The sequence below is a fragment of the Mytilus galloprovincialis genome, chromosome 3, assembly GCF_965363235.1.
Source record: "Mytilus galloprovincialis chromosome 3, xbMytGall1.hap1.1, whole genome shotgun sequence".
In the NCBI taxonomy this organism is placed as follows: domain Eukaryota; kingdom Metazoa; phylum Mollusca; class Bivalvia; order Mytilida; family Mytilidae; genus Mytilus; species Mytilus galloprovincialis.
Genome location: NC_134840.1, coordinates 103455500 through 103527588, shown reverse-complemented (window position 1 = coordinate 103527588; position 72089 = coordinate 103455500). Strand labels below are relative to the sequence as shown.

The window sequence follows — 72089 nt, the reverse complement described above, 5'->3', positions numbered from 1 at the left end:
CGGCCCTGTCAGTCATGGTCTATTGACTTTGAACTTTTCTATAGCTTACATGTTAAAGTTTCTGATGAATTGGTTTACGAGGGATCACCTAATGTATGGTAAGTCTATGGTATTTGACATGTTATTATATAAGCGTCTGCACATCTCATTTCTGTGGAGATTTTTTACTACAACCCCTATGCGTTGTTGATTGACTTTATTGACTTTGCAATATTTTCATAACTTAAGTTTATGATTATATTGTGACTGAAACAAGTACTTTTAAGTTAATAATATTAAGTATGCATTTTCCTTAGCATTGGCATATATCATTTCTTTAAAGATTCATGCATTATCTTATGCATTTGTTGTAATATCATAGTTATACATAGGCAAAACATATGTATGTTTACACATTTATTCAACATCTTCGATCTAAGATCACTAATGAGATTTGTGAACCATGGCTTACCATGCAAAACTATCAGGGTTTATCACTAATATATGGTGTTAGATTATAGATTAATATGCTGAATCTGGGAGTATAATAGGCTAAATATGCTCTTCAAATACCACAAAAATACCTTTTTCACGTAATTTTCAACATAAAGAAAAACATATGTTTATCATATGATTCATAAAAAACATATGTTTTTCATAAGATTTTCAACAGCTGTTTTTCATATGTTTCGTGAAAAACATATGTTTTTCATATGAATATGTTTTTCATATGTTTCAAAACAGACAGAAAACATATGTTTTAAAACATATGATTATCATATGTTGAACAAAACATATGAAAAACATATAAAAATCATATGTTTTTCATATGTTTTATAAAACATATGAAAATCATATGTTGCAATTTTTCCTGTGTACAACAGACAACTAAAGTGCAACCAAAAAAAACCAACGACAATGCAACATACACAGAAACAAACTATAAATTAACAACTGCCATGACTTGGTACAGGAAAAAAATGGTATGTTGATGCTGGTTTTAAAAGCTAAAAGAGACCTGTCACTTATTTCATTAAAATGCTTACGATAGAAATTGATATTTGCTTATACTAATATATTCTTTATGGGTTTTTTTCTGAAATAGCAGTTCATACAAATGTCACCAGTATACATTATGACCATGATTACAGATTCATAAACCCGCCATGAGTAAACGTAATTTTTTATATGTACCAAGGTATATATTATAAAAACTTCCTCCTGAATTCAAAGAAAATATTAACTTGTAGTTTGTTTTCTATATTTATTATTCTAAGATAGCCGGTGTATATAAAAATAGATGTTTTCGCTCCTTCAGTAAAAATAAAAGAGAATAAAATACCGAACTCCGAGGAAAATTAAAAACGAAAAGTCCTTAATCAAATGGCAAAATCAAAAGCTGAAACACATCAAAGGAATTGATAACCGTGAACTATCAAATTCTTGACTTGGTACAAACATTTTTAATGTAGAAAACGGTTGATTAAAACTAGTTTTATAGCTAGCTAAGATAGTAATTGATGTGTACTCAAGAGGATGTACAAATACTCACTGTGTTTTTATCATGCCTTAGGAGAAACATTGTGTGGTGAGAAAGAACGTTTCCCGCGTTTCCAGTTCAAAATTCGAAAAGCAAGAGTGGTTTTGCTCTTTGGTCTGTTTGTTGTCGCTTTGCCACATTCTCCATTTCCATTTTCAAACTTAATTATGTGATCATAATAATGCAAATTTATGAAAGTGCAACGGTTTTCCTCTTTTTGTTTCACACATTTGTTATACAAATAAATTGTTTTTGTAATACACTTGCATATGTTGTGCTTCATGCAAATTAGATGTGTCATGACAATGCAAACATTTTTTCAGTTCTTTTATTATGCTATTACACAATAAATCAGGCCGGTGGTTTTCTCGTTTGTTTTGTTTTACATTTTGTTGATTATGGTGGCGTTTATATATGACGATACTGTATGGTAGTTACTCATTGTTGAAGCTTGTTCGGTTGGCATATCATTGCTTACATTGCAATGGACAAGCATACCACATCTCCTTATTTTCATGAAACAAACAACATAAGTCAGTTTAGCATTCCTGCAATAAATAAAAAAAAAACATTATTGTACATTATGAAAATAACATTCAAATTATAATTGGCATAAGGCTTGATTTGTGTATGTTAAAAAAAATGAAAGATGTCGTTCTTGCATTTTTGGAGTCTTTTAAAAATACATTTGAATATTTAAAAAGATTCATCAATAAATAAAATTTGTCTTTAGTCAATTGTGCATAATGGAAATGAAACATTCGATGAAGTGCAAAATCAAAGAAAAAAATCATCGTCTAAATCAAGAACTAGCTGCTGTATATACAGACAGTCAAACAATTTAAAAATAAAAAAGAATAAAATAACAAAAATACCGAATACGACAAAAGAGATAATTTCAGCTTTCCAATTGTGAACTTTCCATTTCTAAGAAGCAACATTCCAGCAGCACCTGCATACGGGGCATATATCTCCCAATTGATACGATATTCACGTGCTTGCATTTCCTATCATGATTTTCTTGATAGAGGGTTGCTGCTCACAAGGGAGCTATTAAACCAAGAGTTTCAAGTTGAAATCATCCCTTCGTAAATTTTACGGACACCATCACGAGTTGGTTGACCGTTATGGAATAACCGTTTCACAAATGATATCGGATATGGTCCTTACGTCGTAACTACAATTCCCTTCCTTTTCATGAATGTGACCTACCGAATTAGACTATTTACCGAATTTGTTATCACATAAGCAACACGACGGGTGCCACATGTGGAGCAGGATCTGCTTACCCTTCCGGAGCACATGAGATCACCCCTAGTTTTTGGTGGGGTTCGTGTTGTTTATTCTTTAATTTTCTATGTTGTGTCATGTGTATTATTGTTTGTCTGTTTGTCTTTTTAATTTTCAGCCATGGCGTTGTCAGTTTGTTTTAGATTTCTGAGTTTGACTGTCCCTTTGGTATCTTTCGTCACTCTTTTAAAACAATTATTTTGGTACAAAATCTAAAACTTAGCCATGTTTATCAAGCAGTTTTATGAGCCAAACATATTTGAAATCTGTAATTAAAATGCTATTGAAAATATGCACAACAACATTTCTTGACGTTTTAAGTAAAATAATATTAATCACATCCTTATTGTGGTTTTTTTCTCAACATTTGCTATTTCAATTCAAAACCAGATAATGTTTTTGTTAAAATGACATAATAGGTTTATGAAATAGTTATTACTTTTGAAAATACTAGAAACGTATAAATATAATAGAACCACACTATCGTAAATGGGTAAACCAAAGGACGCGTGTGATGTGATTGTTCACTGATTGAAAATCGTCTCAACAATTTACCGATCGTTTAAGGCTTAGCAATGTTTCTAAAATCACATTTACAAGACGCTTTTCATCCACACAAACACCATTTGATACGGAGAATTAGCCTATCGCGATCGTTTAATCGTATTTGGCTAGAAACTGCTAACAGCTTTGATGCTATTAGTGACTTCATTTTATTTTCTAGTGCATTTAGCATCAATAATACACGGCATTTGGAGATGAGAAGCTTATAGGAGTCATTATTTAATGTCTTTAAGACAGCATAGGGTAGATATTGAAACAGACATCCCGTGACAATAGTTCAAATGATATGTGATTAGATATAAATAACAGGAAATATGCATCCATTTTAATCCTAAAACATGAATACATATATTTCTTACTTTATTTGGCCGTTTTAACTTTTTTGGATACGAGCGTCACTGATGAGGTTTTTGTAGACGAAACCCGCGTCTGGCGTAAATACAAAATTTAATCCTGGTATCTATGATGAGTTTATATATATATAACTGCAGATAATTCCTTCTGCTTTGTTTTACTTTTAGTCTTTTGATAATGATCTTACGCCAGTGCAGCTTACAGGGCAAATGGCAAGCACATCCTTATGTTGGTAAATAAAATATGATAAAAATGACAAATTTAATATAATTCATAACATGCATGTATGTGTAATTTGTGAATGCTCACTACGTTCGATGCACATATTTAGTTGTTGTGCTAAATTGTAAAGCCGTTTATAAACATCATAATTAGGACTGGGGTAGCTCATGCACATCCTGTAAGTATCTCTGTAAATTCTTTCATTTTAAGCTTTCTTTAAATACATTTTAATAAACGTGCTTAATATATTGGTAAAATATGAATATATAAACTACAAACGAATATATTATGAATTTATTCAATAAACAGTCAGATGTCAAAAGACAAAAATCTTCTCTTCTCAAAGGAAAGAACAAAAATTCACTACTCAGATTCTTAGAAACCGTGTGTTACATTTAAAGCCAAATGTTTAAATGTGGACGAAAAGACTTTTAAAGTATGTATTATTTCAGAAAAAAATATGAATGAAGGCAACAGAAGTATACAGCTGTTCAAAAGAAATAATTCGACTGAGAGGAAACAAATCCGGGTTACAAACTAAAACCGAGGGAAACACATCAACTTTAAGAGGAAAACAACGAAGCAACAGAACACTTAAGTGCAAAAAAAACGACAACATACATAGAAACTAACTATTAGATAACAACTGCAATATTCATGACTTGGTACAGGACATTTTAAGAAAACATGATGGGTTGAACCTAGTTTAATGGCAAGCCAAAACTCTGCGCGTTATAGCATTGTTAAATATACCTCTAAAATGACAACATTACATAACGGGAATGTAGTACAAAAAATTGCAAGAACACCTCAGACAAAATAATAATCATATAATATAATAGTACATTTCGACATGTTTATCAGAATATACAAAATATACAGGTTATGAACAATAATAGAGTAATTCAACAACAGGCAAAGATTACTAAAGCATATTGACATTAACCAAGAGTGATACTAGGTGTTCCAGAAATGAAGAAATAAAATAGGTCCAAAAACTTCAGAAATTGTAAACTTTTGTCAATTTGAAACCAGCTGTATTTAAATTTTGAAGTATTGCATTACGTTATGTATCCTTCCAATCGTTTGAGACAATTTTGCCTTTTTTTAAACACACTTTTTTATGATTTAATCATTCAAGCCATAACAGAGTTATCGGACTTTGGACTTTTGAAGAAAAAAGTAGTGTCCACCCATAACACAAAATTAGTACATGCACACGAAAAAAAAGACATAAAAGGCAAGGGACAGCGCTTTCATTGTTGTTCTTCACAGTGAGACCCCAAAACATGGATCAAACAAAAATCTGACCTCACTTCAAGTTTAAGACTTGAGCGGAATTCTTTGCAAAAATGATTTTATAAAGTATAAAGACTTTATACGATTAACTCCTTGGTTTTGATTGATTTGTCTTAACACCACATGGTTGGGCCCAGTCCTAAAATAACATACAGGAAAGAATATAAAAAATAAGATGTGGTATGATTGCCAATGAGACAACTATCCACAAAAGTCCAAAATGACACAGACATTAACAACTATAGGTCACCGTACGGCCTTCAACAATGAGCAAAACCCATACCGCATAGTGAGCTATAAAAGGCTCCGATAAGACAATGTAAAACAATTCAAACGAGAAAACTAACGGCCTTATTTATGTAAAAAAATGAACGAAAAACAAATATGTAACACATAAACAAACGACAACCACTGAATTACAGGCTCCTGACTTGGGACAAGTACATATGTAAAGGAAAGTATTACTACGCACAGGTGTAAACCTTAAACCATGTAGCATACATTTTAGTAAATAAGGGATTAATACTTTTTGTATTTAAATATTGTTGACTTGCATCTGATTTTTTAGCTCACCTGGCCCAAAGGGCCAAGTGAGCCTTTCCCATCGCTTTGCGTCCGGCGTCCGTCGTCGTTAACTTTTACAAAAATCTTCTCCTCCGAAACTACTGGGCCAAATTAAACCAAACTTGGCCACAATCATCATTGGGGTTTTTAGTTTTAAAAATGTGTCCGGTGACCCGGCCAACCAACCAAGCTAAAAATAGAACATAGGGATAAAATGCAGTTTTTGGCTTATTACTCAAAAACCAAAGCATGGAGTAAAATTGTTTATCAGGTCAAGATCTATCTGCCCTGTAATTTTCAGATGAATCGGACAACCCATTGTTGGGTTGCGGCCCCTGAAATGGTAATTTTAAGGAAATTTTGCTGTTTTTGGTTGTTATCTTGAATATTATTATAGATAGAGATAAACTGTAAACAGCAATAATGTTAAGCAAAGTAAGATTTACAAATAAGTCAACTTGACCGAAATGGTCAGTTGACGCCTTTAGGAGTTATTGCCCTTTATAGTCAATTTCTAACCATTTTTCGTAAATCTTAGTTATCTTTTACAAAAATCTTATCCTCTGAAACTACTGGGCCAAATTACTCCAAACTTGGCCACAATCATCCTTGGGGTATCTAGTTTAAAAAATGTGTCCAATGACCTGGTCATCAAATCAAGATGCCCCCCACGGCTAAAAATAGAACATAGGGGTAAAATGCAGCTTTTGGCTTATAACTCAAAAACCAAAGCATTCAGAGCAAATCTGTCCGGGGTAAAATTGTTTATCAGGTCAAGATCTATCTGCCTTGAAATTTTCAGATGAATCGGACAACCCATTGTTGGGTTGCTGCCCGTGAATCGGTAATTTTAAGGAAATTTTGCTGTTTTTGGTTATTATTTTGAATATTATTACAGATAGAGATAAACTGCAAACAGCAATAATGTTCAGCAAAGTAAGATTTACAAATAAGACAGCATGACCGAAATGGTCAATTGACCCCCTAAGGAGTTATTGTCCTTTATAGTCAATTTTTAACAATTTTCATAAAATTTGTAAATTTTTATTAACAGTTTCCACTGAAACTACTGGGCCAAGTTCATTATAGATAGAAATAATTGTAAGCAGCAAGACTGTTTAGTAAAGTAAGATTTACAAACACATCACCATCAACAAAACACAATTTTGTCATGAATCCATCTGCTTCCTTTGTTTAATATTCACATAGACCAAGGTGAGCGACACAGGCTCTTTAGAGCCTCTAGTTTTTATAAAATATAAACATAATTGTTTTTTTAAATCTAAAATTGCTATTTCTTGTAAATTCCACCAATATAAATATAAAAATTTATAACCTTCTAAATGTAAACAAATTCAAAAACAAACAAAAAATAAAAATAAAACCAGATAGTACCGAATGACGTATATTGAAAAATGCAATCTTCTTTAAAATGTATATAAATTAAATTCAAATTTGCAACGCATTTCATAATTATTATCATTACCAAAATGCATAAACTACATTAATACACGTTTTGTGTAGATTACCCTACAAAAAAGAGTGGAGGGAGGGGAAAAAACGGGTAATTTTCTATAATTACCTAATTTGTATCATACAATGATATTTTCTTGTGTTAATTACAATTTAGACCGTTGTTATTGTTGCGATACGTGTCTTACAAGACGCTAGCATCAGGTGCATTAAACAATAAGACGACCATCATTTGTTATTAATATGGACTCACTCATGCATTAAATTATTCCAGATCGCAGCTAATACCGTCATCAGGATATTAATGATCGGGAGAAATAACAGTTATTATTTGTAATGAAGAGAAGATAGAGGTACAGATGATACCATCAAAAGATATAACCACAGAATAATAACACTACGTACAAATATATCACAAATTATAAAGAAATGAGTAAAATAATAACACTGTATATTGGAAATGAGGAAATTTGACGTTAGTTAGGAGTTTGGTTATATATCAACGTGTTCCGCCAATGTGATGTTTTTATTTCATGAATTTAATTAAAAAGCAAAAGACATTAATGATTTCATAACTTTTAGATGAATGAAAACAGGAGCTAATTATAGTTATTTGTCAATCATCATTGCTCATCATTGCAGTTATATTTCAAAACCTTTTTGAAATGATTTTTTTCGTATGGTAGCTTTAGAGAAAAAATATTTTGCGGCTTACCTTGAGAAAATACCACACACTTCTGTGATTGTGAAAAGAGACGAAACCATAATATAACTATATGTGTTTAGAGTTGTTCATAAATTTGGTAAAAAATAAGAATATCAAAGAGTGATTAAATTTAAACATCTAACTCACAGCACATTTCGGAATGAAACCTATATATTCCTTATCCGTCATGAATGAGGCGATTTTGAAAAATCACGAAAACTATCTTTTTTCTCCTTTGGCGGTATCTGGCATAACCTTTAGGAGATATATTTCCACATTACTCTTAAAATCGGACTTTATTTTGCCTTTTTACTTTTTATCCCAGCTTCTCTAATTTGTTTTAATAAGATAAAACGATTTTTGGCGTACACATTTATAAGTTTAGCATCTTTGATCAGTTTTTACTTAAACCATTTGGCCGATGCCACTGCTGGTTGAGGTTTACTCCCCGATGGTATCGCCAGCCTAGGAGTAGACAGGACGTGTGAATGACATGAATTATGAATAGTATTGTCCTACGTATGCATTACAATTTGAATTGTTCGAAACGCTAAAGGTGATTTTACCTCAGGAATATATAACCTCAGCTGTTCAAAACCTTTAGGTCATCGGTGCTTTTCAAATTAATGCTTTAGTTTGGTCTGTTTTCCTTTTTATTCGAACGTTACTTATGAGTGAATGAGACGAAATGCACGTCTGGCATACTAAATTAATTCTGGTATCTTGCATGTGTTTTATTGATATTTTCGAAAAAGTGAACGATGAAAATCACGTCTTTATACTGGATACTAAACCTTCCTAAACAATCCCCTTTAAAGAACAATATACAGTGTGGTCGTCTAGATGCTCGCCTAAGAAGATCCGTTTATAGTTCTTACTAACATTTCCCCTCCAATAAACGATACCTTTAAATATATTGTGAGGAGGTATAATTAACCAGTGGGGTTTCTTAAAGGTTCTTAAGATCTAAGCAAAATTTTCAATCACGATTACTACCATTTTTAAATTACGTCAATAATATTTATTTTTCTACACTCTATACTACTGTAACCAATTGAAAGATCGACTTCATCTTCAGTTCATAAAACAGTACTCCATTCCCACAAAATTGGATTCATTGATACAAAAACATTGTTATGAGATTATAAACACCTAACATTGGGAAGAACCAAACTGTTTACAACAAAAAAATACATCAAAGATGATGTCGTCAAAATGTTATGCTATTTGTTTGACAATCTATGTATTGGGTATGGTGGGTTGATATTGCAACACACTATCAGTATAGCATTACGAATAAGTTGACCCATTCGATGTGTCTGTGTCTCAACTCACTACATAGATACAAGAATAGTAGGCAGCAGAAGTATACTGGTGTTCAAATGTCAAAAATCATTAAAGAGAAAACATATCCGGGTTACAAATTAAAAACGAGGGAACACATCAACTATAAGAAGAAAATAAGGTGTACTGATTATGTTTTATTAGAAGTGTCATTTTGACTGGATGTAGATTGCCATGATGGGTATCATTCAGTTGGTGCTTGGTGTTTTTTTTTTCTGTCAGAAAGTATTCGATTCCTTCGAATTGTGTTCACCTTGATTTGTAATTGATTTCTTAGATTTAAAGAGGAGGTAGGGGGGTCCACAGACTGGACATTCCACTGAAAGGATATTTTTTCTCCTGATGTCACATTTATTGTTTTGCATATTCAATGGCAAGGTACCAGCTTTAAATATGGCTGTTTCTTGTCTAACACATTTTCCAAAGTCTTTATCCCAATTTCTCATTGTCATTTTAGTTATTGGTGATAAGTGTTGTATGTTACATAGGCTGTAAATCAAAGACAAGATTTTACCATGGCTTCCACTTGCTACTGCAACAGGATGAGCGTACACATCTTCCTTGTTCATTGAATTTATCTTAAATTCACCAGGAACAATAATGTGTACTACATAACAAACTGTATCCAGGGTACAGGGAGGTTGTCCTATATATTTTGTATAATAGCAAGGCGTGCTCTTTCTTGTCCAAGCATTAACATCCAATTGGCAAAACCGGTCTTCAACATTTTCCCGACGTAAACTGCATATGTCATGCAGGAAAATATGTATTGCGGTTGAAGACTTCCTTTCTTATATCTTCGATAATTGACTCCAATACATTCTTATTGCCTGCTTTACAATCTTTATCTTGAGTAAACGTTAAAGATTTTATACTAATATGAATATATTTATAAAAGAGTATCCTTTTTTATACTTTGCATTGAAGAACATGGGATCCCCGAATAAAGTGCATATCTATAAAAAAAACAAAAAAAAACAAAAAAAACAAAACAAAAAAAACAAAACAAACAAAAAAAAAAACAAGAATGTGTCCATAGTACACGGATGCCCGACTCGCACTATCATTTTCTATGTTCAGTGGACCGTGAAATTGGGGTCAAAACTTTAATTTGGAATTAAAATTAGAAAGATCATATCATAGGGAACATGTGTACTAAGTTTCAAGTTTATGTAACTTTAACTTCATCAAAAACTACCTTGACCAAAAACTTTAACCTGAACTTCGCGCTATCATTTTCTATGTTCAGTGGACCATGAAATTGGGGTCAAAACTATAATTTGGCATTAACATTAGAAATATCATATCATGGGGAACATGTGTACTAAGTTTGAAGTTGATCGGACTTCATCTTCATCAAAAACTACCTTGACCAAAAACTTTAACCTGAAGCGAACGGACGCACGGACAGACGAACGAACGGAGGCACAGACCAGAAAACATAATGCCCCTCTACTATCGTAGGTGGGGCATAAAAATGAATAAATAAAGATCTGATTAATATAAAAAGAAGATGTGGTATGATTGCCAATGAGACGATTATCCACAAAAGACCAAAATGACACAGACATTAACAACTATAGGTCACCGTACGTCCTTCAACAATGAGCAAAGCCCATACCGCATAGTGAGCTATAAAAGGCCCCGATAAGATAATATAAAACAATTCAAACGAGAAAACTAACGGCCTTATTTATGTAAAAAAAATGAAGGTCCTTTTGATATTTTTCGTATATAATTAGATATTGAAGATCAAATCTTAATAGATAAAATCATGGCTCTAGACATTTTGTAAAAAGGCGTTCTATAAGTTCATAAAAAGTAAGATAACAAAGATACCACTCCAAGATAATAAAAAGACAATTAAAAATAAATCTATAACAAGCAACTAACATTATAAACAACGTCAGTACCCAAAATTGACGAGGAATATCTAAAAGTGACAACAACCCGACCAATGAGCAAGAAATGGCCCAATGCCACCAACGGGTCTTCAACATAGTGAGAAAATCCGAACCCAGACGCGGGCTTGAGTCTTTTCTTCAATACCATCATGTATCATTTATGAAGTTGATACGGAACACTTATCAACAAGGTCATGGTATCTTTCAAGTCTGTGTTCTTCCATTTGACAAGTGTCTGGAGGAACTCCGACTTATGTGAAAATAAGGCGAGGTGGGAAAGGAGAAGCTCACCGTTTGTTCTAATAGGAATGCCAACAATTTGAAAAACGTCTACCTCCAAATTCAACAAGTATTTGTCAATAAGAAACTCAAGCATACTGATCACTTGTGTCTCGGCATAGCATGGTTTACCTTTTTGTTTACTATCAACAAAATATTTGTTAAATTTGGAGTTGTACGTCCGCATCTCCATGCCGCTAAGGTATCCAATACAAACAAGTATGATTGTTTTGTTTGTTCCGTCTGTGGTTCATACATGAACCAATTCGCCTTTTCAGAATTTAATGCTTTCCTAGATAATAATTTCAAATGCATACACCAAAACGTTGTGATGGTCATGCGCGTAGCTACGTTTACGTCAAAACGCCCGGGCATACACTTGAATTTTGGTTAAAAAAATATTTTAATCTTAATAATTCAAAAAGATCTGGTTTAAAGCACATCAGTCTTGTAAATCTTTCTTAAAGATCTTGTAACTGCGAACAAAAGGTGACGAAATTTACTTTTCAATCAGATGGTACCGTATTATATATGTTTTTACTTTCTGTCAGTCAAAGTCTGATTCTACTGAAATTCTTCTGACTTTCCTTTTGTTTAAATCAATTTATAATCAGCTGAGATTCGATGAATGCTTTGAATTTTATCCGAGCCTGTGACATCTATGTCGCGAAATAAAAAAATAGCGATCCTAGATTTTGTAGATGGCGTCAACATTAAGGTTCAGTATGAGGTCAACTTTTTATTTAAACATCATAAAATTTTACGAAAGTTGGACAGGAGCGTTTCATTCTAAAAAGAGTATCCAGAGCATAATGATGAATTCATGTTTTTAATTTCCCCCTATTTTACTGATAAAAAGAATTTCTTTTTGCAGTTAACAAGTAGATACATTATGTGGTTAAAGTTTGTTACACTTCAATTATTTTGTCAAACCTTTATCAATTTTTATGAAACCTTGCAGCAGCGTTTTTGTGATAAATGTCTTAAGCAAAATATTGAAAGTACATTTTTTTTTAATTTGGCATACGGACTTATCTTTTGGCAATTAACAGGTGGCCTCACGCCCTGTGATTAATATTTTCTACATGACCAATTTGAAAACCTTCAGATATTGACGTGAAACTTAGACAGAGGTTAATCTTCCTGATCAAGAAAAAAAAATGGAGAAAATGTTTAATTATTTAAAATCCTGTAATGGAATGATAAACGGACTAAAATGTCGCATGAAGCGGTAATCCCACCCTCGAGAACCACGGTTAATCGGAACTCTTTACGAATTTTTATATGCACCTAAACATTTGTTCCGAGAGTTATGTCGTAGTGCATTTCTTTTAGATAATAAATGAAAATTAAAAAAATCCAACCTGCCCTTGTGCGCTTTCTCAATATTTTTTTACAGTGTGTAGTACTATTTTTGGACAAATTATATCCAAAACCATAATAAGCTTCGTCGGCTCTAATTAATAATATGGTTGAAATCTTTTGACAGCTTCCGAAATGTTACTTTTTAACCTTTTTTTAGCTGAACCAAATCACTACTTTGCTTTGAAATGCATGAAACAATTTGTTTTACAGTGTAATTTCATCCCCCTTCTTGTTATTTAGTCATTAAACTTGAAGAATAAAATTTGAAAGTAGTATAAAAAGATTGTCAAGTAACCAGGTAACACATTGTTCACACTATGGTCTATTTTCAAAGGACGATAACTGTGTTCCCGGACCATCTATGCAAATTAATCATTTCATATCCATTAACAACATATTACCTTAAAAGGGGTTTTGGTTATTTGATTTTGCCATGTGATTATGGACTTTCCGAACTGATTTTCCTCTGAGTTCAGTATTTTTGTGATTTTGCTTTTTAAGTAATAACTTTACCCAAGGGTTCATTTGAAAAATACTAGTATTTTAAAGTAACTGGTTTACACGATGAATAAATTAAACATTAAAGATTAAAAACATTTTCTATGTTCAACTTGCTATTGACTATTATTTTAATGACTGAAATGAGCCCCCCATCTCGAACCCACTTCTAGTAGGTGTTATAATCTGGATCCGATTGAGGCCTTCAACCAACTCGCCGAGGTTAGGGCGTACACTTAAAAATAGTCTAGCTACGCTTCTGAATTGGTTTGAAACGTGCTAAACAATGGTAATTAAACCAATGATGTAGTGTTATTTTTATTTTTGAACGAAAAATGAAATTACCTAGAGTCCTTTAGATTCTGAATAGACGAGTAGATCCAAGCTTCTGTCTTTATCAATAATGAGTATTTGATTATATTTTTTAAATATTAAAAAACTTGTCAAGATACCATATTGATTGCGCGCGGAAATTAGTATTATGCATTTTGCCCTTAAGTTGGTATTTACAAATCACAAAGACTGTTGCTGTTCTTTCCTGTGACTTATTCACTTATATAGTTAGACAGGAAATAAGAGGGAAACGTTAAATGTATAATATACCGAAAGTTGAAGTAGTCAAGTCAACGCCTTTTTCTCCCTCTGTTGTATGAATATAATCTATTCATCCTACCTAGTTCTGACAACCCGAACTCTCTGATTTTGTACACTTTGTTTTCAATCAGATTTAAGTAGAACCACAATAACAATGCCGACTCTATTTAATATATTGAAATATACGTGTCATGTTTTTGTCAATATTTGCTAAAATATAATATACTGTATATAACCTGGTATTATCAAAGAGGAAATTCATTTTCAATTATAATAACAGTGTTTGGTACAATATTGACGAAAATTGGCATATTGAGACTACAATGTGCTCACCTCTATGTAGTATTGTATGATATTGGGAATAAGTGATCAAAAAATGGAAAAAATCTCGACATATTAGGTGATTTATCGAACCCTATAATTACGATTCCTGACTGTCAACTGGTATTTCTATATCTATTGATGCATTCGTGGGAAATCCTTCAATTCATCTATTATATAACACCTGTGTTTGAACAATACACAAAGGTGAGCAGTAGTTGGTAATAAATATGTTGATTTTATTTAAATATTGTTTATGTAAAAATTACTTCCATCTTTAAAATTAAACCTGCAATGTTCAACTTATATTTGTTTTGGCCTTTATCAAAAATAAGGCAAGCAATATCAAATCAATCCTCAAAATAAAGTTATCTGAATAAAAGGTTTATCCAACACTAAAAGGCTTCATAAAGAATTATTATATTTCAAATCATCATTTATTTGCATCTACTTTTGATGACACTTAAAATTTTGCAACAGTGTAGCGCATGATTTGGCTTTCGAAATTACAAGCTTTTTACTGAAAAAGTTCAAGCACCGCTCAGTGTAACATGAGTACATGTATAAAATCCTTTGACAGTTATGACTGTCAAAGTGTACATGCAACATAACATAATGAATCCTCCCACAAGACACACATTCTTATAATGAAAGAAAAGAAACTGGCTAAGGTAGTGCAAACTCTTTTTATATAAATGGTGAAATGTTAAGCACGAGTGTGGTACATTACTATCGGTGAATTTTAATAGTAACTCTAAATATATTTGATCTCAATAATGCTTTATAATAAAAAAAAATCACAGATACCAGGATGTTTGGTAATAGCTGATGATGGTGAATAGTATTTGAAAACATATCAAATAATGTGACCACAGAATGTTCACAAAAAAAATATTTTTCTTTAATTCTTATATGAGTTGTATATCTGCAAATCTTTTAACGTGATTGGTCCGTTGTTATTCTTGGGTTTACATGTTGTAATGCACTTTTATATTATTAATTTATGTATTTCTCAGTGCTGAGTGTTCTTTCGTTTGTTTGTACTGTATTCCTGTTGAGTAGTGTTGTCATTTATAGGTTTATATTTTACATTTTCATATAAGCCGGAGGTTTGGCTAGCAATAAAACTAGGTTCAATCCACCTCTTTTACCTTAAAATGTCCTGTACCAAGTCAGGAATATGTTTTCAAATATTTCGTTTCTATGTATGTTGGCGTTTGTTGTTTTTTTTTTTTTTTTTTTTTTTTTGTAGCAGTTCAGTGTTTCTGAGATTTCGTTGTTTTTCTCTTATAGTCAATGTGTTTCACTCAGTTTTGGTTTGTGGTCCGGATTTGTTCTCGCTTATTCGATTTATTACTTTTGAACAGCGATATACTTATGTTACCTTTATATAATATGTTTCCGATCTGAAACTACTTGTGTAGCCAAAGTTTACACTGTGTTGATTTCAAATTTTCGACTGTTATTAAATATGTGTGTTAATCAATAAACTGGAGAAAGAATGTGTGTCAAACCATCTACCAATTTCGAAATTTTCATTGCACCACAAAAGGCATGACATGCAAAGAAAAAAACACAAGAATAACTTGCGAGTTTTAGTACATAAATCCATATGTATGCTTCGTCTAAAATTTAGCCGAGCATTGTTAAATATGAACTGCAAATGTTGCTAAGTTTCTGACAAGATATATGATCATATATAAAAGTTGTGTTATAAGAAGATGTGGTATGAGTGCCAATGAGACAACTCTCCATCCAAGTCACGATTTGTAAAAGAAAAATTAATAGGTTAAAGTACGGTCTTCAATACGGAGCTTTAGCTAAAGGGCCCAAAACAATGACTAGTGTAAAACCATTCAAACGAGAAAACCAACGGTATGATTTGTATAAAAAATTAGAAACAAGAAACACTTATGAACCACATCAACAAACGACAACTACTGAACATCAGGTTCCTTACTTAGGATACGTGCAAACAAATGGAGCGAGTTTAACGTTTTGATAGGTACAAACCTTCACCCTTACCCGAAACAATAGTGTAGTATCACAACAAAGAAAGTTAGTAAGCCCTGAATAAACATAGGTTATCTGATGGAGAACGTATGTCGTGAAGTTTACATATATTTGAGGACTGTTAAAGTCTGATGCAAACGCAATTTGCGCAATTTTTTCTTCATGAAAATTACCTTAATGACTTGAACTTTAAAAAACCTCGATAAAAAAATCAACCGATACAGTATATTGTCATCATAATTTTTGGGGACACAATTTCAAGCAGTTTAAAGGACATGATATACACTATGATTTTAACATCCACGTGGATATTTTTTTAAAGTTTTTTGTGTCGTGCAAGGAAATTGTGTTTGTTAGTTTTTGTTTTTGTTCTTCGTGTATTTGTTTGTTTTTGTTAATGTGTTTGTTTTTGTCAATGTGTTTGTTCTTGTTAAAGGAACGACTGGGATACTAAAATATTAGTTGCTGCACCTTATTATTTGCATCTACTTTAAGAGAAAAAGAAATACAAATCGCAAATTGAAGTTTGGACTCAAAAACGTGGGTAAACTCTGTAAGCATATATCTTTAATAATTTGCGTCTTATATTTATGGAAATAGTAAATTAATATAGCTATTGCAAATCAACCAACCTATTTATCGTTTTCCCAATTCATTTTCACCTCTTTATGACGTTTCGTCAGATAAATTACCATTGAAATAGAATAAAAGGCCGCCAGAAACAAGATATAACAATTAAATGATGCTGAAAACTGAGAAATTACTTTTCCTATTCCGTTATATCATTTTAACAAAACAACACTTACGGAGAAGAATGAGGTGTATGATTTCATTACGTTGTGACAATCTTGATTGAAATTTCCTTCTTACACTTGCCTCGAGAACTCAAGTGGCCAACATTGGCCGCATGTATCATTTATCAAACATCCTATTTCTTCTTGGCGATATAAGCAGACAATTTTTATACGCACTCGAGGACTCTCGTGGGCTCTCGTCGAAACAGCCATATCATTCAAAAGAAAGAAATCAAAGTAAACTAGATTATGTTTCTTAGAGATGCTAATTTTTCCGTTTTGAAGTATTCATTTTGTACGGAAACTTCAGATAAATTTGATTCCACAAATAAAGCCTACAGCAGAAAGACGACGAAATTGAGATCCGATTTTTAATCAGTGATACACTGATATTTACACGATTTTATCATGTAATTTTCTTAGCGTCTAACGATTCGATAAAGACAATCTCCACCGTGAAAACAATTTAAATGGATCATGCCTTTAAGGGTGTGTTTTATGCAGAAAAATATGATATAAAGATTAAATGCTTTTTTGGTATATTGAGTGGGTTTAACATATCTTGTTTATGAAAGAGTGTTATTGGGTTTTATTTAGTTTCATATTTACAGACAGCTTTTTCAGAGAAAGAAAATATTCCTCACTTTTTTTCTTTATACTATTTATTTTAATAACAGTTATTAAAAAATATGAGAAATGAAAGTAAGTTAAGCCAATCACAATTCAATATATCAGATTATTTGAAATTAAATGTATTACAGATGGCTACAAATTGCCATCATATATATTATTAATTCCCTAACTATGCATTGGTAATAAGCAAAGTAAAAATTAACAGATGTTCCATTAAAATGGATGCAGGATTAAAAGGAGGGAGGTTTTTGGTGATTTATGGTTGTACCTCCATTTAAGGTTTGCAAAATTACACAAATAAAATATGTTAGTAGTAGGGGGATTGAAAAAATATGTATAACTTTTTCATGAGACAAATTATCTATTTTTCTGGTTTTGATGTATTCACTTTGCAATAACTTCGCAGAAAAAATAATTGTGCGTAAACTGGTATGTTGATCTTTATCCTTCCGCCTATGTGTTTCGTGGACCGGTCAACTGGAAAACGACAAAAGAGATTTGGTCGTTATCCAGTTGGTTCTTTTTGCCACGGCACTTTCAGGTTGTTTTCTACATGTAAGTTTGAAGATTTTATTGCTATCGTTTGCCTCTCTTTTTCAAACAAATAAAACATATAAAAGTGCCCTAAATTAACATTTTACTCAAATCAAGAGTTTAGTTATTAAACAACTGGAAAGGAGACAACTGTTGCTCTGCTTCTGTCAATGGATTCCATAGTTAGTTAGTAGAACAATCAGCTCATGTGATAAAGGTGTCAAGTTACGGCCCTGAGTTTGATTGTCCTTACTCTAAAATGGGCTTTTCAACGTATTTGTATAGTTCGTTCTTATGTTGTATAGTTATACCACTGTCCCAGGTAAGGGGAGGATTGGGATCCCGCTAACATGTTTAACCCCGCCACATTATTTATGTATGTGCCTGTCCCAAGTCAGGAGCCTGTAATTAAGTGGTTATCGTTTGTTTATGTGTTACATATTTGTTTTTCGTTCATTTTTTTTTTACATAAATAAGGTCGTTAGTTTTCTCGTTTGAATTGTTTTATATTGTCTTATCGGGGCGTTTTATAGCTGACTATGCGGTATGGGCTTTGCTCATATTTGAAGGCCGTACGGTGACCTATAGTTGTTAACGTCTTTGTCATTTTGGTCTTTTGTGGATAATTGTCTCATTGGCAATCATACCACATCTTCTTTTTTATATATTCTTTCGGGTTTTTTTTAAACCGGTATGTGACCTATCACGTAGTAGTCTAGCAATTGTCGCTAGCTATTCGTTGATTGTATTGCTTCGACCATTTCTTGATGAATTCGATTCAAAATGTTAAACAATGAGTATCGCTAACTCAATGATACTCCTGGTCCCACACAAACAATGGCAAATTTTTTAATAGTTTCTTAGGGAACCGCCAAAAATGATCAAAAACAAAACAGAAGGTGCATAATGGCATTAATATTGAATTTCTAATTACGTGTTTAGGGTGAGTGTATGCTCTGGATACGAAATTAGTATGACTCATTGCAAATGTAAAGCAAAAGGTAAATTAACAAAAATTCCGAACACAAAATCCAAAATGGCAAGTTCGGTATCAAATGGCAAAAGCTCAAACGCACCAAACGAATCAACAGTTCTTCTCCCAACAAAACAAAAAAAACTGTATGGAGACACTGATAATGTCATTGTTGACATAAATTTATTATGGATGTATTAGACACAAAAGGGGGAACAAATTGTGACAGTCATTTCTAACATATTAATAGTTGGACAGGGTAGGAAAACTTCAGCACCACCGCCTAATATCCTTTCTCTTATGATGAATGTTTCTAGGGGCGTCTTTTATGTGCTAGTAGCGGATCATTCCATGATCACGAATTGCATAATCGTTTCGTCCTACGCAACTGCGGTCGCCCTTTTTTGGGTTGTTACGTCCATAGGTCAGAAAACTGTGTAAAATAACTATATCCCTATATTCCCCCTGTGGTTTGAGCAGTTTTAGAAGTTATTAATAGCACGTTTTTGTAGGGATAATATCTCTAACATGAACAGTTTATATGTATCGCCTTTGCAAGTATAACTTACATTTCCTCACAACGAACTGCACAACTGATCACGGGAATAGCTTATTCCTAAATATTGATTATTTTTCATGGCGTTTTCTCTTTACTGTTTTGTAGACTGTTCCTTACCTTTTTTTCTTTTGGTCATATGTTGTCTACATACATAACGATTTGTTTTTCGTAAAAATAAAAATAAGATAGGTGCCACTATTGGACCATTAGCTGTTTATCTTTCTGTGTTTGGTTGGGTTTTTTTTTTTGCTGATGATTTTTTATTACTAATTGGTATTTTCTCTAAACAAGATAATTTCACGAGACCTATAACATATGGTTTCAATTTATCAATTCTATATACAGCGATTTTGTATGATAATAATTCTTTGATGATAGGTTTAGTATATATAATAATCAGAATAGATGATAAGCATCTATATTAGGTGTCCTTGGTTTTTTTTTGTAATTTGTTTATTTTTGACATAAAGACAGAAAACAATCAAGCAGGATTACACACATGTACATTTTCAAGTATGGTCTTAAAGATATTATTATTATATGACAAATAGCAAGACATACAACAAAATATAACTATAATTTTCGTACCAGTTATAAAATATTTAAATCACCTAGGACAGATTGTAATGGCAACCATTTTTTTATCTATATATTCTTTTTGTGTAGGCGATAAGAAATTTACTGTATGTTGTTCTATTCTTATACAGTATTTTAAATATGCAATACTACCTTTCACAGAAGGTTTTTCTCCTGAGATTTTACAGCTATAACTATAAAATTTTAAAATCAACATTTTATGTTGTACTACATTATATGGGTCAAAAATTTCCCCAATACCAAAAATAACATCTTTTGCCTCTATATGTTTAAGGCTAAATCCACATTTTAATAATAAATCCAAAAAAAGTGCTATCCAAATATTTTTGCCATATATACATTCCCAAAAAATATGCAATAAGCTTTCTTTGATTTCAGTGCAAAAAGTGCACATTTCTGTTTCTATTAAACCACATTTAAGAGTTTGTGTATACAATTCTATGTAATAACTTGAATTGAAAATTTTGAAGTTTAGTGTTTTTTTGTTGCTTGAAATGCCATCGAAAAGATTTTGCCCCAATCATCAATCTTAACACATAAATCATCAGACCATTTATTTTGTGATCTTAAAGGATTTTCTTTATTTTTTTCTAGAAATAATTGATAAAAATATTTACATGGTTTTTTATCATTTTTGAGTTTTTCTACAATATCATTTTCAATAATATCTTATCTACCATGATCTGAAATTGTTTTCTTCCAGATATCTGGGATTGCACTAACAAGACCATAATATTCAACAAAATTGGTTTTAACTGCATACTGAGTTTTAAGCTTCTCAAATGTCAATATGTTTTTCCCATCTGAGATTAGATCATTTATAAAAAATATACCATCATTACAATAATTTTCAAAAATAAATGGCTTTCCACATCTTTTAATATTAATATTCAGCCTTGGTTACCAGTCAAATTTATATATTGTCATAGACATACAGAAACTACAATATTTGTTGGTACAACATTCAAATAGTATCGGCGTGGTAAAATTCTTGTTGGAAAACTGTATCCTTAATTTTGATATGTTTACCTATAACTTTGTATGTTTGTTTGTGTACACACATAATTAATAGAATTTTAAAGAATTACCATACAGGTAAGAGGTTTAGCCAACTATAAAACTAGGTTTAAATAACAATTTTCTACATTAGGAAATACCAGTTCCAAGTCAGGAATATGACAGTTGACGTGACTCTACTTTTAAAGATCCCGCCATTATGTTATTGTTCTGTTATATATATATGTCATTATGTTATTGTTCTATTATAAAGTTGATAATACTTTGAAAGACAAAATTATTTTACTCGCGTAGTGGTATTAAATGTGGATTCTTAAGAACTTCTAACATAACTTTTGATTTTTTTAACCCTGTATACCACCATTCCCTATGTGTATAATAATTTTAATAAAAATACTTTGAACGACAAATTTTTTATTTTATATTTCTTCCTATGTGACGTTTTATTTTCTGACGTCAAACACGCAAAGCAATGCATGTTGTTTTTAAATTTGATAGATGCTGGTTGTGCTTTTTTGTTAAATATTTGTTTGTTTTGAGATTGTGACATTGTGATGACTGTTGTACTCATATTGTGACTATTTTACCTATAATGTCTGTTTTGTTCACGCATCGTTGTAAATATAATGTATTTTGATGCGACTGTCAAACAAGTGAGAGGTTTAGTTCTATAAACCCAGGTTCAATCAACTATTTTCTACATTTTAAAATGGCTGTACCAAGTCAGGAATATGACAGTTGTTGTCCATTCGTTGGTGTGTTTAATCATTTGATTTTGCCATTTGATTAGGGACTTTCCGTTTTGAATTTTCCTCGGAGTTCAGTATTTTTTGTTGATTTTATTTTTTTCTTTTCGTTTGATGAGTTTAAGCTTTTGATCTTGCCATTTGATTAGGGACTTTAATTTCTTTGAATTTTGCTTGGAGTTCGTATTTTTTGTCATTTTACTTAAGCAAGTGTGCTGTCTCCTATTTCTTTGACTTATAATATTTTACCTTTCATCCGATGATTATAATTATTCCAACAACAATAAAAAAAAATATAAAAAAAACGTTTAGGTCGACTAGGTGGTACGAAATGGTAAGCGAATATCGATCCAGGAACTTTGGGGTTCTGCAAAATTACGAAAAGTTACTAAGATAAGAGGTATATATAAAAAAGAGATGTGGTATGATTGCCAATGAGACAACTCTCCACAAGAAACCAAAATGACACAGACATTAACAAGTATAGGTCACCGTACGGGCTTCAACAATGAGCAATGCCCATACCGCATAGTCAGCTATATAAGGCCCCTAAATGACAATGTAAAACAATTCAAATCACATAAACCAACGACAACCACTGAATTACAGGCTCCTGACTTGGGACAGGCACATACATAATGTGGCGGAGTTAAACATGTTAGCGAGATCCCAACCCTCCCCTAACCTGGGACAGTGGTATAACAGTACAACATATGAACGAACTATAAACATCAGTTGAAAAAGGCTTATGCAGGTTGCAGTCTTGTAATTGACGGCTCCTTATGCTTACATGATAAACAGCTGATCTTTGAAAATAAAAAAAATAAAAAATGCTACATAGAAAAAAAAAATCATGTTCATATCATGTATGTGCTAATGTGAAATTGTGATTTAATCGGAAAAAAAATGGGTCATGCCACGAAGAATAAAAAGTTACGTAATCCTGAAGTCAAAACATTTTTTTCTACTTTCTTTTTTCTGTTTTTACTAGACCGCACCACTTCCAGTAAACATGATATCCTACCACTTTCCTGGATTGATATCCCCCAAAAGATGCAAGATTTTTTTAAAGTCTATATATATGTTTCAATTCAACATAAAACTATAATCAAACAGAAAAAATTGAGTTCAGAAAAAATCAGAAAAAAATGCACTATTTTGTTTGCCTCCATGTTTTGACATGCACCGGAAACTGGTGTTGTAATACAAGACTGATACCCTAACTCATCAGATGAACAAAAATACAAGTGGACGTGGTTTTTTGTTTGTGTTTACCAACTGAACCAATGCCAGTACCAAAAACTAACAATAGTATAACAATTGGCTTGCTCGATGGTTTAGCATTGCGAAGAGAAGTTGTAAAGACAAAATCGAAATATAAAATAAAAGATGTGGTATGATTATCAAGGAGACAAATTGAACAGCAATAAAATCATGTAAATTTAAAGGCCGTTCGGTGACCGATATAGTTGTTAACTTCCATATCTTTAAGTCTGTGGTGAAGTGTTGTCTGATTATACCACTCAGTCTTATTTTTTTATTTTCATACTCAGCAACTATAATACACCTTATGACAATGAGAAAACCAATACCTTATATAGTCAGCTATAAAATGTCCCGATATATGGCAAAATGTAAAACAATTCAAACAAAACATCGGTCTATTTTTTTGACAAACCAACCACTGAATTACCGGCTCCGAACAGGGTTTCAACATTTTAGCTCATCTGGCCCAAAGGGCCAAGTTAGATATTCTCATCACTTGTCGTCCGTCGTCCGTCGTCGTCGTCGTTAACTTTTTACATTTTTAACTTCTTCTAGAGAACCATTGAATGGAGTGGAACCAAACATAGCATATTGTTTTCCTATGAGGTGCTAAATAAGTGTTGCTACTTTGTAGCCGATCCATTATTCAAGATGGCCCCCAGCGTGGTACTTAGTTTAACATAGGACCCTATTAGAAATGCATACAAATGTCTTCTTTTAAAGAACCGCTGAATGGAATGAAACCAATTGAAACATAGCATGAATGTTCTTTATGAGGTGCTGACCAAGTGTTGTTACCTTGTAGCCGATTCATCATTCAAGATGGCCGCCAGCGGGGAACTTAGTTTAACAAAGGACCCTATGGGAAATACAAACAAATGTCTTTTTTTTTTTTTAGAGAACCGCTAAATGGAATGAAACTAAACATAACATGAATGTTTTTATGAGATACTGACCAAGTGTTGTCACTTTATAGCCGATTCATTGTCCAAGATGGCCGCCAGCGGGGAACTTAGTTTAACATAGGACCCCATGGGAAATGCATACAAAAGTATTTTTCTAGAGAACCACTAAATGGAATGAAACCAAACATAGCATGAATGTTTCTTATGAGATGCTGACCAATTGTATTACTTTGTAGCCGATCCATCATCCAAGATGGCCGCCAACAGTGGACTCAGTTAAACATAGGACCCTATGGGAAATGCATAAAAAAGTCTTCTTCTAGAAAACCACTAAATGGAATGAAACCAAACATAACATGAATGTTTCTTATGAGATGCTGACCAAGTGTTATTACTTTGTAGCCGATCCATCGTCCAAGATGGCCGCCAACAGTGGACTCAGTTAAACATAGGACCCTATGGGAAATGCATACAAAAGTCTTCTTCTAGAGAAACACTGAATTGAATGAAACCAAATATAGCATGAATGTTCCTTATGAGGTGCTGACCAAGTGCTGTAACTTTGAAACCGATTCATCATCCAAGATGGCCGCTAGCGGGGGACTTAGTTTAACATAGGACCCTATGAGAAATACATACAAATGTCTTCTTTTAGAGAACCACAGAATGGAATGCAATATTAAACCAAATGTGGCATCAATCATTAGTTTATGATGTTATGATTTTTATCTTTTTTTAAGTATAGTCAGTGAGCGACACAGGCTTTTGAGAGCCTCTAGTAATAAGTGCTAAGTCCTCCCTTCCTTTTGAACAGACAGTGCTCTTTTTTTGAAGAACGATAGTTTAGTCCTTTTTTCAAAAAACTTATTACCTCTTGGTCATGATCGATGTTACGGTCCGCTGCATTACAATACCATACGGATCATATGTAAATTTTGGTGGATCAGACTCATAAAAAAGTGGTTTTCCTCATATGTGCCATACCTTGTTTCGTACAAAGTTTGCATGATACTATTTATATGAACCTTTCGAATATGTCGTCATGTATATTAGACAGTAATAGTTGTTATCAGGAGTATGAATATTTTCCTCTGGGTTGTCCCGGATCAAGTATACATCGCATCAAAATCCGGAAGTCGATGTGCATCTTGAGATTCATTTCTCGAATTTTCTGGAGAAATGTAGGGACAGTTTTGGAATGCGAGATCGGAGACTCATTTAGTTGTTATTGGTCATTTCTTAAAAAATGGTGTACGTGTTAATGTAATAGACATCAGTGACAACACAGTAAAACATCTATTTATAGGTCAAAATAAGTCATTTGCACTAGACAAATTTAATACCATATCTTATAAGCTTTAAGTTTCATATCAGATCCAAAAATGTAATTAAAAGTACTATTTCATAATTACAGTACCTAATATATAAACCAAGTATGCATATGCTGTGCGGCGCAAGGCCCAACGTATGCATTTTTGTGCGACGCAAGGTCATTGAAAAATATTCTCTTCAATAAGGTTCAAATGTATATATCATTAATTTTAATTTATCAAATATTTGATCTGTTTGTTACCTTATTAGCTCAGAAACGGGAACCTGACACGTTCAAGGTTAACATGTGTCAATTACTACATGGAGAAATACAGATATTTATTAATTTATACAATCAGATTGCTGCAACTCTTAATGTATCTTCTATTTGGAAATACTATCTAGACAATTGACTGGTCTAAAATGATGTGCTAAACTGTGATGAGAATTTTTACACCTATTTTGAAACAGGATGGACATTTATTAGTGTCATGTGACATAACGAGATGTCTATAATTCCAATTGTTACCTGATTAAAATGACAGGTAGCGCCGTGAGATGCTGCATTACCTGGTTGTAAAGGTGAGATGTGTCAGAGTAAGGGGAGATAATTGTCACACAATCCATAATCACCTGTGAAATTGACAGTTCATAATAAAGCGATAATAGAAATACAAAAAGCTGCATGTTAATAGTAGATTTCCGCCAGTAACGGTAGGGGGCAATACATATCACCAGAGACTTATATACACACATATGTCTCTGATATCACTGAATGACAGAAAGAATATATAATTCGAAGTTGGTATTTCTATTTTGTTAAAATTCTTTGTTGCAAAACAAACAAAAACCATTTTTTTTCGTAGCAATACAGATACAAAACTATCACAAGTATAGAGCTATGTAATTCTCTAAAAGCATTATTTATTTCAGAGATAACCACAGAAACAATTCTAAGGTTGTGGATTTGAAAAATAAACTATTTTAACCGTTGAAAAATATTTGATTATTTTATAGATATAAAAGGATGTGGTAAGAGTGTCTATGAGACAACTCTCCATCAATGTCACAATTTGATGTGAATTTGAAAAAGCAAACCATTATAGGTCAAAGTAAGGTCTTCAGCACGGAGCATTGACTCGCACCGAACATATACTCAATACTCTTAAATAGAAATGCAGAAATGTATCAATTCAGTTTATTTTGTTGTCTCAATCGCAATAATGTCATATCTCCTCCTTTTAATGATCACTGTTTTTCGTCCTTAATTTCAAATAAAACCATATATGTAAAGAAAAAGCGATGTATAGAATATATAGTTGAGAAAGTATCCAAGTATACAAAACAGTCAGAATAGACAACACAGAGCCTTCCAGAAAGCGCATTAGTTAAATATCAGTGTACGCAGTCAAATACTCTGTGATTGACCAAGCTATTACTATATTTTACTTACTAATTATTGTTGGTGGGTGTTTTACTGGCCGATATTATTTGTTTTCAAATGTAGAAATTCAAACTTTTTTCATAAAGAGTTATTATTTAAAAAAAATATCTCGAAAATATTGATGCAGTTATTAATTCCAAAGAACCAAATATATAGTTACTGATTTTGTTAAATCCGTGATAATTTCCATACTTTTTAACAGCTCTATGACTCGAGATCAGATTTCTTTTCGTCGCGTTATATTTTCAGTCAAGAGGAAACACCATGCATAGAAACAATGCACTAATGGAAACGTCAAAGGCTTTTATGCAATCTTTTATAAGAAAGCATGTGCGTTAAATAAACAGATATTAATGTGTTGATTGAATCGTTGATCAACGTATATAATAACGTGAAATTAATTAACGTGGTGTCTGGTGTATTGCATCAAAATATTGCTGTAAGAATTAAAAACTCGTCTTCTAATTAAATATGATGCTTATCCTGACGTAATTTTCATCGTAAGTAATCACGAAATTTTGAAATGAAAAGCATTTTACACCTTCTCGAATTTTGATTTTGAAAAGCACAAATTTAACGGTTTATAACAATAAAACATGCACTCTTATATAAAACAAAAGTCTATGTTCTTGCGAAATCCAAATTGATTTACCAGTTTCAGAATTGCTATTCAAGTGACAGTTTAACTGTATACCTACTGTAAGAATCCCGCTAGGGTCAAATTAACAAAGTTTTTGTTTTTGTCGCATTCCTGATTTGATACTTACCACGGCGATTGTGAGTCGGGAGGTGCGTGCACAGCTAAATATGTTGATCTTTGTGACGCACTTGATCTCTTTCTGCGTTTGTATAGTTCTTTCGATTCAGCTTGTTTTCAATTCTTTATTTTTCTACATACATCTGAACTTATTTGATCCAGTGAATGTCAATTGGTTTGCTGTCTGTCATATTCGTTTAGTTTTTTTATTGTTATGGCCCCGCAACGAACTTGTCGGTGCCATATAGTTTTACCCTTGTCCGAAATTCCGTAATTCCGAAATTCCGTTATTCCAAAATTCCGTAATTCCGTCATTCTGTCATTCCGCAACAAACCATTATACGGAGTTTTTTTCTAAACGCATTCAGATATTGGGCTGATTTTTAGTATGTGAGTTGACCCTGATGAGTTACAGATCAAGTTTAAGTTTCGTTCCGCTCTACTAAATTTTGCCAAAATTACGGGCTTTGGACTTTAAAAATTATTGAAAATCACAGTTATACGGAATTTTTTTCTATACGCCTCCACATTTTGAGCTGGTTTTTCATATGTGAGACTACCATCATGTTTGCGTCCACGTGTGTTATTGAAATTGCAGACTTTTTAACTTTTTGGGACGGGGCCATTCGTTTCTAGTACCGAAAGACTGTGTGACTATTTACTTTTGTTTTCGTATCAAATTCATTTATATCTTTTATCATATATTAATAACGTTTTTATTAGTATTACGTTAAAACAACTTTTATTTTTGCGTTAACTGTTTCCATATAAGAGTAGATACTAACATACCATTAAATCTATGACATAGATTTACACGTCCTAAGACCATCTTAAGTAATGTCCTAAGACATATCTTAGGACATATCTTAGGATACTTTCATTGACACGGCCCCAGGTTTTTAACGTGATAGTTCACTGGCAAGGTACCAGTCAGCAAGAAGACACCTTAACCGGACACATAATTCTGATTCCGAGCCGATCAACCTTTGCTCTTACTTCTAAATGCAGCGTGCTTAGCGAAGAGGCAGCAAATACTAATTTTCGATTGAGTATTTAAAGTCTATGGTTTTGCTCAGCTAGGGCTCGAACATATATACATTTGTATATATATATATGACTTCACGCACTCGACATATCAGATTATCATCATATCTTCAATCGGAAACTTTATATTTTAGCATCTTAATTTAAAAACTGTATGTAACGATTTGTGACTTGTCACATATATTTCTTGTCCAAAATCTTACTCTTTAAACTATAGATAATATTCGCTTTTAAAGCTGACTAGCTTGTATCAATATACAAATTTTTAAAGAAAATATTTAAACGTTAATATTTGACCATGTCTTCAACCTCGTCTTTGCACAATATAATTTAAACAACACATTTATAATAATCAATATTTTTACATATGAGAATTCATATATACTAATGATCCGATTAAAAGGAGATTATGTATACTCAGAAACATTAACTTAAGTTTCTTTGTAGGCTGCAGAACTAATATATATATACCGTTCTTCACTACCCCCATCGATAAAGAGGCGAAGAAAGAAAAACGTTATTTATATACTTCTGCTTTGATTCAAATAACACTTGTCCTGCTTTCATGCAAAAATGTTGAAGATCACAAGAAAATCAATTATTCATATAGCTCTTTCTATGGCTCCCCTCGTAATTTAAAACAATAAACCTCTTTCGAGTTCAAAGTTGCATAAGATGTCGGCTATAAGTCAAAGAGACAGTAACCAGCCAAGAAAGAGACAGTAAACCAACAAAGTTATAAATACAGTACCAGACATAAGAAATTTATAAAATACCGGAAACACAACCCTGGTTTTATTTAGACTGGTTCCCGATCGCAATATTAAGTATGTTACACATATACCTCGTGAGAGAGTATGCTAAAAAGCTAATACCTGGAACGTAGTACCGGGAACCAGGATACCCAGTACCGGGACCTCGTGAGAGAGTATGCTAAAAAGCTAATACCTGGAACGTAGTACCGGGAACCAGGATAGGTTTTATTTAAAACATTGTTGTTTTGTCTTCCACCTATATTTAGTTTTGTTAAGTTGGACAGCATTATGATGGGTTTCGTGTAATTTCTAAATAACGGTCATAGAAAACAAGAAAATTGCAGTTATACTTTTATTCAAACACGGCTACATTTCCTTACACTATAAAATGAAATAAAGATTAAACATTTCGTTAATGTTTTGTTTAATTTTGCCGTGCTATTTGTTTTCGTTTCAAGAATTTACCCGGCTACAAAAATGTCTCCTTTCTTATAAATTATTACATCCCACACTAAAAGAACTTATATAATTATACTGTTATAATTTATATATGTATGTGTTACAATTTTTCTATACAATTGATTTCCCAGGCATGTTTCTAACGGTTTGGTAAGAATATTCACACATTATATTAAAGGTGGTATAATATAGCCGTCTTACTTTTACCTAGAATAGATCTGTAGTGTGTATTCTTACATATAATATTCTTTAAGAAACCACCTGCATAGGTCAATTTGTTGAAGTAACACTTTTTTCTTTATAGATATTTATTGATTTGAATGGATACGTTTTAAAATTTACAAGAAATACAAGCAGTTCAAGTATTGTTTAGTTTCGGGTTGGAAATCATGCATATACTTCTATAAATAAGCAAATTCTGTAAATCTTTTTTTTTTATATTTGTTTTTTTGTTGTTGTAAAAACGGGTAAATGTTCAGTATTTGGTTTACTCTTCAAAAAATACATAATTGTCGTTTTTAACAAACTGCACGTGGGTTAGAAATTATGTACATACCTCTACAAATAAGCACACTGTAAAATCGGGTAAATATAATCAGATGCCATTTCGGAATCAAACTTATTTCTATTCAAATCTTGATGATTTTGCAAATAAAATACAATATATGATCATTGGATTGACACACTGTCAGATACAATTTTCCCTATATCTTTCCAAACCTATTCTACATAGTAATTACAAAGTTACTAACAACCCGGGGTGTATGACACACGGATTCTTCAACTGGCATTTTTACTTTTAAATCAACTTGATAAAAAAGTATTTTTGAATTAGCAATGTAAATAATATTTGCATCACAAGTGCCTACTCAATAACTTCACGAAAAATAACCTCTATAACAATTTAATAAAATAGTCAAGAATTTAAAACCTTTCATTGTCTAGATTAGAAATATTGAAGATATTTTAAATCAAAACTGAAAATATTCTATCAATGAAATTAGTTTTAGTAAATGTTTATCGTATAACTCATTTTGTGTTGGAATTTTTGTCCAGCCCACCTGTGACGAAATGACACCATCAAGTACTACCCGTTATCATTACCAATTAGTTTACATACGTAAGTACTTCATTGTAACAATTAATAGTATTTGAAAATAATATTATCCAGTCAGGTTTTCCTAAGTTGTTTTCCATTGTCCAATCACATTTAAGATACGAGATGATTGACAGAAATGGGCGGTGATTGACATTGTCTCTATAGTAATAATTTCAAAAGAGAAGTATCAACCAATCGTTTTGCAACTGTTTTTAAACTTTGATTGCTCGATATATTTGATTACAGTATATTAATATGCTAAACCACTCCCAAACACTTATGATATATCAATGTTTACTCTTGATGAAAACATCATAATATCAGATTTTGACAATCATTTTCATTGTATTATCCGTTTATGAGATATTTGTTTGTAGTTTTGGGAAATGATTTAATACACTAAAATTTCGCAGTTTTGCAGTGTGAAAAGAAAGAACTTTTTAGAATTGTGCATTTACATTTTAACAATATGTTTGCTTTGCCGACTTTACATTTTACTCCCCAACAAGTGGCACAAGTTTGTGAAACTTTGGAAGAAAGTGGTGATATTGAAAGACTTGGACGTTTTTTATGGTCTCTACCAGTGAATCCGTCAGCATGTGAAGCTTTGAACAAGCACGAATCTGTATTACGAGCCAGATCTTTAGTAGCATTTCATACAGGGAACTTTAGAGACTTGTATCATATTATAGAACATCACAAATTTACCAAAGAATCCCATGCTAAATTACAAGCAATGTGGTTAGAAGCCCACTATCAGGAAGCTGAGAAATTACGTGGTAGACCTTTAGGCCCTGTAGATAAATATAGGGTCCGAAAGAAGTTCCCATTACCAAGGACAATTTGGGACGGCGAACAGAAGACGCATTGCTTTAAAGAAAGAACGAGAAATTTGTTGAGGGAATGGTATTTACAAGATCCGTATCCTAACCCTACAAAGAAAAGGGAGCTAGCCCAAGCCACTGGTCTGACACCTACACAAGTTGGTAACTGGTTCAAAAATAGGCGGCAAAGAGACAGAGCTGCAGCCTCCAAAAATAGGTATGTTTCATGTTTTAAAGTTGGGTTTTATGATATTTAAAATGTACTTTGCGTGCATGTCTTGGTGTTTGTATGTATTTAAATATAATTATCAGTTTGAATTTAACAGCATACATGTTTTCGTTAATTTGAATATTATAATTTTGCTTGTTAATAATAAAGAATGATTTTAGTTATATTTAAAATTAAATAAAATAACACAATAAAATGAGGTGTTTTCAAATCAATAAAATATAAATTTAGTATATAAAATAAGCAGAAAAAACTCAATATGTATATAGTTTTTATATTAATGATTATACATTGTAATATTTATTTCTTTTTTCTAAATTTTATGATAAAAATAAATATTTTCTTATTTTCATTTTTATTTTATTTTAAGACACATCATTTATTCAAAAACATTAAAATGATGTCCATATTATTCCCTGTGCTCTAAGTAGTTCATATTCATAAAATATCTGGTAAGAGTTGATGAAAGAATAACTTAACTTTATAGCTTTGAATTTCTTCAGAACATCATTATTTGTGGGTTTTTTTTATTAGAAATGTTCATACAAATTCTTTCATAACTAATGTCAACAATTGTCTAAATGAATCGGTTTATCGCAATGACTTTTTGTCTTTCATTTATAATATTACACAACTGTTTAAATAGTAATGATTATTCACAGTTTGTGTTTAACTTCGAAACAGTGTCTCTTTTATATCGCCTCTCTTTTCAGCAACGAATTTTATTGAATAATTCGCCTTAAAAGTTGAGAACTCAAATAAGGAAGTTTCTTTGTACTAATAAATTTTATAAAAAGGTGCTTTCATCATTAAAAACAATTTTAAATAAAAATGCGTCTTTAACGGAGTTAAAGAGCGAAACAATTTTGTTACTTATATTTCATTTCATTTAATTTATTTTGCTTTGCTTTGCTTTATTTTTGTATATTGGAAAGTGTATTTTTACCCCAAACATAAATACAGATTTTTCCGTTAGCATACAATGTAGGGCAGAAACAATTTTTGTACACTGTAGAATGCTAAAACTTTGTATTGCAATGTTCTAAATTCTTTAAAAAATACTGCATAACTCAGAAATTAAGGAAACCATTAAACAACAGCTTAAAAAATATTTATTTACTCAATCCCTTTCTACTGTCCAATTGATTAAAATTCAAGGTTTGAATTTTTAAATGTGGTTCCTGGCGTTCTAAATTCTGAAGTTTTCTGTGTAGTGGTCTTTGAACCGTATTTGACTTTTCCCCCGTTTGGTTTTATCCGTTGTCATGTCTTTCTATAATGACTTTGCTTTTGATTGCCAACTCCTTAATGTATCTTACTTTTTACAAAATTCTTTTCTTTTTCTAAAATATAAAGTAGTTCTAATATTCTACAAACAATTTTATTTTGACCTAATATAATAGGAAATGCAAAAAACTAATGATAGAATTGTTAAACTGTTTTCTTCAGAGTTTGAGATTATTTTCTCCCATCTCTCCGACTTCCAAGGAAATTATAAACACATACTAAATGTAGATATAACTCTTGGGTTTATCTTAAAGTTGGGATTTATGTAACTAAAATCAGTATTAATATGTATAAATAAACTTTTCCTAAACAATTCAAACGCTTTCCATTTTTTCCACCAATTTTTCAGTATCGCATTGAAATCTTGCAATATTTTTTCTAATGAACTTATTCATAAAGATATGTCCAATATTTCCTTCTGGTCATCTTGACCTGATCATGATCTTTATCTGTAAGAAGGTGTTAAGTAATAAGAAAAAGTTGTAATATGTAACATTCTTTGTTTGACCGGAGGGGCAAAGTTCCACAGATTTTTACATGTACAACATTGTAAAGATCAAAGCATCGATGATTGATTTTATGTTGTTTTTACAAATGATAAAATTACAACTCAATAAATAAAAATATGATATCTCAATTTGTATCAAAATGGAACAATATGTATATCTCTACTACATAGGCAAAATCTAAAGTTGTCATCGAATGAATAATTTGAAAATTATCAGATTTAAGTTAAAAGTTGTAATGGTCTTACATAATTTTTCACTTGTTTTCTCTTTTGTAAATTCGTGAAAGAGAAGCGAAAGATACCAGAGGAAATTCAAACTCATAAGTCGAAAATAAAATGACAACACCATTGCTAAAACAAAGAAGAAGATCTAAAGATAAATAATATTGAAAACACAACAGAGAAACTTAAAGACTGAGCAACACGAACCCAATCTTGTCGTGCAATTTCAATTCAATATTTCATAAAAAAAAAATAATAATATCATTTTAACTTAACTCATCAGAACATAAATAATTATAAATTATATATATAAATTTCACTCTATTTAAATATTTTGTCATTTAGTTAAAAGTAAGTTTCGTTATACCTCTTCTCCTTTTACGTTTAAGAGATATAAAACCAATTTATTATAACGGTGGAAAATCTATATCACTGAGTCAATAGAGGATATTTTCCTTTTTATTCAACATTATTTATCTGTAAAGAGATTGACACTCCGCAAATTCACTTAAGGATTTGTAAATTTGTCGCCGATTAATGCGGACAAACAGCTTAAAAATAGGAAATTAAATATCAATATACCACGAGACCCATGTTACAACAAAATCTATTTTCTTCGTGTGTTCTTCTAGACAGCTACTGAATAGATTTTCCGTTTAAATTATTTATATTTATTTAAATTTTTGACTTGGGTTTGTTCTTAGCTAATATTTTGATTACCAACATAACTAAATTGAATAAAACTTTGTCAACACTTTAACGTAAAGCCGTTACACCAGGCTTCATTAGAGTTGTTTATAGACGGGGGTTTACAATGGTTTAACCTATTGCCGACAGGAAAGTACTGACAATGTAACAATAATACGATGAAAGGTTAAAGACGTTTTGTCAATGTATTTTGTGTATCGGAAGATGATATTATGTATATTATTGTAGATTTTAACTTGAGTGGTCATCTATGTCCAGACAGGTCTGACTAAGGCTTTCTGTAATGTCCAGTTATTTTAAGACTAATTGGTTATTTCATTTACCTCTTAAACTTTACTTAAATAGACTTTTTAATGCCTCTCGAGTATTATTGAAAGAAAATAAGCAAGCTCGATAACTTTTGGTATATACTTAAGAATGAAGAGGGCAGACGATAGGATATTAATTAGAACGGCGAAACCTTAAAACTTACACTTATTGAAAATGATCACAGCTAAAATAGAAAAAAGGAAAAAGTTTGAACTCAGATTCATCCAGGTTCTAACCAGTTTTTGTGTAAAAGTTAATCAAATAAATTTAAACTTTCACTCATTGAAAAGTATCACAGCTAAAATATTAAAAAAGAAAAAAGTTTGAACTCAGAGCCATCCATTTTCTAACCAGTTTTTGTGTTAAAGTTGATCAAATAATTTTAACAAAAAGGAAAAGAAAAGAATAGAATATAAAGTTACCTTTTCACAGTTTAATTACTAGTAATAAATATAAAATTTCCATTGTATTTCTAATTTCAAATTAAAAGAACAACTCACGACATATCAAAAAAATATTTGTAGTATTTTGTACTTTTTAATTAGAACTTTAAAAATTTACCTTATATTTAGAAAAATCTTAAATAATGAAACATTTCGTCATCATTCCAACATCTGTGGTCTGACTAATAGGAAAAAATAAATTGCATTATTATTTGTGTTCAGATATTTTGACAAAGGTGTGAAAAATGAAAGTATTATTGAAAACATCCCCCCATACAGTTTATAAATGATAAATATATCCAATATTCTTAATGACATTGATAAGACACCCGAATTAGCCGTCAAAATTCCGAATGATGCACGTTTTTCTGTCAAAATTTAATTGGTTTCAATGAAGATAAACAGATCGTTTTAGGTCATTTATACATAGAATAAATATATATGAGTAGAAATTCTTATTACGTTAAGAAATGCCTTCTGTTTCAGTCACGTAAAACTCTTACTGACCGACACCGAACCATTAATATCTGTAATCTGGCCAGTTATATCGGTGTTAACATGATAGATACTATTCACCAAGCGATTCACTAATACATTCAATATCATTGTTATTTATTTGATAAAAAGCTCAATTTTCTTTTGTTTAAGTGTTTACATCTCGCACCTGTAGTTCGAAAAGATTTACCTAAATACATTCCGACGTTTCCGTATTTGCCGATATGGGTAAAAGAAAGATTTTATAGTTATGTAAGGAAGAGATCATCACTTAGCCTCAAGTTTGACACGAAGTACATAACTAGATCGGCTTTAGTGTATAAACTCCATTCACGAAGAAGATATGATTATAAGAAATCTTTTAAGTCTTTTATCGATGCAAATCGGATAATGGTTATCATTTTTATTTTGTTTCACATATTTAAGTAATTCTAATTGTTTGGTTTACCAACTGCTAGATAAGATTTTATTTAAATTCAAGCTAATAAACAATAAACTTTAAAATCATCTTCACAATTGAAATCAATTTTAAGATTTTCACTTATCAATTTTAAACATAAACTTTTAACAAGTATGCATGATAATGTGAGATTTCAGACTATTTTAATACATTATTGATAATCAAAAATTGTACAGACATAATTCAAGTTCGATTTAATTCTCATTTAATGATTAATACGTTAAAAAATGCATTTTCGATTCTCAACGGAAAATAATAAGAAACATTAAATATGTTTAAATATTATTAGTACTTCTCAATTTATAATACTTAAGAATATTAATATAAAAATATGCGACCAGTGCACATGGGAAAAACTTAAAAGTTTAATTAAAGCATTTGCTTCTTACGTCTACCCAAGAGATAGGGTGCTTTAAGCGAATGATATTTAATTGTTATTCAAACGAATCCCTCCTGTTTTCAGTAAATTAGAAACATTTATACCTAGTTTACACAGCCCTGAGACATGAGATTCTATCCGGTACAATTTGCATAGTTTAAATTGAGTATCTCTCCAAATAGTTTTAAGAAGGAAGCTATTATACCAGTTGATTTATAGAACCAATATTGACCTGCCAAATTCAGATTACCGAATTAAATTTGATATTATGTATTTTTTATTTAATTGTTTATATTGTATAGAATTGTACCTGTTATTCTATATGTTGCAAGATCAGAAACATCCTAAAAGATTTTCTTTGTATAAATACTAGGGTGCAAACTTTTAAGTACAAAAACTTGTTTATTTGAAGACCAAGGAACCTCTGATTATTTTCTTTTACTCTTTTCTGTTAAGACGCTTAAGGAATTTTAGTTCACAAATATAAAAGTGTCTACTCAAAGGACGATAGAATTGCGTTTTTTTTTCGTATGAATAAAATAGAGACGTAAGGTAGAGATAAATGAGAGTGCAACCAAAAGACACAAATAACCAAATATTTCTAGAGGACAGCTTTTTCCCCCGATCTTCACATTCTAGAACCAAAAGTTTTTATTCCATAAATGGCATCGACTTGAACTTTATAGCATTAGATGTTAACATTTTAATTTTTTATTACATGTGAGTGATTACAGAGAAATAAAACTATATACTTCTTGATTAAGAAAACTATAGATTTGCGAAAAGGAATAGCTTACATGTATGTATGTATGTATGTGTGCTTTTTTGTTTTTTTGTTTGTTTTTTTTTTATTTATGTTTTTCTTCACTGTTGTGATAATATTGTGATATATTTTTATTTTTTTCGCTTGACATGTATGGGTGTTATTTGTATATAAAATTATTATAATAAATCGTTTATTTTCAGGCTTCAACACAATGGCAGTGATAAACTTAGTCGTCTGCATAGCTCGTCACCGACAGATGAATCGATGATATCGTTCGACGACGATGATAAAATCGATATAATGAACGATGACGATGATGATGATATTGACTTAGACGATTCTAGAAGTAGCTCTCCGTTGTCACCTCATGAACAGTCAAACAATCTAAGTGTTAGTCCAACTTAATAATATCAGTATTTGTGTAAAATTCTACACATCGTTAATATAATCTGTCAAAACAGTTCTTGCCACGAGAGGGGGTTTGCGACGGCGGAAGTTTGGATTAGTGTCAGAAACTGTTTGTTTTTCCTTTCCTACTGATTCTTTAACTGTCAGAATGAAGATTCATCCTTCGTAATTCTTCAATAAAACAAAGGAAATCCTTCACATTTCAACTCTGTAAGCTGTCTAGAAAATCTCTGCCAATTTATAGAGTCTAGAGAATTGTTATAGCAACATGTGAATGTGCTTAAAGTGCTAAACTTTGTTATACGTGTATATATGGATGTATGCTGGAACAATGCGTGAAATCATAGATAAAAAATAGTGTATATATCGTTATGAACATTTTATTTTAAATATCTGATCAAAGAAGACTTAAAACAGGTGATTGTTTATTGAATAATGAAATAATTTGTTGTTATATATATATGGTTAATAAAGTTATTGTCTATATCCTTTCTTTTTCATTAGTTAGAAAAAAAGCTTACTTGAGATTATGCCGTTTTTCATGAGATTGTCTTGTTCTGTGTTTCACTGTCCCTCCATTATTTCAAAGATATTATTTGGAAATCTGATTCTAGGTGGATTCGTGTAAATTATAAAAAGAATAAATAATGAAATTAAATCTATAAACCACCAACATAATATGTCTATAGAGGTCATGAAATTAAACTTTTGTTAACTTTGTTCATAAACTATTTTCTATCTTATTGGTCCGAAATAAGTTTTCAAGTTTTGTTTCGCATTTTTTTAACTTTTCTGCTGATAATAAACCCGGAATATGTTTTAACTATTTTTGATATTCTCGTATATATTTAATTTACATAGTTTAATTAGAGCTTTAACATTTTATAAAATACTTTTGTTATAACAGTACGAATAGAAATGAGGTGCTGAAATCTAAAAGTTATTGAAGAGGAATAACATGTTCTCATCAAATGTCACAATTTAAGAAAGGGAAATAAAGAGGTTTTGTTATTATGAATATAAAAGTACCAATTTATTTCAACAACAAAAAAGTATTTTGACATTAACGTTTTACAATCTGTTGGTATAGATTTTAGAGAGAAACATTGTTCTCACTTGCTGCATTGCCTGTATTTTATTTATTAATAATTACATTAGATGTATGTTTCATTATAAAACGTTCTCTGATTGGCTAACTGTACATAAAATGTTATTCCTTAAGCAGTTGTATCACACAATAAAACTTATCATTCATCTTGACACGAGGTCCCATTATAAAGTGCACAGGTAAATTAAATAAAACTTGATGTAAATCGTGTTTTCATGATCCTAGCTAAAAAAATGTAATTATAAGTATTGAATGCTTCTTTTTGTAACTTCACAGGGTTGTAAAAGCGTTGACCGTGCCCACATTTTTAGAATCATACAAAATGTACTTCGGTCAACGCTTTTACACCCCAATAAAGTTACAAAAAGAAGCATTCAATTCTTAAATATTAAATATGTACGTGTCTGTCATCGTCAAACCTATTTCTCCCTTCATTGATTTTGTCTTTTTCCCCTTGTCTTTGCAACCCCCCAAAAAAGTTTATATTATTTTTGTTTTCGACTTTTTATGAACACTTCACATCCTCTTTACATTTATATCTAAATCACATTTTCGTTTTGGGTAAGACTTTAAATGTCGATTTCTTGTTTTAAAACACTAACGGATTGAAAGTAAAATGGTAAATAATTTTCTCACGAAAAACTTATCACGAAAGGAATATTTAATTCGCATAGAGTGAAAAATAATTCTTAATATAAGAATGCATATATTCTTGTTACTCTTATAACCAGACTCTGTCTTAGAACATAATAATGTTTACCGATATTTATCATTTTTTTTTATTAATAAACAACTATGACTTTTAAATCAAATATGATACGTACAAAATACTACAATACAATTCATTGATACAACAATCAGCTAACATTTTTTTCTTCTTCAAGAAACGTGCACATTATATACTGTATTACCTGATGCTTTACAGCCCTATAGAAAACACTTACTTTTTTATTTACTGTAATATTTTTTTTTATTAAAAACAAAATATTAAGTATAAAGACACATTGATAAAGGAATTAATAATAAAAAAAATATACCAATGCAATAAAATAATGATAATGATAATAACAATGATAAAGATATTGATAATGATAATGATAATAATTATAAGAAGAACAAGGCCGTAGCGCATGTTCTTTTAAAGTGAGGCATTTCGCCGAGCGGAGCGAGGCGAAAAATTTTTGGGCCCTTTTTTTTAGCGGAGTTCGGATGCATGAAACGGAAGAAGCTTATTTCAGCATTACTATCTTAAATAAAAAACCAAAAAATATATAACAGACTGAATGCGTTTTTTTTATTAGCTAGCCTAGTAAGTAACAAAACAAGTTTCAACTCTGTTGTTCAACCAAAACTTTCCGATTCTCCTATGACCTGTACTATCAAAAAGCTTCAACACACGTTCTGATGTATATATATATATTTATGTCCAACAGCAAGTTATAAGCTTCTAAAAGACGAGAACATATTATAAGTTTTAGGTCTTTGGTCTGACCTACCGTTCGGGGTTCGAACCCACGGCCTACCGCAATATAATCAATGGAACAAGCTAGCATACAACCAGACCATGCTAATAATAATAATAAAACAAAGAAACACAAAAAAAATATTTTCAAACAATACTAAAAATATATTTCATGCTTTTATTAAAGATAAATAAAAATCATGAATTGCCTTATACATTAAAGACTTCCATATAAAAGGCGCTTCATGATTTTGTTTAAATTAATTATAAATAATCATTATTTTTTGGTCAATGAAATATTTTATCGATTTGCATTTGCGGCATGTTTGTTGTTCAGTGTGTAAACATTGGTAGATTCAAAAATAAACCAAGAAAGTTATAAGCCAGCGTACTTATCGGGGGTGTTTATACTCATGAGTTTCCCTTTTCATCTTTTTTCTCTTTAAAGAACCCGTCTTCAACCAGTTTTGTTAAGACATAAACAAGATTTGTTTCAATTTGTGTATTTTGATTTGTAATCGGGACACTTATTTTTGTTACCGTCACCGCTATGCATGTAAAATAATTATATTCAGAATCGCTGCTGCAGATTGGAAACACTGTATGTAGTGTGCCGGTAAATAGTTTGAAACTTGAAACTCGCATATTGATAATGTAAAATACATGAAATTAAAAAAAAATGGCCACTTCTAAAGTTTGATCGTCGTTTCAAAAGTGAGGCATTTGCCTCATTTGCCTCCATTACGCTACGGCCCTGAAGAATAATAATAATATAATTATAAAAAGCCAAGTTCAGTAATAATCAGACTATATATGACGTTTTTACACTTAATCCGTTACAGGTGTACGGATTGATCTGAAAATGGTATATTTATAAGTTGAAATTTCACTTATAGCTAGCTTTTAGTAGCTTGATTGTTACTTTGAATCTCTTTCTTTGTTTAACTTTGTACTTGTAATACCGATCGAAAAAGTAAATCTGTTTCTAACTAATTGAAGTGTGCTGTTACACTTTCCCACGTGACGGATGGGTTGAGCGTTCACAAAATGTCCAACCCCGCCACATTCTATTTAGTGTAACTGTTTGGAATCAGAAACCTGTAATCAAGAAGTTTCCGTTGGTTGCTGACTGCCGAATTTTATCATTAAAGTTTGAACAAGGTGGTTGTTTTTTATCATTATAGTTTGAACAAGGTGGTTGGTTTTTTTATCATTATAGTTTGAACAAGGTTGTTGTTTTTTATCATTATAGTTTGAACAAGGTGGTTGTTTTTTATCATTATAGTTTGAACAAGGTTGTTGTTTTTTATCATTATAGTTTGAACAAGGTTGTTGTTTTTTATCATTATAGTTTGAACAAGGTGGTTGTTTTTTATCATTATAGTTTGAACAAGGTGGTTGTTTTTTATCATTATAGTTTGAACAAGGTGGTTGTTTTTTTATCATTATAGTTTGAACAAGGTGGTTGGTTTTTATCATTATAGTTTGAACAAGGTGGTTGTTTTTTATCATATAGTTTGAACAAGGTGGTTGTTTTTTATCATTATAGTTTGAACAAGGTGGTTGTTTTTTCTCTTCTGAACTGTTTTACATAATGTCATAACGGTGCCTTCATATCTCGCTATACAGTATCTAATTTGCTCATTGTTGATGACTTTTTTATCTCTATAAATAGTTCTCACATTGAAAATCATGCAACTACTCTTTATTTATATATTATATTCATAGTTCATAGATTACGATATTGTGATGTCCATCTCTGGGTTTACGGATCTAAATTTGGCCAAAGTTTAGATTGTCTGGTTTACTTGATTTTAACTGATTTGTTCTAGTCTGGTGTATATTTTATTTTCTTATTTTCTGTACTTCGTGGTGGTTTTCGTTAATCTCTCAAATTAAATATCGTTAAAAGCAACTTTTAAAAATGTATTCCCATAATGGTATATTAAATCATCATTCGTCCGTTCAATTACAAATAGAAATCCATTAGCAAAATCATTATAATTTTATATTTTGATGTAATACGCGCCATTTAATGATATGTTTTGATTGGAAGACCATTTTGTCATTAATCTCGTTTGGATTTTTTGGAGGAAAAATACCAATGTAAAAAGATTAACGAAGTAGAAAATGACCAATTATTATTTAAATGTTGTCAAAGAATTGCCCTTTTTGTCAGTATAAATTGCAATTGAAGATATATTCTCGGTCAGTTTGACTGACTGAATAGAACCAGCGGGAGCCTCGTAATGAGAACTTCCCCTCTAATTTCCTTTGTGCCAGGTGTGTAAGTCTTTTGTGAACTTCAGCAAATTAATTTACTATCTTTATTCAGATGTCAATAAACACGTATTTGATTCTGCGTTGTAGTGAGAACGTTGCATGCTGGGTTGTCTTTATATCCAGTCAATTGACCAACTGATCTGTTTGTTCGGAATGGTGACAATCAAAATCTACTTAGACAAATTAGCTTACAAATGAACGACACAATAGTGTCTATCACATTTGTGATGGGTACTGATGTAGGTATTATAGTACATGGGAAATATAACTGTCCTAAAGTAACTGGGAAGTGTATTACTGTTATAAGGGTACCGATGTAGGTATTATAGTACATGGGAAATATAACTGTCCTAAAGTAACTGGGAAGTGTATTACTGTTATAAGGGTACCGATGTAGGTATTATAGTACATGGGAAATATAACTGTCCTAAAGTAACTGGGAAGTGTATTACTGTTATAAGGGTACCGATGTAGGTATTATAGTACATGGGAAATATAACTGTCCTAAAGTAACTGGGAAGTGTATTACTGTTATAAGGGTACCGATGTAGGTATTATAGTACATGGGAAATATAACTGTCCTAAAGTAACTGGGAAGTGTATTACTGTTATAAGGGTACCGATGTAGGTATTATAGTACATGGGAAATATAACTGTCCTAAAGTAACTGGGAAGTGTATTACTGTTATAAGGGTACCGATGTAGGTATTATAGTACATGGGAAATATTACGGTCTTGATGTGTATTACTGTTATATAAAAATAGTTATATCTTTATCAATAAGATGCTTTGTGAAAGCTCGCACCTACTGCCACCATTCCTTTAAAAGGTGTTATTAATAAATGGTTGACTTGTAGCACTCGTTTGCTGTTGTCTGTTATCTGGATGATATGTTTAAATTGATATATTTTAACGATATTTTTAGAATTCTTTATTTTCTGTAGATCAATATGTCTCTAATCATGGAAGAGTCAATATAATATTTTATTGTTCTGATTGAAGTAAAATTAGTTAAAAGTCTAACTAAAAAGTAATTAAACAGAAATCATTCTGTATATCTCGGTGTATCATTGTCTTCTCAGAGGTTCTAGCTTATAATTACAACATAAGGTGAAAGGTGTTGAAAATTTAAAGACACTTTGAAGCATTCAAAAGTGTCAAGAATATGAAACCTTGCTAAACCAAAAAGTAAGCCTGACGCTTAACTTTCCCTTTGCAACTTGATAGGTCCGGTTGACTATTAGTGGGATACAAAAGACCGCAAGCCAATTAAAACGGGCGTATTTAATTGCTCATGTCCGAACACTGGAGTCATCGGCTTATAGTGGCCGGTTTGTTATATTTGATTGTCTATTTATTGTAATGATCTTGCAGTTTGTTACTTTATTATTTTTCTGTCTTATTCAAACGGTTGCCGCGGTAGCCGATTTGGCTAAGTAGTCCAACTCAGTGGCGGATCCATAAGTGGGGGCCCACTGTTTGACCTAAGAGGGGGCCCGCTCCAGTCACGCTTCAATGATTTCCTATATAAGCAACCAATTTTTTTCAAAAAAGGGGGCCTGGCCCCCTCCCCCTAAATCCGCCTCTGCAACTACTGCATCACTAGCCATGCAGTCAACAACGAGGTTTTGAGTTCGAATCGCACAAGGAGTAGGTGCACTCGACTCCAATCTTAATTGACTATAATTGTCAGTTTTCCTACCGAAGGTCGGTGGCTCTGTCCAGACACTCTGGCTTTCTCCTATAGTAAAAACTGACCCGGCGACACGAAAAAGAAAAATAATGTTGAAAAGTGGCGTTAAACACCAATCAATCAGTCAATGAACTTATTCAAACATATAACATCTTTTGCTTTAACCTTTATTCAACCCTCTTGAAACATCATTGGCAGGGTCATAACATGTTTAATCCCGCCACATAATTTATGTATGTGCCTGTCCCAAGTCAGGAGCCTGTAATTCAGTGGTTGTCGTTTGTTTATGTGTTACATATTTGTTTTTTGTTCATTTTTTTATATAAATAAGGCCGTTGGTTTTCTCGTTTGAAATGTTTTACATTGTCTTATCGGGGCCTTTTATAGCTGACTATGCGGTATGGGCTTTGCTCATTGTTGAAGGCCGTACGGTGACCTGTAGTTGTAAATGTCTGAGTCATTTTGGTCTCTTGTGGACAGTTGTCTCATTGGCAATCATACCACATCTTCTTTTTAATATATATAACCTGTACTGTACGTTTGTTTCATTTCAATCCAGCTATGTTAAAGACTTCTTAGTTGCCGTCGTGTGACTGCAAGTTAAATTGAGTAGTAATACAATTTTACTCACATTAAATTTTAGTTTTTGCATAAAAGACATCTCAAATATTTACACATACAAATCAGGACAACCAAATATTTACACATACAAATCAGGACAACCAAATATTTACACATACAAATCAGGACAACCAATCAAATACATAGGACTTTACATATATATAGAAAAAAGTAAAATCACAACAACAAAGAACTCCGAGGAAATTTCAAAATCGAAAGTCCCTTATCAAATGGAAAATAAGAAAGCTCAAAAACACATCAAACGAATTGATAACAACTGTCCCATTCCTGACTTGCAAAGCGGAATCCATATACTATGTTGTTGCTTACATCACGCTTCTTTGAAAGGATTACATGTATTGATACACGCCGTACATTGATAATGGAACGACTGGATATAAATATAAAGGGTGTGTTAGGATGAGGTTTACAGAATAGAGAATTATGGGCTACAAAAAAAGAAAAAATAAAGAAAAATTGCATAAAACCCCTAATGATAGTGCTTGCTGCTCTTCAATCTACACATGCAGTCTCTTTTACTTCGGAAATCCTTCGGAATAGAGCTAACAACTAGCTCCCACTTGTAAGTCAGCCATCAGACAAAAAAAAGCTAAGCCTACATAAAAAAATCATATATATATATATAGTAAAAAGTGATTAGCATATTGCCATTGTACACGAACGTGTCAGTTTTCATATGCTGTATAAGGTTTGGTGCCAATTACTTTCATGATTTTACAAAAAAACTGAGCTACGAGAAAACTATTTAACAACAGACAATTTAAACACCCATGCTTTACAGGATGTTACGAAGTTTACAGAAGGGTACATTTTAAATCAAATCCAAACACGCCAACGCTCAGGGGGAAAAGTAGCTTGTATATAAATCTTCTCAGTGCTTCATTCTTTAGAGAGAAAAAAGTTCAAAAATTAAAGTAACACATGTCAAATCACGTGATCAAACAATTGTAACATTTACAACCGGATGAACAATTGAAAATAATATTCTTTTATTTGTTACATGGAAATCAGAAATCAGCATGAGAAAACTATTGTAACTTTTTATAGTTGCTTGGTGTTGAATAAAAGATCGCAAAGCTTCTGGCTACTGTCTGAAGTCAATTGGCAAGAATAAACTATTTATTTTTTACTTTACACGACAGAATGAGCAAGCTCATTGATCTCTACCAACGTGTAGAAAACAAGAATACTTCAGATTTACCGCATGCTAAAATAATATCTCCAATATTTGTCTTCTAATATGGAAATTATCCGTTTGATAGTTGTTTGAAATGAAGAAACGTTCCTAGCTCCGGGGTCTAACATCTGACGCAAGAAAATCAACAGCTACAGTGATAAAACCACCCGCATGATAGGATAAATTGGAAAGATACTCTTGTTTAAATGCACCAAATTATCCTGATGAATAACAATGAGCACAATGCATCTCGAAAATGTATCCCACAATGCAATTCTGTCTGTGATAGTCAGATGGCATGCTTCTTTAAATAATACTTGACAAAAGTTTATTTTTCGATTGCTGTTTATTTATTGTTAGCGATCCTAAACATTTTAACATTCAATTGTCAGGGATTTGTCGTTTATTTCTTAAGTACAAAAACTCTAAGTGAAATTATATGTCGAAATATCTAAAATGAACAGAATGTGTAGCTTTTGGTTAGGTTTTTTTTATTATAAAAGCATATTAGTATAATAAATAGCAGAATAAAAATTTAACTATACTGAGAAAATTAAAAAAAAGCTTTATAGTGACATAAACATCATTTATATTTTTTAGTTGTTCTTTTTAATAGTTGTTCCATCTATTTCAATTATTCTAAATTTTTATATGGTTTGCCAAAGTGTTACCTCGACTTCGGCGTTAAAGGCAATGTTTCAAATTCAAAACCCATAATCAGGAAACTGATACTATTTTCAATTTGATTATGTCAAAAAATTTGAAAAATATGTAATATGATTTTACTAATTTGACGACGAGAACGCATCCGTCTTTTTTCTACTAATCTGTATACTTGAACAACTATCGGTGTCCCTAAATCTTAAGTTTTCTGTTTATATATTCTCTCCTATGAGAATTTCTTTTTCACTTTTCGTCCGTTTTACTTTGAGAGACGGTGAAGTTTGTCTTTCCTCAACCTTTGTGATTTTGGCTGTACTTTTGGTATCTTCTCTCCATTTTAGAATCTAAAGCAAAAGCGCAAACTTTTTTGGTTAATTGTGCAATTGAAATCATCATTCTCTTTTTTTATTTGACATGTTATTGTCGTAAAAATATTTTAATTCAAAATATAAACGAATAACATGACAGTGATATTCATACTGAGCAAAAATAAGGTTATGTTATACATTTGAGTTACGTTAAAACTTCAAAAATAAACGCTACTTCTAGTCATAACAATTGTATTTTATTGTTACAACTAAAAAATAAACCATGATAAATTGAGAATGGAAACGGGTAATGTGTCAAAGAGACAACAACCCGATCATATATAGAAAAGACAACATGATGTTCATTTGTTGACTCGACAAAAACTGTTGTTAAAACGTTATTCCTCAAATTTGAATATTTCAATTTAAATTCTTTTAGTTACAATATATATATTGCTAAGCTTTAGTACTCATTATGTATATATTACTTAAGTATTTCCTCTATATATGATAGAGCTTTGGGATACATACTTATACTGCAATTTTTAATAGATTTTGGCATCTTTTAGCATCTTTTTATAAAAAAAAATATTAAAAAAGACATTCTTAGACAAAGACAAAATTACATTTACAGAAATTTTATATGTCTATAAAAATGAAAACAAATCTTTATAAATTGGGTGCGTCGATGCATTTGGCTAAATTAATTAATATCTATCACAGGAACACTCAAGTCCCCCCCCCCCAAAAAAGCAAAAATGCCAGAGATAAAAACATACAAATTGATCCAATTAAGTAAAGAAACAACATACAACCAAAAAAATGTAAATATTTACAAAATTGTCTTTTGCTGCAGTATGAGAGGCAATAACTTCAACTTTATGATTCTTTATTATTTGTGAAATACCAATTTTCGTAGGTACATTCAAATGACCAAAAAGATACAAATTGTCTATGGGCATGTATGCAGTATAGCCCTTGTCAAAACCACGAAAATAAAAATTCAACGAAAATACAATGGTTTCTCAATCCGTGAATCTTGATTTGTAACCACGAAAATAATTCAATCCACAGTATATATAATTGTTCATGGAAAAAAATATTAGATTTTTTAGAGAATAAACATGAGCCGGGGGAATGTGTCAAAGAAACAGTTCAAACAAAGCCACCAATTGGTCTTCAACGCAATGATGTCAAACTAGTTCAGCAATATGGACGCCACAGTAACCTTCATAACATACAAATGAACCATAATAAAAATATAGTGTTGATTTTAATTATTATTAACCATGAGAGTTAAAAAAATTGTAAGGCAAATTGTCCTGCCTTTTTATAAAATGTTTGTTTTATACGGTCATCTTTAAATTGGCTTTCAATTCTTTTTAGATTTGTAACTATCGTTTTTACTTGTATATATATATATATATATGTATAGATGTGTGTGTGTTCATCGGTATACATACTTAAAAACTGGCATTTATTTTCAAACTGCTGCATGGAAGTGCATGTGGTGTCATTGAAATTCGTGCTGACGTCCTCAAAATTAATAAAACTTTGCATACATGCAGCAGCAGATCATAATGTATGAGACCACCAAACATGTCCATCGTCCAGTATATGAAACAGAAGACTTGTTAAGCTTGGCTGTGGGACTGTTCCCAATCAGCTATTACTTTCAACATCAAATTCTTGCGATTAAATGCTGCTTAACTTGAAAATAAATTTCCAAAACAAAATTAGGCAGAAAATAAGCCAACTTTCGTTTGATTTTCGGCATCTGCCTAAGGCCGCATCTTACATCTAATTGTAAATATTTCTGCATGAGATTATGTCTAATTAAAGAGAAACTAATGAGTGTTTAACGTTGATTTCACAATTCAATGATGGTATTTTGTGGCCTGTACACCAAGCTTAATCATAAAGTTGTTAGCTGTTTAATGTTCTATTACTGCAAATCTGAAGCTTTTCTCATCGAATGAGTTGCAGCAAGTATTGTCAAATTTCTAAAGAATTTTAGCGAGGAACTTACAGAAATATCATATATATAATTTACAAACTATTGTATATTTTTTTATTAGACTTTTCAGTGTTATTATATAGTAGGGTTTGTATTAAGGAAAGGTTCATAAAATGTGTCTTTTGTTAACCATTTTTACTTGCCCAATTATATTTGGACTCATGTATGTCAAAAATCATTTCGGTGTCTTCATCCATTTAATTTTCTAGTTTTCTGTACTACTGGCTTTATTTGGTTTTAAGTGATATTTTGGTGTTTCTACGCTTGAATTTGTATTGCTTTCACATACTGAATATAACGCATTTTACTATTCATAAGTGCGAACATCGATACATATATATTAACCTTTTCTTTGGTAAGTATAAGTATATGTTTACTTCCACAATATTTTGCAATGTTATTCTTTTCTTTTGGACATCTGTCGTATATTCGTTCCATATTTTTTAATTATTCTATGTTTGTTATTAGATGGTGAGCGCTTACTGAACTGTCATGTTCATATTTACATAGCGAAACGCAATACACTAATAAATTGTTTTGCATCATTTTAAGTTGTTTAAGACTTTATTGTATATTTTCGGTACGATGTAATTTTAAACCGATCATGTTTATATATTATTATATTTTCTGTCCTATGTATATAGTTTGTGTTCATATATACACCATATCACTGAAATAATATTTAACGTTATAATACAAACAGATGGCACTTCGAGGAATTCATCACGAAAAAAAGAAATCCCTGCTGGGACAATTAGAACATTTTATTAATTCATATTTTAAAGGAAACAAAGGGAGACATTTTTGTGATTGAACTTAACAATAAATGACATGAGACTTAATCTTGCCATATCATGAATTAGTGTTTGCAAATCGTCCTCGATGAACAATCCCGACCTGGCTGTTGTTCAACGAAGGGGGCGGGTACCAGCTAAATAAACCCGTTGTTTTGTCAGGATTAATCAATGAATTATTGTCGTCATAACTAAATATTTCTATTGATTCATTGATTTCTGATAAAGTTAAGGCTAGTCGTAAAATGATATCAGATATTCATTTCAAAAATGTTTAATGACTTCATATTTTTTACAAAATTTTGACATGGCATCAACATAAAAGAGGCGATCTAGTAGTATTGAGTTACCATAAAAATCAATTTCTTATGTATTCATTGGCTAATTGAAGTGTTAAGATAAAGTTATTTACAAATCTTTCGATTTAAATTTACAATTAATGTTATAAAACGGATATTTGTAATATGATTCGAGTACACCTGAATAAAATGTGATTCATACTTATGGAGTTGTTAAGTGAATAAAATGTGATTCATACTTATAGAGTTGTTAAGTGAATAAAATGTGATTCATACTTATGGAGTTGTTAAGTGAATAAAGATAAAAGTTCAAATAGCGTACAAAGGTTGAAAACAATTTAAAAAAACAATTTTATGAAACATATTGTGTTGTTTTGTTTATTCCACATGGTTTACAATATATACTGGTAGTTAGTACAATAAATATGTTTAATCTTGTATATATTTTTGAGAAAGTTTATTAAAGATGTCTTGTGGTGAGTTTGATTTGTCCTGGTAAAGCCTTTTTCTTTTAGTTCAAAAATTTATTCCAATCTTCAAAGCCTAATTATGCATTATTGTGTATCACCACTAATTCGGGCCCGGTCCGAAAGCACAGAAAGTAGTACATATTTAACACAAAATAGTTCCTACGTATGAGTGTAAGTTTTAACTTTGAAAATCTAGTAATACCTAGAATATTTAGGTAATTTTGGTATCAAATGAAAGCTGACAGACTGGTAATTATTGTAGAACAATTTTGGATTTATAATTTTGAATAATGAAATAATTGCATGAAATTTTAAAAAGAGGGTAGATGTACCTGTTTTGGTAAAACCGAAGTTCCGGGAACAAGTTATTTCTTATAAGCCATTACAGGTACTAGTATGTTATTTTTTCAGTACAAGACATAAGATGTTACTTTTACATACAATTTTACCTCGAGTTCTAAATCAATGAGTTTGGTAAAAAGGGTTTCATTTAAAGGAAAACATAAGTAAGCGATTTCAAGTTACAGTTGATTGAGAAATTAAAGTAGTTGGCTCACGCCAAGTGAAATGTAGTCAAGCGGCATGTTTGTTATGGATAAGAACAAAACAACAATGCTTTCAAATGCTAAAGGTAATGCTATATAGTTGTGTCGATCGCAACAAAGTTACAAATAGTAAGGCTGCTACTATGAAAAGACCACCTTCAGGTAGTTTTTTTTTTGCAACAAATCATTTCATAATATGCAAAGTAGATATTATAGATTATTTAACAATACCAAAATGTACAGTTCCAACAACCTACCTTTTCTGTTTTGGTCTATTGTTTTAAAACCATCGACAAGTACAACTAAAATTGGCAGCATAAGCGACAAGTTGTTCCAAAATCATCTTCATCAACGTAATTCTATTCAACAGATATGATGGAGGCGCATCTTCTTATCAATAAAGAGAAGGCAAAAGATACCAATGATACATTCAAAACCAGACGGAAGATACCAATGAGACATTCAAAACTAGGCGGAAGATGTACCAATGTGACATTCAAAATCAGACGGAAGATACCAACAAGACATTCAAAACTAAACGGAAGATATCAATGTGACATTCAAAACCAGGCGGTAGATACCAAGGTAACATTCAAAACCAGACGGAAGATACCAATGATACATTCAAAACCAGACGGAAGATACCAAGGTATCATTCAAAACCAGGCGAAAGATACCAAGGTATCATGCATTCAAAACAAGACGGAAGATACCAATGATACATTCAAAACCAGGCGGAAGATACCAATGATACATTCAAAACCAGGCAAAAGATACCAATGATACATTCAAAACCAGAAGAAAGATACCAATGAGATATTCAAAACCAGGCGGAAGATGTACCAATGTGACATTCAAAATCAGACGGAAGATACCAACAAGACATTCAAAACTAAACGGAAGATGTCAATGTGACATTTAAAACCAGGCGGTAGATACCAAGGTAACATTCAAAACCAGACGGAAGATACCAATGATACATTCAAAACCAGACGGAAGATACCAGGTATCATTCAAAACCAGGCGGAAGATACCAATGATACATTCAAAACCAGGCAAAAGATACCAAGGAGACATTCAAAACCAGAAGAAAGATACAAATGAGATATTCAAAACAAGGCTGCAGATACCAATGAGACATTTAAAACCAGGCGGGGATACCGATGAAACATTCAAAACTATAACAAGTATAATGGAATAAGACAACGCCATGGCAAAAACAAAAGACTAGGAAACGGAAAGGGCAAACAAAAAACACTACAAAGAAAATTAAAGATTAAACACGAACCCAGCACATAAAACCGGGGTTGATCTAATGTTCTCTAGAAGGGTATGTCACGTACAGTCGGCTCGACATGTATAGCACTCGCTATAATTTCCATTAAAATTTATTGAATTCAACCGACATAAAACTTTTAAAGGAAAATAATTAAATATGAATTTGTATACATTAAAGTTTTTATAACAATACAAAGACACTTATAGATATAATTTCCAAGTGCAAAATTGATATTGCTTAGATAAATTTAAGAACTATATATATATAAATATATATATATACGATGCTTTAGAACTTTAATATTAATAATTGGAACCTTAAACCCTTGAAAACATATCCGAACTACATATTACGTTAGCAAATAGTACTTCTGAAATTTAAGTCCATCTAAACAACTTTTTATTGTATCAACAAGATATAAACCGTACATTCATTTCGATTTATATGTCTTCCGTAAATGGAATTTAAATATTCAAAATAAACAATTTAAACAATGCTTTTGGCAATATATATATGAATTTAAAAGATCATGAACATTATCATCAATCTACACCGATGATATCTCTATCGAGATGTATATTACAAAGTCTATACCGAAGTGCCCGAGGCCCGTCGAGAGGGGTGATCTTCCGATGATTTGTCAAATACGTCTTTAATATGTGTATCATGTATGTCATCGTCGTAACGTAATAGCAATATTGACACAGTAGAGGCTATAATTATCACCTTTAATTTAATGTTAATAGTTTTTAATTATTTGGTTAAACTCAGCTCTTTCACAATTGTAATATTTCTATTCTTCATAACAAGGTATTTTGACAGGAGAAGAAAGCGATCAGCATTGATCAATGGGACTGACAGACGCCGTGTAGGACACTTGAGTTATAAAAGCCGTGATGTGCTCGACAGACTTCGTTCTCACTATAATATACTTTATACAGTCTTGTGTCAAGAAAGAGTCTAATTGTAACTATAAAAGCAAATACTTAAGATGTCAAAGTGAAATGAATATTTTAATGAAGAAAAGTGATAGGGATTTTGTCAACAAACTGAATTTCTAAAACGGTTACTGTAATCGATGCCAGTTTGTTTGTATGTGTGTTGAACATCCTGCTTTAAACAATGATGTACCCCATACAGGAAAGTGATCAGTCTGCGGTCCTGCTAACTTCTTCTGTCTTCTATAAGACAGACGGGTGCCCTTACTCAAACAAACCTTTTGATGAATACTGCTGATGTTTACATGCTGCAGTATATATTGATTCTCAACGAGCTCTACGTTTACTTTTCAAAACAAAAATTGAATTAGAACCATAGTTTAGTTTTTATAGCAGATTTTTCATTGATGAGTCAAGGATATGACGATATCTACAATTCAAAAAAAGGTATTTCATGTATGATTTATTAAATATCGTGTTCTATACGGTATAAAAGTCAAGACAAGTTCAATATTTAAACGTTGAACAATGATTCTAATTCAGGAGATGACACTAACTGAAAAGGCTACTTATTCCGTCTAATCTTTATTTTCTATCTTTCACAAATTGTTTGTTTATTTGAATTTGATAGATCCGAGAAAACGTGAAGACAAAACTATAATTTTGCTTTTATTTGTTTGGTGGTATATGGTGACAGTGGAAACTTTGTCATAGCCCAATATGAGATAATTCAAAATGCCTGAAGATGTATTCATAGCGATCGGAGTCATTTGATCAAATAGAGTCCTTGTATGTTAACTACATTATGATGAGAGGGCTCTTATCTTATTTTAGCTGTAATACTCTCGAGAAAAATCAATTGCTTAAATTGGGAAAATAATCAAGTTTGCTTATCAAAGAAATAACTTTTATTTTCCTCCAGGAAAAACTCTATGTCGACATGGTTAAGTCGTCTAAATCGCAATATTTTATCAATTGATGGTTTAATATTCATTTACAGTGTTACGATCACTTCGGAAATGTGGAATTTTTTCCACAATTCAGACTTGCGACCAGCCCATCAATTTCACTTGAAAATGGACAGTTAAATTAACCCCATAACTATTACACTGTCAAGAGTCAATCATAGAGAATTATGTTTCATAGCTGCCAAATTTTCATAATTTCTCATTATATCTGAATATATTTTCGTAAAGTTAGTAGTATGATCTGAACTGTAAACTAATGAACCCGGATAATCTGTTCAGGCTAAAATGATAAACAATTAAAGAATTCCTTGTGCGGTTGTAAATGTAAAAAGAAATTGTATCATTTTCGTTCGTTGAAAAGAAAAATGGATAACAGGGAATACTGGGTATTGGTCAATGAGACTGACATTCCACAATACAAACAAAAAAGAAAAAAAACCTTTAAAGTGCACATTAATCTATAAAATATCAATCAGTACACATCTAACATCCAATGTCTTTAGTGTAAAGACCCCATCAAGTTAGAGAAAAACGCGACCATGTGCAATGCCAAAATACAGGTATCGACAAAGTACCAAGCATGCGCATTATTTGTATAACCATAATACGGTTTTGAGTATGAATAAAGTCATTTATTCATTTCCTGGTAACAATTGAATTACATGTGGACCATAGACTCAGATAGTTTCCACTATAATACATTTCTGATTATCACAAAATTTCATAAAGTTGAAAATGACGAATATACCCTTTAAAAACATATAAGTTAACCAAAAAAAGTTTGCTGGATTATTTTTGAACAAAATGAATCGGGATTGACTAGAAAAAAAGCACCAAAAACCAAGTAACAAGCTCCACTTCCTAGACAATTTGTGAACCAAGTCCGCAAATAGAGATATTGGAATTGTACAAATATATATTGAATGTCGTAAAATGATTTCAGTGAAATAAGATAAATTGGTATCAATTTTACTGCACCAAATGAGCATTTCGACAATATATGTGTCTCTTCAGTTATGCTTCAGGACATGTATTTTAAAATAAATATGATGAGTTTATAAATCAAAAAGTTCTATTTTAAATGTCGGACAAAGAATCATAGCCGAGCTTTGCATTACGGAGATATATCCCTTCACTAGTGAAAATTTCAAAACAATTGTAGCTTTAAATTTGAATAACACAATGTCCGTATTTTCATGCCATTATATCAGTACTGGATACTGGGCTGGTGATACCATCGGAGACTATCGCCTATTGTATCCACGAAAAAATGTACAATTTCTATATTTTCACCGATGATTTGAAATTTCATATTTCTCATGATGACACACACCATTTTAAGCTGAGAAAATTTAACAGTATATGAAATTTTGATAACGAATCAAATGTAAGAAGCTTAAGAATTTAATTTTATTTTGACCACCTCAGTAATTGATATGTTTTCCGAGTGTCAAATATTTGATGATCTTATCCCGGGAAATGTCTGATAACCACCCTAGAACTAAACTCTAAGTAACACAAGTACGTCCCCGGGCCAATTTATAATTACAATAATCACCTGTCAAAATATAAATATACACACTCAAAATATTTTTAATCGAGGGGTTGTAACTACATTCATAACTCTTATTTCTAAAATAAGATTACAGTATAATGTCCCGATCTCAGTTTTATAAGTATGTAAAATATCGCCTCTTATTCATTATGTTCGTTTACTTAACTGATATAGATATTATATTGCCAAAAGCCAATGGATAAATACCACAATAAAGAGCCCGTGAGAACGAGATGACCCAATAAAAGCATTTAAAACATTATACGGGTGTTTCACTAACGTTTGTGGTATTTTCGACCTGGTGAAAATGTAGTACTATCTGTTAATAAAAGTAAGATTATATCAATAGGACAACACGAAAACTTTTAATTGAAAGACAGACAGTAAAAGGACAAAAGATAACAAAATTGTTGTACATTAATACTTCATAGAAAATATTGGACATAATCATAGCTGTAAAATTACTGCAGATTTCTGCTGTGTAAATTATTTGCAGAAACAATAATATGCTTAGTTTTAGCAATGATGGGGCTTCAATATTGCCAACGGTTTGCAAATAAAATTTTAATTAGTTTAACTAGTTTAACCCCGCCACATTATATGCCTGTCTCAAGAAAGAGTCTGTATTTCAGTTGTTATCATTCGTTGTTGTATATCAAATTTGTGTTTCGTTCATTGTTTTTGTTTCAAATAAACAGGCCGTAATTTTCTCGTTTGAAATGTTTTTCATTCGCCATTTCCGGGTTATTTATAGATGATTGTGTTTTTTGGGGTATTGCATATTGTCCAATGCCTGCGTTGACCTACAATTGTTAACTTCTATGTCATTTTGTCTCTGGTAGAGAGCTGTCTCATTGGCAATCATACCATCTCTTCTTATTTTTATAAGTTAATATGAAATGAAAAAATAAACCACTTTATTAGTTTCATGCTTTCGATCGCGAAGCGCTTTACTTGATTTAGCGTCACCAGGAACGCTCAAATCAAAACTTTCAAAACAAAGCTTTACGACAAAAATAGAACGCTTAATAACCAAATTCAAAGTCAATTTAGCATGAGAGTGAACCTTAGTTGCTATAATAATTCATTATTAATAAGAAACAAAAGATTCTTTATAATACCATATATACATTTTTCATACCACAAAACTAAAGATTTTATAACTGTACCAAATAATGCATATATTATGTTGTTTCATTTTAGCCGATATACCGGTGTTCATTCAGATCGAAACTTTTAGCTTGTACTAGATCCATTTGAACTTAGCCAATTAAAGGAAGAAATAAGCACACACTGTGATTTCAAAAGTGTAAAAGTATACGTGTGAATTTTTGTGACTAATGTTGATTCTGGGTGGTTCTCCAAGCTCCGGGCACGGATTTATTATAACAATAGCATCTATAAAGAATTGTCAGTTACAAATTAGTGGTGTAATGAACCTCAAATACAAAGTGTGAGTTCTGTCTTTTTCACAAATATATTTCTAGATAAAGGAATACTTTTAACTTTTAGTATAAATCTCAAGTCTTCCGGTGCTAAACCTAAGTCCCGCAGAGAAAATAACATCTCTGTCAGTAAAGTTTTTTGGCAGTAGCTTATTGTTGACCCGTCCGCAAAACGTTTTAATGACGGACTCAGTTACAAGGTTGATATAGATATGATATGTAGAAAAAAAACCGAGGACGAACTGTGTTTGTACTTGATTATCCCCTGGCTTAGAGTTTGTTTGCTCAGATGAAAATCATTTCCTTCTAGTGTTTAGATCCAGAAAATTAGATTCCAGAAAGGTTACCGATATGATTTAATATCTGTTTGTAAAACTCTTTATCCTGTTAATCGTATACTATTTTACAAATCGACCATTGAAAACATATGTCAAAAATAAACATTGTATAATTCTTAATTATCATTTTTGTGATGTAATATTTTTTTCACAGTATAACGAGTAACGAGTTAAGTGCAGCCATATTGGATGTGGTATTTATTTATTTGAAACAATTAGAAAATCTGACTTCTCATGTTTGTTTTCTATTCAATACTATACGTTCAATCGCCATTTTGTCTATCTTCCAACAAATCTTGAACAAACAGCTCTATCTAAATTTTGGCACATTGCACCGGATTTATTCTACAAAAATAAGCCAAACAAATAGATACCATACAATAATCTACACGGTGGATCTAATCTTGTCATAAATAGCACGGTATAGGTAAAGCCAAAACATCGCTGAGATACAGAATCAATCGTTTGTACAAACCCTCGGCCACTTAGGTCGGCTCACGTGTACTTTAATACCTTAGATAAACAACCAAAAGAGATATAGAACATAATCCCGTTTTCTTTTCTGAGGTGGTCAAGAATCTGGTAAATAACAGAAAACTTCAACTTCTTAATTATTTATATAGATCTATGTTCATGGTGCTTACATTATATAAATAACACATAGCTGAGAGGGTGATAGAGCAGATTGGTACCCCGAGAAAACATTGTCAACCGCGGCGTCCTACCATTTTTGTCTTTTACAGATTAATTTTATTTCAAAAGGATTTTCAATGACGTCACGTACATAACAACGTTACGAGTATTAGAAATAAACAACAAGATGTTTTTTTTTTTATTTTGACAGTTAAATAATAAAATTTGATCCAAAACGTAAAACTTAAGCATTGTATTTAACTACTTGGTGTAAATTCAATCCATTGTCCTTTAAATTGTCGATTTTTGATTGGTTTAGACGAGAGGGTAACATTTAAAAAAAATTGTCACCCTCTCAGCTATGTGATAGAGTAAAATGACACCCTCGTCTTAGCCAATCAAAATATGGCATTTTAACGTGAAGTATAATAAAAAGAATGGTCTCATGTTTATACGAGAAAGTATGCGTTAAGTTCTCCTGTGGGTCTCTCTCTCTCTGCCTGTCTGTCTTTTTGTTTAATTTTCTGTACCCATTCTGTGTTTTCTTACATTCATATTACATTTGTGTCCCTTCTCTCTTCCCTTGTCTTTCAATTCTTTTTCTCATTTAACTTTAACTGCATTTTAACAATAAATGTAATATAGAACTTCATCCTAGATATACAGGAAATATATATGTTTCTGGGCGTTTAGCAAGCATTTATCTTTCAACTGTATTTGTCTTTTGCTTTCATAGCCTATTGTATTCTACTTTGTCCTGCTCTTTTCGTTTAGCTGGCATTTATCCTTTGCAAATTTCCAATCATATGCATGTATTTTTCTTTTACTTCTTGTGCAAATCAAACCAAAAAAAAATATATAAGTTTTTAGCTGCTATGGATTGAAACACGAAATGGACAAGATCAATGCTATTTGTATTATGTTCACAGTATATGAAGTTTGCTACTATAAAAATAACACTTGTAGCAAAAAAAAATAATAGCAGTCTCCAAATTTTTTTTATGAATTCTATGAGAATATTAATTACCAAACTGGTAAAAAGGTTAAACAAATAAAATTGAAATCGTTTTGCTATAAGTGTATTTGAGATGTACTTTAAAGTTTATGCAGCTCACTTCCGGATATACCATAGGTAAAATCTGAAGACAAAGGAAACTAAATACACAAAAATACAAGGATTTGCTGAAACTTATAGCAAAAAGTTATATCGAGAATACATAAGGCTTAAACCATAAAGTCAAATTGAGAATACATATAACTAAAACAATAAAGTAAAATTGAGAATAATATAGTTAAAATAATAACGTAAAGTTTAGAACACATACAGCTAAAATCACAATTTTGAATTGAAATACTGTTGCTAAAATCATCACGTAAAAATTAAGAATACATGCAGCTAAAATCACAATGTTCAAATGAGAATACTGTAGCTAAAATCATAACGAAAAATCAAGAATAGATATAGCTCATAATGTGAAATTGAGAATACTGTAACTAAAATCCTACTGACAATTGAGAATACATATAACTAAAATCCTAAGGTAAAATTTCGAATACTGTTACTAAAGTCATAGTGTAAAACACAGATAAAATCATTAAGTTAAATTGAGAATTCATACAACAAAAATCATAAAATTAATGTATACATAACAGCTAATATTATAATGTGAAACATAGATACAAGAAGAAATGTTTCTTTCCTGATAAATTTCTGTTTTGGGACATATTTTCTATCAACATACAAGAAATTGGTACAAATATAAAGTTTTAAATATCAGCGCAATTAAACATTGAAGAATATTCTTACAACCATAGAAGAAAGAAATATTGTCCTTTCTAAACTACAATGTATAACTGCATCAAATTTCAGATGCTTTTCAAGTTCACACAAGAAATATAAGCATGACTAAGAAATTAAAATTTGTGTAGGTCCTGGATGACTAACAGTATATATAATCCTGTCCAGTAGAGCTGTAGATTTGGCTGGGTATTTACTAGTATCTCCTGTCTTAAGCTCTTTATCTTAAACTGGACACTAAAGATGAGAAGTATGACACGTATTGGATACTATCATGGTCAGTCTATGGTCAAGCAGTGATAACGTTGATGTAAGGCTTTCACAGTTTGGTTAATAAACGCTTCAATCTGTCAACAAATACTTATCGATATACCGTCAAAGTAAACTTTCAAAAATCTCTATTTAAACACACAAGAATTTATATCTTAATTCTAAATTTCAAAATTTTTGGAATTTTATTTGCTCAATATAAAAGTGTAGAGATTCTTCAAATATCAAAGAAATTAATTAAATATTAATTTGAATAAGATAACTTTTTAATTTATGACCCAAATGCATATGGTACTTAAGCAAGTCTCGATTATTTAAATTTAAATAATTGCATGCATGATTACTGGTTTGAAATTTAATTGCATATTACTAATCATTCAGTTAATTTCTTATAGCATTTAAATATATGCATATGCCATTAGAAATTTACCATTCTTTCGTAATAACTATATTATTTATCAAATTCATTTCCTTTCCAAACTATTTGTTTAAATTTCATAATAATTTGGACAAAATGATATAAATCAAGCTACTTCCATATCTGTTTTGGACCTGTTTTAATCATAATGGAGTATTTTAACAAAGCATTGCTTCATCGCTCGTGTGTCAACAGTATAGTTGATAGTGACACTAATTGTTTCGACTTCCTTCAAACAATCACACATTCACAGTGTATCTGAGGAGATAATTTGGTTCGTTGGTAGGAGATCCAGCTGAAATCGACAGGGATCGGGTATTTTTGGCCAATTTATGCATCCCTTTTGTGTGGCCGTGTAACTTTAAGAATTTCATTAGTTACATGTGTGTCTTTACAAAATGGTCTATTTGCATAACCCTAGTTATCATTTATTTTGACGTCTAATCTTGTACTAATACCGAAAAAAAACCTGAGGAAATAGTAATCTTTAGATCTCAATGTTCTATTGGATCATATTACCATACAGATTTCCAACGAACCAATCAAAATAAAGGTAATGTTTTAATGCTGCGGCGCATTTCAAAACCTGTATGGTATATTGGGGACAGTTCGAATAATTTGATGAAGGTGAAACCAATCTAATATGTCTAATTGTGTATTATAATACTATGCCGACACTGGTTTTAGCTTTACCCTCATAAGGCCTCAATATAAACTATTGCCGGTCTCGAGCGCTTCGGATGAAGGGTGTTCCAGAAGCGCGCGAAAATTTGTACAGACGTTGTATCTTTTTGTTTCTTTCTACCTTTGATGGATGTCTAAGAACCAGAATATAAGCTGCGTTATTTCTTATGCTTTAATCCGGCTAGAAATCAAAAGCAAAGTAGTCCATATTTTTAATTACTTTGAAGTTGTTTTGAAAATAAGCTGACATTCCTTTAAACAATCACGATGATTCTCTTTAATAGAATGTAATTATCATTCTATAGGAAATGCGTGTGAAAGTCTGCAAAAACGGAATGAAAGGATGTATAGCGTTGGCGTCAGCACACATACCAAGAACACAATTTGTCACGCAAAATAAATTACTAAATTAAGAATACTTAATTTACCTGATAGGTAACGAAGAAAAATTTGTTATTCCGAGGTTCATTGTACGCGAGGTTCATTGCACGCGACACATGTTTGTGCTAAATGTATTTGATAGAAAATAGTGATAGTCTTAGTAGATGTTATATAAAAGCAAAAGTTGTATTTGAAACTATAACTTCGAATAGTGGTGGTCCTCTCAACAATACCAGACTCAACGTTTGAACAAGAATAATTGAACTTTAAAACTGTGTCAGTTAGTTTGTCAGGCAAAAAGGAAAAGTTACACGAAACTTTTAGAAAGTCTTTGTGATCAATGTTTTACGTTTCGTAATTCATGATAGGTCGTGTATGAGTATATAAAATGGTCGTTAAAGGAATATTGTGTTTTTCAGTTCGATAGACATGAATTTATGAATGATATACTTCCTTACATTTTCCTGAAAGTATAGTTAAATATATATACTTCAAATTTAATTTGATAATATATAATAAATGTCACTGCATCTATTTACCGGAATTTTGGAAGTCCACAATTTAAACCATTTTAATAACACAACTTAGTATTCTAAATTGTTTGAATTCCACTATCGCAAAATTTTGCTTTTCAAAATTCCTTAAAATTCACTTTTAAAAAATTTTAAAAATGCTTTTAACTGTATAGTGGAAAGGAAACTTTATGCCAATCGCTTTCCGTGAATAGATCAAAAACGTGGGTTACATTCATAAAAGACAGGTCTCAGATGAATGCATAGAACCTTCAAATAAAATCCAGGATTATTTTTTTCAGTTTTACTGTATTCAAATGATGTCCTATTTGAAACTTTGAGATGAAGAACAACACGAAAACACTATTTCTTTACTCTTTTTCTTTTTTACACCTCCATTGCGTGACTTTGTGTAGTGGATTGATTATCCTTTCTTAGCCGTTTCCCGTGTATACTAGTATCTCAATAAATTCTCAAATGTTGATGTTTTCAAAATTGTTCTTGAAAATTATAAATAATTATTTTATATGTATACAACTGTATGATGTTAATTTTACTTTAATTTAGTCCTGATAATCTTGTATAAATAAAGTCCTTACTAATTCTGCATGGAGTGGACAATTAAACGATTTACATATCGGTTTGGGTACCTTGAATTTGGAGGTAAGCTCTAATTTTGTATTAGGCAAACTAAGCTACCATCACCTATAGAGGAACAGTCAACGAATTTTTGAATGGGAGTCTTTAAGTTATATAGATAAGTGAACTAATACTTCACGAACGTCTGTACATTTGAAGGTACACAGCTACTTTGGCTATACTTTTTGGACCTTTTGGATTATAGCTCTTCATCTTTTATATAAGCTTTGGATTTCAAATATTTTGGCCACGAGCATCACTGAAGAGACATGTATTGTCGAAATGCGCATCTGGTGCAAGAAAATTAGTACCGTTAATTTTATTACTATCACTGGGTCGATGCCTCTGCTGGTGGACTATTAGTCCCCGAGGGTCTCACCAGCCCAGTAGCCAGTACTTCAGTACTGGCATGAAAATACGGATGTATTGTGTTATTAAAATTTGCTGTTACAAAAATGATAAAAATTATTATAAATTAAGGAATGTATCTCCCTCATGCAAAGCTCTGATTCCTTTCACGGATTTGGCTTTACTTTTTGGACCTTTTAGATTATAGCTCTTCATCTTTTATATAAGCTTTGGATTTCAAATATTTTGGTCACGAGCATCACTGAAGAGACATGTATTGTCGAAATGCGCATCTGGTGCAAGAAAATTAGTACCGTTAATTTTATTTGCATATATACTATTTCTGTACTAAAAATATGTAGTACTGGAAATTTACTTTTAATATTTAGTACTATTTCTTTACTTTAAAATTATTGTAATATTTAGGTACTTGTATGTTACAGTGCTTGATTTGTATTGAATATTTTGGTACAGAAATAATACAATATTCCATGTTTGAAAATCATAATTTTAAGAAATTTGAAATAGAAAATCTTTCAAAATGCTGAAAATGTTTCCAAAAATCTGTAGTACCTAAATTTCAAGTACAAATTAAGTACTATAAAATACAGGTACCTAAATGTTACAATAATTTTAAAGTAACAAAATAGTACTGAATATCAAAACTAGTTTCCAAGTACTACAGATTTTTAGTACAGACATAGTACCTATGCAAAAGTAGCTGTGTAGTACGAAAAGTGAATTTTATGTTATTTTTCAAATTAAAAATGTAACTGAAATTTTGCGTAATTTTCAAATTTAATATGTTGTGCGTTTTCGAAGATTCATTATTTCAAGTTATATGAGTATGTAAATTTGAGAATTTATTGAGATACTAAATTGTATGATATGTTCATAAAGTATTCTATCCAATTAACTCTTTTTGTCAGACGTAAGAATAAGTACTTAAACATATATAAATAGTGGAGTTCTTTTGATATATGTTTTCATAACAAGTCCCTCAGACAGAGTTGACTGTGATATTTTCATGTTTAAAGTAATCACATATACATTGAAAACCTGTTGGTGACCTTCTGCTGTTGTCTGCTCTATGATCGGGTTGTTGTCTCTTTGGCACATTCCCCATTTCCATTCTCAATTTTACATATACAGTTGACTTGAAATTAACATTGTCTGGTGTCATATCTTAATGTTCTGTTGTTTATTTGTTGTTTGTTGCAGATCTTTGATCAATTCTGTTTCATGTATTTACAACTTCTATATAGGGAAGGCGGCATATACCAAAATGGAAAACGCCATGGCAAAAAATAAAACGTCTAGAAGACAAAGCGAAAGGCTACAAAACAAGCCAGAAATCGGGGGCGATTAAGAGATAGACATATTGCATAAACACATATCTTTTGTAGAAGACTATACATGTGCTTCCCATTATGTGGGTCGTTTTTATGATCATTTTGGGGGATGGGTTGCTGTCTCATTGTCGTATATATTCTAACATTACCGTCTTTTCACATTTGTAATATTTTTAAGCATATGAAGTGTTCAAAGTCATCATAAATTATTAAATTATTAAAGGAGAAGGCAAACAAAATGTTTGATATTATTTCAGTGTTCATTTCACAGCGTTTACCGAATGTACAGATTGCTGTCATAATACAATTGACTCCCAACATGCAAACTCTGCAAAGTAAGATAAACCAAGGAGGTTATATTATATACCTCCTTGGATAAACTAAATATAAGTGAATAGGTGCAGTAAACTAAACTGAATGTTTATTTCATAAATGAGGGGGAGCCGAAAACACAATAGATCTAGAATATTAAAGAATTTAACACTACTAGATTTAAATGTAAAAATCAAACTCCAAATCCAAGAAAAAACACACATTCACAAAAAAACAACATATAAATATTCTTAAAAACTAGCGTCGAAAATGAAATACCTATATACCCTAACATTCTCCCGAATAAACCTAAAGCAGTATCAATTCTCAGTAAAAGAATATTTTATTCAATTAATACCATTCATATCATAACTTACCTTAGAAGGGGAGATTATCCATATCAAATAATTACTATTTCATATTATCTTTCCCGAGCTGTCATTTATTTTGAATTTAATCAGGTTTGATAATATTTTCTGTAATATAATTCTAACCATTTTGTTAAATCAAACTAAATTTAATGAAATATGAAACAGCAATCAAGATTTATATTAAAAAGTACTTCATCAGGCGACCATTTAGTCAATACTCTCTCTCACACAACATATCATTTTCATTCAATTCAACAGTATTGTGTACACAAAATTACAAGTGTCACTGCTGAGGTATGCTGGCTGGTATTGTTTGCAATAACAAGTAAACATTGAAAAAATATAAAAATCATCGAGGTTATTTAGGTCGGAATATTCATTGCTGGTGTAACTCAATTATCTCTACATCCGGGCAACAAAGTGTCAAAGCATCTTGTCATATGACACGGTAAATGAAGGTGACAATCTTATTTTTGTTAAATCATTAGTTTTTACTTATTATAGAATAAGTGTCAATTCACGGAGAGATATCATTATCATTCACCATCTAATTTCTGATGTGAAATAACTTGTTATATGAACATGTGTACACCTGACCTAAAGATACTCATTACAAAATATAAAAAAGCTTCTTTCTATTTTCTTCACTACCGTACACTGCAAGAATTCAAATAATTATGTCATTTCATTTTAAGTTAAAATTAGGAGATAACTATATTGCATTTTAAGCTCCGACGGCATCAATTGGGGATTTGATGGTCGCAAATTAAGTTTACTGGCGACGCGTTAGCGGAGACAGTAAACGGGTATTTGCGACCATCAAATCCCAAATTGATGCCGTCGGAGCTTAAAATACAATATTGTTATCTCCATTCTAATGAAACTGACAGAAAACAACGTTAAAACATGTATTTAAAATCTGTCATATGCCGTCTGCGCTTGCGCGTACGTCCCATATCATCAATTGTCAATTGATGCCATGTAAGAAAGTGACGTTATCCAATCAAAATGAACGTTACAAACGTTGTTGCATTAGAATGACTATTTGAAAGGTGAAAACCTAACAATCTAACCACTAAATTAAAAGTATTTAAAAATGTGTGCTATTTCAGGGTTTACTTACCTCCCCTTTATACGCAAATTTAAAAACATTGAAACTACAGAAAAAAAATCTAAGTCTCTTAAAATATTTATAATTATAAGTTAAAATTTTATAAATTTGTACATTCGAATAAATATTTACATTTATTTATTGCATTCCTGTATCACATTTTGCTGACTTGAAACCTATTGTGCTCTGCTACTCCAAAATCTAAGTCGCTTTTATCCTGTCGACGTTACCGTCCAGTGGAGCAACCCCATTGTGTTGGGTGATACCCCTTAATTTTAGGGTTTTAATTATCATTTTAGAAACAAAATGTATTCTAATATCTACGTATTTTTTTTTTTTGGTGGGGATCATTTTTGTTCCTATTCATACGATTGGATCCAGACCAAAATTAATAACTTAAAATAGTTCAAATTATTTAAGAAATTCAATTTAATAAATAAAAATCTATATACCAAAATAAATTAAGATAAAGAAAAAAAGAGGATACAATGAGTAAAGTTTCCTGTGGGTGCAGCCATTGTTTAACAGTTATTATTTTACATTTTCAAAAGTCGACATATGGTGCTTCATAATAGGATAATAGGAAGTTGATAATAACCATGTAAAAGGGTTTTTATATATTTCTTACTTGTTAGAAAAACTCACTTTATTTCTTTAATCAATCAATGATTACCATATGATTTATTTTTTTTTAAATCTTGATTTATTTGACACCTTTTCAACGTATATATCACCTCAACCATACGCGTATGGTCGGACCATATGAGAGGGTCTGGATGGGGGGTCTGTTATTCTGTAAACATTTAATTTTCACCCCTTTTTTTCTCTATTCTTCAAACAATTAACCCCTTTTTTCTCTAATCGTTAAAAAAAATAGCCCCTTTTTTTCTCTAATCTTCATTTTTTTTTTGCCCGTTATTCTCTAATCTTCATTTTTTAAGGGCATTATTCTTTAATTGTTTAACCCCATCCAAACCCTCATATGAGTGTAAGCTCGGATGGTCCGGAACATATATTCTTTTACTTCGGTTTTTATTACTAATTCCTAATTGTGTCATAGGAAACAAGGTTGTAAGATGGTAAGTGTTCCAACTACTTGTTGTAGTTATGCGTATGTTTATATATACGTTATTCGCATTGCTTTATAGTTTATTGGAACGATGCGTAAAACGATAGAATTTAATGAAACTCGTTCTATTAATACATGTCATTCACAAGAAATTTAATATCAACTCGCCTTAATTTCCTTTCATGATTTCCTTGATAGAGGGTTTCTGCTCACTAGAAAGCTATCAAAACAAGAGTTTCAAAAGTTTACGCGGACGCCATCACAAGTTGGTTAACCGTTATGGAATATCTGTTTCAAAGATGATAACGGATATGTTCCTTATGGCGTAATTAAAATTCCGTGCCCTTTTCACTAATGTGACCTACCGAATTAGACTTATAACTGGGCCTGTACTAATATGAGCAATACGAAGGGTGCCATATATGGAGCAGGATCTGCTTACCCTTCCATAGCACATGTGATCACCTCCAGTTTTTGTGGGGTTCGTGTTGCTTATATAGTCTTCATTATTCTATGTTGTGTTTTTGTACTTTTGTTTGTCTGTTTGTCTTTTTCTTTTTTCAGCCATGGCGTTGTCGGTTTATTTTCGATTTGTGAGTTTGAATGTCACTTTTGTATCTTTCGCCCCTCTTGTATATCAAAGTTTCATTGTAAAATAATTAAACAGAAATATTTATGCGTTGTTCAGTAATCAGATAAATAATTATTTTTGTCATATATTTCTTCTTTGAAAATAAAATCACAACCCACTACATTTCTCAGATCATTGATACATCTATACAAAAGCTTACATACATCAAATACAACAAGAAATTTCCAATCAAATAATTTTTCATTGTAGTTGATTACCATATTATGATGGTTTACATTTCTCTAATCACCATTAAGATAAGCGATGCGACCTCAAACTCTTGTCGAATAAAACGTATCGCTGTTACTTGATGTTTCAAGAATGACAGAATTAGACAGATTAAGAAGTAATTTCCTGAGAAAGAATAAAATGACAGGAAATTATGACGTTGGAATTAGATACTAACCTTGTGTTTCCTGCAATGTTCGATTAAACAATGCAACACCTGGTTTCAGAATTGTGTACAAAAAGATAGTTACATGACACCCGTCTTGAAGATCGTGGTTTTGTTTCATTTACCTTTTCAAAAATTGGACACTCCGGGCATTTATATGTCGTAAACTACAATTTGAAATATGAAGTTTGTAATGGATTACAATTGAGTAATGCCACGAAGTACTTCAAAATTATCTTCTTAAGGGCGATGTAGTTAAATTTTATTAACTTATGTGGTATCACGCAACTATGAATACATGAATTATACAAGTTCGGTGCATTAGTTTTCTTTATTCTATAAATCGACACATGCAAATCTTTTATCAATGTTCAAAACTTAGTGCTTTTAAAGTACTATTGCTAATTGAAATGTTTTCAAATATCATGTTATCAATAGGTCCTTTAGACCTATCTTTTACCAGGCCTTTTGACTCCTTATGTTAGAACATCGTGTGGACGAAGGTTATTAAGAGCTATTTAGTAGACATTTATCTGTCATTAACGTCTTAATCTTCAACTTCACTTTAAAAACATTCCACGTGCAAGTTCCGGTAACTCAGTTCTGGGTAAAATTACATGATACATGTACTTAACGTCAGTTGACAAAATTGATATGGCGAAAAGAACATGACTAATTGCTGTAGAATAATATTACACAAAGATTACATTTAGATCCTAGATGAATTGGTTCTTATTTTTGGTGTTTTGAATTATATAGCTTTTTAAACTGTCTAGATTCATATACATCCTTGGCTTTCATATAATCGGCTTAATTTGAGCGTTACAGAATAAGGTAAAATCCAGAAAAACGATTCGAACGCATGCAATTTGTAAAATTTGTAAAGTGCTGTTTTATATTTTTACACACATTTTTTTCACTTTTCTTAAAAAAAAAACCCAAGACGGTACAACGAAAGAACAATACAATGACTTTTATAAAAATAAAGATGGGAAGAACATGCTGATGGTTTGTCCTAATACCTTATAAAATTGATTGTTACCAAATATAATCATTTCACTTCAAATGTCAGTTTCACTCCCTTCGTTTTGATTTTAACTTGTGATCAAGCACCTCCTTAGGAAAAGAGCATGTAATTTGCTGGAAAAACACAGGTGCCCGCTTTCAACATGAGCGCCTTTTTAGACTACTCTGTTCCCCTCAACAAATAATGTCATGATTAATCTCATTACTATAAAAAGGTAAAATCACAAGGTCTCAGTGGTGCAGGATAATTAAGTGTGAAAAATAATATGGCGTTTAGATGAAACTTCAGTAACTGATGACATTGATTTTGTGAGAGAGAAGTCGTGGGACGAACAACAATAGCAGTGCAGCGCTGTTCCCGAAGTGGATTATAGGGCGTGCCTGCTGCATCGTCAACTAAAACAGACTATCATAGAAAGCCGACTGCTTTTCGGAGGCAATTAGTGATGCATCAAAGACACCAGATGCAAAATTGCTGTTTCTTAAGGTTCAAAGTAAAACGCCCGACTTGTTGGGAAGGACGAATTTTGCGTTGTAAACAGTTTTTTTTTGCAAATCCACCTTCATTTTGAATCAAGAACGAAAGTAAAGTGTCTGGTGTGTTCTCTAAAATGAACATTAATCTTTTACAAGTTCGGTATTTCGGGAGCACTTCTCTTGAAGTGCCTTCGTAAGGAAGAATAAAACCCAAAGATTTGAAAACCCAGAATGTATAAATACTTCAACGAGATTAACTGTATGACCAAACGGAGCCTTAAACGATTAATTAAATCTTTTTAAGGTCGACGCCGTGTTAGTGAGTTATGACTTTTAGTTTCTAATATATATATTAACACAGAATGTGTAGGGTGTTTAAAAGCGAAATAAAATTATTCTTAACAATGTCTAATACAATATCTATATAAAATGAAAATACAGTTAGATATATATAAGCTCTTTTATCTGGAATTGGTTGATCTCGTTTAACTGGAATGATATATATTAGAAGACCAACATACCGCGACTGGACTTGCTTTGCTGCTAATTTGAAGTACATTAATAATTCTAGGTCAATGATTATTATTAAATTTAAAACTATTGGTAACCAGGAAATGGCTGCACGGCAGATATTAAATTGGCCTGCACACGAAATGTACTTAGGTACAGATTTCGTCATTTTTAATGTTTATTATTTTATCACAATATAAAAAAGAAGATGTGGTATGATTGCCTATGAGACAACTGTCCACAAGAGACCAAACATGACACAGACATTAACAACTACAAGTCACCATACGGCCTTCAACAATGAGCAAAGCCCATACCGCATAGTCAGCAATAAAAGGCCCCGATATGACAATGTAAAACAATTCAAACGGGAAAACTAACGCCTTATATTTATATATAAAAAAAAATGAACAAAAAACAAATATGTAACACATAAACAAACTACAACCACTGAATTACAGGCTCCCGGCTTGGGACAGGCACATGCATAAATAAGGTGGCGGGGTTAAACATGTTAGTGGGATCCCAACCCTCCCCTAGCCTTGGACAGTGGTATAACAGTACAACATAAGAACGAGCTATAAAAATCAGTTGAAAAAGGCTTAACTCATCAGATGGACAAAAATACTTGTGGACGTGGTACATATTTTCAAGATATTGTTTTTTTACTGATTTCAAACGTGAAACACGTTCATTTGGAAGGAATAGACTCACAATGAAGTAAGTCTGGGGTTTATGTATGAATAAATTATAGTTATGTTCAGGTCAAAGGCCAAAGTTGCTGAAAATGTATAGAAACCAGCGTCCTATAAAAATATTTCCTCGATGTCTATTTTCTCGGTGGAATACTGGATCGATCTTGGGGGAAACCGGCATGATCCCTCAGCGTGATTTTTGTGAGGGTAGAGCAAGATCAGGCCTATATTTTA

General features: G+C 31.5%; 1 protein-coding gene across 1 annotated transcript; it reads left to right on the top strand.

Moving 5' to 3' along the window:
* The first annotated feature begins 31522 nt into the window (after window positions 1-31522).
* LOC143069609 (homeobox protein SIX6-like) lies at window positions 31523-38487 on the top strand. The gene is made up of 2 exons (XM_076244327.1): window positions 31523-32243; window positions 38033-38487. The coding sequence occupies exons 1-2, from the start codon at window positions 31672-31674 to the stop codon at window positions 38235-38237; spliced, it is 777 nt and encodes a 258-aa protein (XP_076100442.1). The 5' UTR covers window positions 31523-31671; the 3' UTR covers window positions 38238-38487.
* The last annotated feature ends 33602 nt before the right edge of the window (window positions 38488-72089 follow it).

Coding starts and splice junctions, on each gene's coding strand:
- LOC143069609 (XM_076244327.1), top strand. CDS start 31,672: ATGTTTGCTTTGCCGACTTTACATTTTACTCCCCAACAAGTGGCACAA. Junction 32,244..38,032: donor GCTGCAGCCTCCAAAAATAG/GTATGTTTCATG, acceptor GTTTATTTTCAG/GCTTCAACACAATGGCAGTG.